General features: G+C 38.7%; 1 long non-coding RNA gene across 1 annotated transcript; it reads left to right on the forward strand.

The window, feature by feature from the left end:
* Nucleotides 1–34563: 34563 nt before the first annotated feature.
* LOC124096904 (uncharacterized) lies at nt 34564–36516 on the forward strand. Its single transcript, XR_006853038.2, has 3 exons — nt 34564–34617; nt 35481–35506; nt 36376–36516. It is a non-coding gene; the product is annotated as an uncharacterized LOC124096904 (long non-coding RNA).
* The last annotated feature ends 35573 nt before the right edge of the window (nt 36517–72089 follow it).

The raw sequence follows: 72089 nt of genomic DNA on the forward strand, positions 1-72089 counted from the left end.
GAACAGGTATATGTGGATCAGAAAAAAAAAAAAAAAAACTGTTTCAAACCCTAGACCTATTCCATCTGAGTTGTATGACTGTTGACAAAGTAGTAAGTAATATCTGAACCTCTGTATCTTCAAATTGAAAATGGAGACAGGACCAACTATTTCACAAAGCTGCTAGAGGATTTGATTAAATGATATTTGGGGGGCATCCACAGACAGAGATAAAAGAGGAAGAGTTTATAAAAGGTTGAAACAACCTGAACAATATAGGAGAACAATGCTTACATAGCATTAAGCATTATAAATAATCTAGAGATGATTTAAAATACACAAAATGATGTGTATAGGTTACATGCAAACACTACACCATTTTATGCAAGGTCTAACGAGACCTATAGACAAATAGGATTTTTGTTTTGTTTTTGTTTTTGACAGACTCATGCTTTTTAAAATCTAGTTAGTTGTAAATATATTTAAAAGTTAGAATGCTTCTCATGAAAATCTAGTTGTATGGCATTGAAGGTCAACTGTCTTGGTAAACTTTCTATTGCTAATAACACAATACCACAGACTGGGTAAGTTACATTTAAAAAAAAAAAGAGGTTTATCTTAGTTCACAGTTCTGTCAAAGTAAAAGGGTCAAGAGATGAGCTTCTTCTTCTTCTTTTTCTTTAAGTTTTTATTTTTGTAGTTTAGATAGATAAAATAGCTTTATTTTATTTATTCATCTTCGTGTGGTGCTGAGGATCAAACCCAGGGCCTCACATGTACTAGGCATGCATTCTACCACTGAGCTATAACCCCAGCCCGTGAGATGAGCTTTTTGCTGTCAGAGTCCAAAGGCATCATATGGCAAGAGACAGGGAGTGCACACAACAGAGAATGTGTGGAAGAGATGTTCAGGGGCATACCAGGCTCATTTATAGCAAACTATTTTTTTTAGTATTAATCCAGTCCCAAGAGAACCAGAACTCTTGCAGAACAACACTAACTCTTGCAGGAGTCCCCATGACCTAATAATCTTTTGAAGATTCTACTTCCTGACACTGCTGCATTAAGGAATTAAACTCCAGTATATGCTTTGGCGAGGACAACCCATATTCAAGTCACAGCAAGATCTGAAACATTGCTCCTGCTTTCCTCCCAGCAATGATTGACTGAGGCTCTAATAATGACCCACCCATTGAACTGCATTGGCTTTACACATTTCTGCTAATTGCTGGTCTCCAACAACTTTTAAAGTTTCAGCTCCTACCCTGGGTGATTCCAGGGACCTTGCTGCAGAAGGTAAAAATCAAAACACTTTGTTTAATGTGGATGCAGGCAGTCATGACAGTATCATGTGCAAACCACGAATACTGGTATTCTCCTGGAACTTGTGAAGTACATGGTTTCTGGAATAATATGAAGGTAGGAGGTAAAGGGTGATCAAGAGTAGGGATGGGAGGGAGACTAAAAATTTAGGTCAGGGTGAAACCCAGCATTCCTGCAAGAGACCCCCTCAGACCTGGCTGACCTATTCAGTGCAGGTTTAACAGCAGCAAGGGCTCCAGTTTCCAGTTGCTAGGAGTCTCTGTGTTCCTTCTTGCCCTGTTTCCTCTTATCTTATCAAAACAGGATTTCAGCAGCTAGAGAATGCAGGTAGGTAGGGGCCCCTCTGCTGGCTGATTCCTTCCATATGTGGGTTATTTCATTTTCCAAAGGGCCCTAGGGTTTGGGAAAACTACTTGTCCAGTGTAATCACCTATGAGCTAGTATAAACTCAAGGTTTGCTGCAATTTATTAGTCAGTGACATGCCAGAAGGAAAAAAAAAATTAAAGAAACTAAGAAAACAGCCATTCAAGATTCTAATCCGAGATTCATTTGAATGTGCTTGGGGTTTTAAAATATAAGAATAGCAAACCCATTTCTAACAGTGTCCATGAAACATCTTGCACAGAGTGATATTTTAAAGTTGATATGGTGTAGATGAGCCACATAACTAACATAATCCCAGAATGGGTTCAATTAGCAAACCCCCAATCTTTGGGAATCTGGGGTTTGAAGTGCTCTTGTGAGAAATTCAAGTGCTGGCTCTGTATTAGTTTTACTCTGTAAACTTCAGATTTTCCAAAACATCTTTTGGCAGTACAAAGTTGGTATGCCCTAGGGCAGATGGATGGCCTTCCAGTAGTCTGATTAGCCATCACATTAGCATTGGGTAGCTTCTTAAATATCTCTAGCCCTCTTTACAAAGAGGGTAAAGTATAAGTCCAGAGCAGATTCTCCTTCATTCAGCAAGACACTGAACTCTTATTTATTGCGACTCTTGACATGGTAGAAAAGGAAACCTTGCCTTCATAGAGCTTAAAGACTGGCCTAGGAGACAGATTCACAACAAATAAATATAAGACAATTTTACAAAATTTGAATGTCTTATATTTAACTAATCAATGTAAGACAAGGACTAGGATCAGTACAGACAACCCTCCATGTCCAAGTGAGATTGGTTTCAAGGCCCCCGTGGATACCAAAGTCCAAAGATGCCAAGACAGTATTTGCATGTAACCTACACACAGTCTCCTGTATACAGTGGGTTCTCTGTATCTAGGTCTTCTACATCCATGGATTCAATCACCTTTGGATTGAAAAACTGCATTTAGTTGAATTTGAGGATGCAGAACCAGCAGATACAGAGGGGTGTGTCTAGTCAAGGACTTTTTTCTTGTTATATTCCCTAACAATATAGTAGAACAATATAGGAAAACAATGCTTACATAGCATTAAGTATTATAAGTAATCTAGAGATGATTTAAAATACACAAAATGATGGGTATAGGTTATATGCAAAACTACACCATTTTATGCAAGGGACTTGAGCATCTCCAGATTTTGGTATCCATGGAGGTCCTGGAATAAATACCTCATGGATATCAGAATACTTAAAATCGTCTCTTCTGTTACACTTTAAATCATCTCTAGATTACTTATATATATTTAAGAAAATGCCTATCCATCATTTCATTTGAGTGGATACAGCACAGTACTTGGCAATTGGTAAATTCAAGTTTTATCTTTGGAATTTTTTACAATACTCATATACACACATACACACACTCATAAATTTTAACCATCAGGTGGCTGAATTCAAGGATGCAAAACCCATGAATACAGAAAGTTGGCTGTGCTAAATAGAACTGTATCATAGATGCATTTAATCTGGACTGGTGCAAAGTCCACAAAGAAGTGGCAATGAAGCAGAGCTCATAAGAATGAATAGGCACTAAGTAGGCAGAGCAAGTCAGGTTAGAGTTGGGTGAATGACCCACTCAGAGTGAAGAGTTAAGACATCTGGATGATGGGCACTGGTAGAAGAAATGCTCTGATTGGTGCTCTGTATTTTCTTCCCCTCTCTTAATATCCCTTCAAACTAGTTTAGAATATTGACGGTCCTTCTTGTAATTATCTTTAAACATTTCTGTGCAGTGTACCATCCTAGGCATTGCAAATGCTTAACCAATTTTATTCTAAAGTGCAATCACTGTCACAGTATAATTGCAAAAATTTCTGCTTTATTACTCTTATTTGCTTCTTTTCTGACATAAATGTTCATTAATAGAAAATATTACAAAAGGTTTTGCAAATTTTCCAAATCCATATCAAAGAAGGAAAGGAGGAATTCCCTGACTAATTGGACTTTAAATCAATTTTTTCCCCTTTAAATTGTCAGAGACTTTAGTGACCATTGAAATGGTATACAGAATGCTCTCACTCAGCTCTTCCTGCTCATGTTGCTACATGGGCTGAAAGCCACTGGAAAATATCAACAACCTATGATCAGAAGCATCTGGAAATCTTGGCCCCATTGTATATCATTGGACCATGCATTGGTGAGAATGCTAACAGGATTAAGCAAATGTTTCGGCTAAATTAGCTCTAGTCAAGTTTATATTGCTTTAGGGAAAAGTGGGTGGTGTGGCAGTGAGGAAGATGCAGATGACATGGGGAGAGGTGGGTGTGGTGGGGTCCAGGTGTCTGGGGGCTTCCAGAGGGACCACTCAGCTTAGACCTCTGTGCTCAGAATGAAGGCACCCCCGGACCCATGCTGGTGAGTAACATGTCCCATTTTGGAGATGAGGGAACACCCTCTGCATTGGGGACTGAAGCCGGTGGAGCTAGAGCCTGACTTGGCTGCGGGCATGGAGCTGGTGGCCCATCACACCTGCTGCTACTACTCTACTAGAGGAGTTAAACTCTAACACACATGGCTGAGGAAGGACCAAGTCACACATCACAGGACACAATTGGGTCCACCTCATTTTCTGTCCTCCACAAACAGCCACACACCAGCTCCTTGTAGCTGTGGCTCCTGCCTGAGCCTTAGGTCTGGTACCCAGAGACCCAGTGCAAGAGTAGGGTAGGAGTCAGGCCTCTGCATACTGCTGCCTTTGTATCTTGATAGAGGAAATTATCATCTTGATATTATCTGTGTAGGTTAAGTATGATTTAAGGAGACATGTATAGATGCTAAGATGATGGGGGTGGGTGGGGAATTGTAGTCTCTGTGTTTCGGGAGAGGATTGGCATGTGCCTGAGTGACTGAATGGGGAAGATCCATTTTCTGTGTGGGTGGTATCATCCAACAATTGGAGATCAAGATGTAAGGAAGGGGCAGGAAAGAGTGAAGTCTCTGGCAGAATGGGAAGCTCTTCTCCTACCCTTGGACATTAGAACTCTAGGTTCTTCAGCCTTTAGATTCTGGGACTTGCACCTGTGGCTCCTGGGGATCTCAGATCTTCAGTCTTGGACTGAGAGTTCCACCCTTGGCTTCTTTGGTTCTCAGGCCTTCTATGTGGATTGAACCAGGCTTCTCCGGTTCTTCAGATTTCAGTAGCTTCCATAATCATGGGAGTTGAATCTCCTAATATGTGTTCTCTCATCTATCCATCCTTCCATCTGTCTCCTATTGGTTCTGTTTCTCTGAAGAACACTGACAACATGTGATTCAAAATTATTTTCTTAGACTTCTAGCAGGACATAATTGTAATGATCTGAACTTTTGTCTTTCAGCTGATCCTTAATATGAAGGGGAGCTCCCTAGTGTTACAGACTGTTCAAGGAAGAGGATTAGTGTTGTTCACCCAGTGTTGACTATCTTCTAATAATTTGACCAGAAAATGAGTCTAATGGAGTCTTTGAGTGGCAGGAACCCCAGTAGTTCCATGGGAACACTTCAGGTGATTTTGCCATTGTGAATGGGTTGTACTGGCAACTGGTTTATGGTAAACTATGAAGAGACATAGCACACTGCTCAGAAGATATTTACATGGCATGCGGGTCTTCTGCAGGGAAGTTTTATAAGGAAAAATTGTACTTGAGAATAGTGTGTGGGAAAGAAGATTTTTTTTTCTTTTCTGCTACCTCCATTTCCTATTTCCTTCTGGTATTTGCCTTATAGGAGTTTTAACATCTGGCTCCCCCCTTTTTTTTTAATCTTCTTGGGCTTCCAGGTGCCATCCCCTGAGAAGTGATGTTTCATCTCCGACTAGAAGTGCCAGATAGAGTAAAAAATACTCTAGGCACCTAGCTGGTCAGCCAGGCTGTGGGGAGGAATCCTGGCACTACTAGAGTGTGACTCCTTGGCCTCAGGTGGGTCCCAGGGCTATTGGTCAAGCTGAGGAGATCAAGATGCTATAAGTCCAGGAAGTGGATGGTGTCAAAGAATCCAAGACCAAGGTTCATACAATTTATATCCAATACAACAAATCTGCTCTGACCGGACAGCAAAGAACATTCATAAATTCTTTGAGTTATGTATTTGCTTTGGTTGCGAAAAATTTTTTTAAATACCTCCTCTGTCTCAAACTACTAAAGGATCTCTTAGATCTAGAGCTGCCCTATATACATAAGGTATAGTCCTTTTGGCTCTAAAACCTATCATATAGGGCCTGAGTCCTACTTGGTAATCGGATTTGTGGCAGAATGAAGTGGGTGACAACATGGGTCCTTACCACAGGATTGCTCAGCCCTATTAGTACTGGACTCCATCTCCCCTGTCTTCATATATTGAATACTTCCCATCTCTCAGTCATTTAAGAAGATAAGAGAACAGTAAATCTGAATGAACTTGGTACTTTGCGAGATGTCCAGAGTCAGAGGAATAAAAGAAGCCATGGCTTTGGCAAAACAGACCCGAATCAGCTTCCTAAGGAAATGGGCAACACATATGAAGAAATAGGCTTTATACCATCTTTGAAAATGAAACACAACTAAAAATATCTAAGCACCAGCTTCATGTGCCTAGCTGTAAGGGAAAATGCCAGGTCAAAGTGGTAGATAGCCTGGGCTGAATGGATACCACCGGAGTGGTGCTTCCAGTTTACTGTGACCGCACAAGGCACCACTGGCGATCGTCTAAGGCTGTCTTCTTCACCAGACCTACGCTTCTCCAGCGAGGCCACATAATGGGGTGGTGAGACCACGTAGGAAAGTACAAATTCCTAGGCTTTTAATAGCTTGCCTGAGCAACTATCAGGAATTCTGCCGTGAAAGTAAAGAGGCCTTTAGAATTTGTTCCAGGCTCAAGATCAGCTTTCTTCTCACTAAATGTTCTTGGGTAATTTACTTAAAACTCTTGAGATCTCAGTTTCATGATTTGGCCAATGAAAAGTCAAATTCTTGTTTTACATCTGTAAAAAGGGGGACAGAGGAATAGATGACTTCAATATTGTTTGGACTGAGGGGACTTGTCTCAGTCTGGGTTCCTTAGAAGCAGAGCCAGAGAGAGAATTCTTGTGAAAAGAACTTCGTGAGGAACTGCCCAAAGGAGAAAACTGTAAGGGAGTGTGGGAAGCAGGTTAGGGCAGAAGTCCAGCAGAGATGTGATGCCTATTGAAGTTCAATCTCAAACTCATTCTAGGAAGAACACTGGGATATGAATGGCATAACAGATTTGGCCCACCTCGGAGCAAGGCAATTGTGTTTTTATCTTATTGTATCCCTTATTGGTGATAGGCTGCTGTTTTAGTGTTTTCTGTGGCTATAACAAAATACCTGAGGCTGAGTATTTCTTTATTTAGTTCATAGTTTAGCAGAATGGCAGAGCAAGGTCAACTTCATTGTTGAGCCTATAATGAGAGCCCCATTGGCTGGGGCAGAACATGTTTAAAAAAATGGAAGGGGAACTGGCCACATGCAGAATGTATCACATGAAAAGAAAGGAAATCAAAGAGCAGGGAATGACTAGTCTTGCTCTTTTTAGAACAACTTATTCTGAGACACCAGCATTCATTGCTTCTGAAGATGATGCCCCTGATGACCTAATTACCTCCCACTAAATTCCACCTTTTAAAGGTTCTACCATTTCTCACATCACCGGACTGGCACCAAGCTTCCAGCACATGAACACTCAAGGGACCACATTCAAGCCAAGTCTTCATAGTAGCCATTGCCATAAGGAAGGTGAGTATAACCCCCCAAGCATTTCTGGAAGAGATGACAGTTCTCTGGAGAAGGGGGCTGTTACAGACCCTCGGCAGCGAACACTCACGGCAGTTAAAAGGTGTTTGTACCAGTAAGGAGATCTGAGTAAGGCACCATTGTCACGCACTGCAGTCAACCACTCAGCTCTACTTGCTTCTCATACCAAGTTCATTCAATCCAGGAGCAATGACTCTAGGACTCTAGCTGATGGTAAGTTCTAGAGAAAATTATAAGAAGAATATTTGTGAGATGAACAAGAGCCCCACCTCTTTGGCTAGTACAAAAGCCATAATAAATATTAATTTATTAATATTCATTAATAAATTAATTAATAAATTTATTAATCTTTATTAATAAATTAATTAATAAATTTATTAATCTCTCCTCTTCCACCCATTTTAGATTCTCCTTCTCCTGGGCTAAGTGCTTGTGCTAGTCTATGTGGGTGTCACTGAGGAGTGACCTGCCTCTCTGAAGAGCTCTGGATCCTGGTTACTATACCCTTATCAGGCAATGGTTGCTATACGTGGCCAAGTACAGTGATAGTGATAATAGCAGTACCAAAAGATGCTACAGTGTATTATCCTTCATAGTTATCCCTCTCTGCCTTTATCATGAAGCAGTAGTTCTATATCTTCATGTTGAGCAGGACCAACAGTAGTATCTTCTAGTATGGTAACTCATTTCTTTTCCTGTTGCTCTCCGGACACAAGGAACCCAAAGTGACCTGCAGCAGCCATAGTGCTTAAATAAGTAAGAGTCTCACTGCGTTTCCTGGTAGAAACATTCGGTATGGGAAATTTCTTCTGGATTTACAAAGCCTGAAGCTGCAGAAAGTCACAAATTCCTGAGTAGGTCATTAAAAATGGTGTAGAGATGAAGAGCTCTACTTCTCTGTTCATGTTCCTAGACCTATGCATTTACTAATAAGAACCCACTATTATATTGTGGTTGTTGGTTCAAAGTGAAGGCTTCTTTGAGAAGGACAGTACCTCCTGCTTACAGGTATCATCTTGAGCTGGCATTTTAACTGCATCTTTAAGATCAAAGAGTAGATCCTAGGCTAACAGCTTCTGGGTTGTATATTATATTGTGTATTCAGTGAGTTCAATGCACAAGTGAATTTAGCTTTTACTTCTGGCACCAGTTCAGGTTTCCTAAGTGCATCAGTCTTGTACCAGTGATTTATTGAGGTTGTATTTTCAGGAGAAATCTGTAAGGAGGTGAGGGAATTGGTTAGGGCAGGAAAAGAAAAGATGTATTTTCACTGAAGTCTATTTCACCCTGTTTCATCATGACCTTGTGAATGACACCACAGAATTGTCCCACCCTTGTCCCACTGAGGCAAGGGATCCATGCTTTTGTATTCTGATATCAAACAGCCCTTGGTCTTGGGCCACTACGGGGGGCAGAATTGAAAGATGAGGTGGCTTCTAAAAGCTGAGGGCTAATGTCTGGAGAAGTGTGCATCTGAGCCATTAGCAGTTCATACTTAAATCAGCTGGATAATGGATGTGCTGGCCCAAGAAAGAAGATTTGGGTGAGCCCTAGCATTTGAATCCACCATATCTTGTAACATGTAGGGTTTGAGATTACCTGAAGAGGACTGTCAGTCGCTAAGCTTGAAGTTTCCCTATCCCAACTTCCAAATCCAGCAAATCTAAGCAGCTGCCAGACTGGGCTACCACTGCTCCTTCACCGCACTGTCACTCCATCTCATCAGCATATTTGTTAAATCCTGACTGTGACAGATGTTTATAATATGCTTTGGGGATATGGAAATAAATAATCTTATATGCACTGTATTCCCAGTATTTTATAGACAGCATTAACTAAGATTTTACATAGCAACTGAAGTCTCACAGCCTACCATGTAACAAAACCATTTACCAGGGTAGGGCATTAAATCTCTTATAGCCACCAGATGTTTCCATATCCCTGCAGATGATGTCTGCCTCTATCAGCTTTCGGATCGCTGGCTATTCTGGATGGTATGACTTCCTTGCTGGGTTTTTCCATTGATGAAGTCAGCTAAAGTGGTCATGATAACAGCTTCCATTTGGGGACACTTTAAACATGAAAAGCGTTTAAAATTACAGCCCCAGTTTTCAACATCTGAACTAACCTAGAATGAAGTTTCTTAAAGTATGATGCCCTTCAAACACCTGGGGATCTTGCTATTTGGAGGCTCTTCTCCAAATTCATTGGAATTTGTACAGCTCAGGAATCTACATTTTTATTCATTCTTGGAAATTATGTAGAGTATAGTGTAAGAATCAATGTCTGGAAAGTAAATGATTCACAACTCCTGTTTATGATATATGAGGAATGGATTTTGGGCTCCTTAAATCACATTGTTAATAAATAGATCAGAACTTGTGCCCTGACACCTTTGACATTTTGGGTCAGATAATTTTTTGTCACAGCAGGTTGTCCTGTGCATTGACTATTTAGCAGCATCCCTGGCCTCTACTCACTAGAGTCAGTAATTTTTCTCCAATTTGTGACAACCAAATAGATCTCTAGTATTGTCAAAGTTCCCTTGAGGAGCAAAATCACCATGCACACATGCACCATGGTTGAAAAACACTTGCACTAGGGTATGGTATTCCATAAGCAGTAATTATACGTGTGTTTCTTTTTTTAAATTTTATTTTTTATTTTTTTTGACATATCATATTTCATACATTAGATTCAAGTGTGTTATGAACTCCCATTTTTACCCCAAATACAGATTGCGAAATCACATCGGTTATACATCCACGTTTTTACATATTGCCATACTAGTGACTGTTGTATTCTGCTACCTTTCCTATCCTCTACTATCCCCCCTCCCCTCCCCTCCCATCTTCTCTCTCTACCCCATCTACTGTAATTCATTTCTCTCCTTGTTTTTTTTCCCATTCCCCTCACAACCTCTTATATGTAATTTTGTATAACAATGAGGGTCTCCTTCCATTTCCATGCAATTTCCCTTCTCTCTCCCTTTCCCTCCCACCTCATGTCTCTGTTTAATGTTAATCTTTTCTTCCTGCTCTTCCTCCCTGCTCTGTTCTTAGTTGCTCTCCTTATATCAAAGAAGACATTTGGCATTTGTTTTTTAGGGATTGGCTAGCTTCACTTAGCATAATCTGCTCTAATGCCATCCATTTCCCTGCAAATTCCATGATTTTGTCATTTTTTAGTGCTGTGTAATACTCCATGGTGTATAAATGCCACATTTTTTTTATCCATTCATCTATTGAAGGGCATCTGGGTTGGTTCCACAGTCTAGCTATTGTGAATTGTGCTGCTATGAACATCGATGTGGCAGTATCCCTGTAGTACACTCTTTTAAGGTCTTCAGGGAATAGTCCGAGAAGGGCAATAGCTGGGTCAAATGGTGGTTCCATTCCCAGCTTTCCCAGGAATCTCCATACTGCTTTCCAAATTTGCCGCACCAATTTGCAGTCCCACCAGCAATGTACAAGTGTACCCTTTTCCCCACATCCTCGCCAGCACTTGTTGTTGTTTGACTTCATAATGGCTGCCAATCTTACTGGAGTGAGATGGTATCTTAGGGTGGTTTTGATTTGCATTTCTCTGACTGCTAGAGATGGTGAGCATTGTTTCATGTACTTGTTGATTGATTGTATGTCCTCCTCTGAGAAGTGTCTGTTCAGGTCCTTGGCCCATTTGTTGATTGGGTTATTTGTTTTCTTATTGTTTAATTTTTTGAGTTCTTTGTATACTCTGGATATTAGGGCTCTATCTGAAGTGTGAGGAGTAAAAATTTGTTCCCAGGATGTAGGCTCCCTATTTACCTCTCTTATTGTTTCTCTTGCTGAGAAAAAACTTTTTAGTTTAAGTAAGTCCCATTTGTTGATTCTTGTTATTAACTCTTGTGCTATGGGTGTCCTATTAAGGAATTTGGAGCCCGACCCCACAATATGTAGATCGGAGCCAACTTTTTCTTCTATCAGACGCAGAGTCTCTGATTTGATATCAAGCTCCTTGATCCATTTTGAGTTAACTTTTGTGCATGGCGAGAGAAGGGGATTCAGTTTCATTTTGTTGCATATGGATTTCCAGTTTTCCCAGCACCATTTGTTGAAGATGCTATCCTTCCTCCATTGCATGCTTTTAGCCCCTTTATCAAATATAAGATAGTTGTAACTTTGTGGATTAGTCTCTGTGTCCTCTATTCTGTACCATTGGTCCACCCGCCTGTTTTGGTACCAGTACCATGCTGTTTTTGTTACTATTGCTCTGTAGTATAGTTTGAAATCTGGTATCGCTATGCCGCCTGATTCACACTTCCTGCTTAGAGTTGCTTTTGCTATTCTGGGTCTTTTATTTTTCCATATGAATTTCATGATTGCTTTATCTATTTCTACAAGAAATGCCGTTGGGATTTTGATTGGCATTGCATTAAACCTATAGAGAACTTTTGGTAATATCGCCATTTTGATGATGTTAGTTCTGCCTATCCATGAACAGGGTATATTTTTCCATTTTCTAAGATCTTCTTCTATTTCTCTCTTTAGGGTTCTGTAGTTTTCACTGTATAAATCTTTCACCTCTTTTGTTAGGTTGATTCCCAAGTATTTTATTTTTTTTGAGGATATTGTGAATGGAGTGTTTTTCCTCATTTCCGTTTCAGAAGTTTTGTCGCTGATATACAGAAATGCCTTTGATTTATGCGTGTTGATTTTATATCCTGCCACTTTGCTGAATTCATTTATTAGTTCTAGTAGTTTCTTTGTAGACCCTTTTGGGTCTTCTAGGTATAGAATCATGTCTTCTGCAAATAGTGATAATTTAAGTTCTTCTTTTCCTATTTTTATGCCTTTAATTTCTTTCTTCTGTCTAATTGCTCTGGCCAGTGTTTCGAGAACTATATTGAATAGAAGTGGTGATAGAGGGCATCCCTGTCTTGTTCCACATTTTAGAGGGAATGCCTTCAATTTTTCTCCATTCAGAATGATGCTAGCCTGCGGCTTAGCATAGATAGCTTTTACAATGTTGAGGTAAGTTCCTGTTATCCCTAGTTTTTCTAATGTTTTGAACATAAAGGGATGCTGTACTTTGTCGAATGCTTTTTCTGCATCTATCTAGATGATCATATGGTTCTTATCTTTAAGTCTATTGATGTGGTGAATAACATTTATTGATTTCCGTATATTGAACCATCCTTGCATCCCAGGGATGAATCCTACTTGATCATGGTGCACAATTTTTTTGATGTGTTTTTGTATCCGATTCGCCAGAATTTTATTGAGGATTTTTGCATCTAGGTTCATTAGAGATATTGGTCTGTAGTTTTCTTTCTTTGAGGTGTCTTTGTCTGGTTTCGGAATCAGGGTGATGTTGGCCTCATAGAATGAATTTGGAAGAGCTCCCTCTTTTTCTATTTCCTGAAATAACTTGAAAAGTATTGGTATTAATTCTTCTTTAAAGGTTTTGTAAAACTCCGCTGTATACCCATCCGGTCCTGGGCTTTTCTTGGTTGGTAGTGTTTTGATTGCTTCTTCTATTTCAACCATTGACATTGGTCTGTTCAAATTGTGTTTATCCTCCTGACTCAGTCTGGGCAAATCATATGACTTAAGGAATTTATCGATGTCTTCACTATCTTCTATTTTATTGGAATATAGGTTTTCAAAATAATTTCTAATTGTCTTCTGTATTTCTGTAGCATCTGTTGTGATATTGCCTTTTTCATCCCATATGTTAGTAATTTGAGTTCTCTCTCTTCTTCTCTTCGTTAGCATGGCTAAGGGTCTGTCGATCTTATTTGTTTTTTCGAAGAACCAACTTTTAGTTTTGTCAATTTTTTCAATAGTTTCTTTTGTTTCAATTTTGTTGATTTCCGCTCTGATTTTAATTATTTCTAGCCTTTTGCTACATTTGCTGTTGTTTTGCTCTTCCTTTTCTAGGGCTTTGAGATGAAGTGTGAGCTCATTTATTTGTTGGTTTTATCTTTTTTTGAGGAATGACCTCCAGGTGATGAATTTCCCTCTTAAAATTGCTTTCATTGTGTCCCATAGATTCCGATATGTTGTGTCTGTATTTTCATTTATCTCTACGAATTTTTTGATTTCCTCCTTTATGTCTTCTGTAACCCATTGATCATTCAGTAACATATTGTTCATTTTCCATGTGATGTAGGATTTTTCCTTCCTTCTTTTATCATTGATTTCCAGTTTCATTCCATTATGATCAGATAAAATGCATGGTATTATCTCCATCCCTTTATATTTACTAAGGGTTGCCCTATGGCATAACATATGGTCTATTTTTGAGAAGGATCCATGTGCTACTGAGAAAAAAGTATATCCACTTGATGATGGTTGGTATATTCTATATATGTCAGTTAAGTCTAGGTTATTGATTGTGATATTGAGTTCTATAGTTTCTTTATTCAACTTTTGTTTGGAGGATCTGTCCAATGGTGAGAGAGGTGTGTTGAAGTCACCCATAATTATTGTGTTGTGGTCTATTTGATTCTTGAACTTGAGGAGAGTTTGTTTTATGAACGTTGCAGCACCCTTATTTGGTGCATAAATATTGATAATTGTTATGTCTTGTTGGTGAATGGTTCCTTTTAACAGTATATAATGTCCTTCCTTATTCCTTTTGATTAACTTAGTCTTGAAGTCAATTTTATTCGATATGAGGATGGCCACCTCTGCTTGCTTACGAGGACCGTGTGTGTGGTATATTTTTTCCCAACCTTTCACCTTCAGCCTGTGTATGTCTTTTCCAATCAGAAGTGTCTCCTGGAGGCAGCATATGGTTGGATTTGATTTTTAATCCATGTTACCAGCCTATGTCGCTTTATTGGAGAGTTTAAGCCATTAATGTTTAGAGTTACTATTGATATATGGTTTGTACACCCAGCCATGTTTGATTATTTATCTTTTTTTTTTTTAATTTAGTTTGTTTCTCCATGATTAGCTTTCCCCCTGCCCTCTGTCTTTACTGAGGTACTTCCCACTGTTGGTTTTGGTTATTGTTTTTCATTTCTTCCTCATGTAGTGTTTTGCTCAAGATGCTTTGCAATGCTGGTTTTCTGGCTGAAAATTCTTTTAACTTTTGTTTATCATGAAAGATTTTTATTTCATTGTCGTACCTGAAGCTTAATTTTGCTGGATACAAAATTCTTGGTTGGCATCCATTGTCTTTCAGTGTTTGAAATACCTTGTTCCAGGATCTTCTTGCTTTCAGCATCTGTGATTAAAAATCCGTTGTTAACCTTATTGGTTTACCCCTGAATGTAATCTGCCTCCTTTCTCTTGTAGCTTTTAATATTTTCTCTTTGTTCTGTATATTGGATATCTTCATAACAATGTGTCTTGGTGTTGGTCTACTGTGATTTTGTATGCTCAGTGTCCTGTATGCATCTGCAATTTGTATATGCCTTTCCTTTTTTTATTTCTGGAAAGTTTTCTATAATTATTTCATTCAGCAGGTTGCTCATTCCCTTGGTTTGAACCTCTATACCTTCCTCTATCCCGATGACTCTTAAGTTTGGTTTTTTTATGTTATCCCATATCTCTTGGATGTTTTTGTCATGATTTTTTACCAGCCTTTCTGAGTTGGCTAGACTCTTTTCAAGATGATATATTTTGTCTTCATTATCTGACGTTCTGGCTTCTACTTGCTCCACTCTGTTAGTGATACTCTCATTTGAGTTTTTAATTTGGTTTATAGTTTCCTCCATTTCTAGAATTATTGTTTGATTTTTTTATAATCTCTATCTCCTGATAAAGATGCTTATTTGCTTCTTATATCTGTTTATGTAATTCATTTTTAATGTGTTCTTTCACTGTTTGAATTTGCTGTCTCATATCCTCTTTAAGATTCCATTCCATCTGTCTAAGGTATTCCTTGAGTTCTTTATTTGACTATTTTTCTGATGCCTCTAGGTCCTCCTGAATATTTAGGCTGTCCTGCATTGTTTGTACTCCTTTTCTTCCTTGCTTTTTCATGCTGCTCATGTTACTTCTTGTTCTGTTTGACTGCTGAGTTACTGTTTACTCCTATAAATTTATTTGATGCTTGGGAGAAAAGGTATTAGAAGGGAAGGGAAGAAGTCACTAAAGAGAATAAGAGTAAGCAGGTAGAATTCAAGGAAGGGGGAATAAGGAAATTGAAAAGAAATGAAAAGACTAAAAAATAGAAAAGAAAAAAATTTTAAAAAATAATCAAAAAAATAAAAATTAAAATTAAAAAAAATAATTAAAAAATATTTAAAAAAATTTAAAAATAAAAATAATAAAAAAATGAAAATGAAAAAAAACAAATAATAATAAAAAAATTTAATAAATGCAGTCTTAGAGTTTGATTAACTTCTCTTCCAGTAGGTGGAGCTGTGCCCACCTGGCCAAGCTTCTCCTCTCAATATGCGGGAACCAATCACTGTGCAGCAGCTCCTCCTCCAAGACTGGGCGGGTCTCCAATCCTGAGTGCCTAGGGCCTTGTCTTGTGTCTAGTCACTTCCCCACTTTTCCTCCAGCCAGGCCCCGCTCACCGGTGATGCTTACCACAATACTGGCTACATGCCATGTCTGCTGCTCCCGAGAGCCCTATTTTCTTGAACGACTGGGCACACTCTCCCCGTTTGCCATTCCCTCAGACCCTAAGTTTGTGGAGCTTGGGGCTGAGAACCCTCAGCGAATTTTGCTTGCCCTCCGGTAGCCACGCCTCCGGTAGCTGGTGCAAGAGACCTCAGTTGTCAGCACTGGTGGGAGCAGTAGCCAGGGGTTCCGCGCCGCAGGTCCTGCGCCACTCCTGATTCCCTCGGTCTGACTATCGCGCTCATGGGAGAGCTGGGAGGGGCCCTTATGGGAGAGCTGGGAGGGGCCCTTGAGGTTTTCCTGCTGTGTGGAGAGGGAAGGCTAGGGGGTTACACACCTGCCGCCGCCGGTTTCAATGAAGTTATCTCCTCCGCCGCATTCTGGTGATGTCAGTTCTCTGCCATGGTGGTATCCCATGCAAATGGGGACAGTTTGTTCCCTTTGCCAGGTGACCAATGCAACGGGTGGGTCCTGACTGGCTCTCCCAAGCCCAGTCTCAATCCTGTGGCCACTTCCTATGAAGGCTCGGTTGGTATTAACCTCCGCAGGTTCAGAAGGGCCGACCGGTTGTTTCAGCAGGATAGTTTAGTGCTGAGTCACAGCAGTTTGTCTGCGAGACGCAGGCAAACGGGAACTTGAATTCAGCCGATCTGGGCTCAGTGTGTGTTCTGAGAGGCCCAGACTGTTCGCCCCAGATCCACGTCAGCTCAGCATTGCCTAGTGATCCTGAGCAAACAGCATTTAGACGGTTTATGACTCCCTATGCCCACACAGCTGAAGAGGTCAGAGACTTGATCTCTCCGCTCCCGCCGCCATGTTGGATCTCCTATACATGGGTTTCATGTCAGATAGACTTGCGCTTGAAGACTAGCTTTAGCACTTATTGGTTGTATGATCTTAGGGAAACAACTTAATTTTTTAAAAAAGTCTTTGCAATGACCACATGAAGTGGTTAAGGGGGACAAAGGCACAGCTTTAAGGGGTAAATTGGGCCTCCCACTCAATCTTCATCAGGTTCCTTCTCCTTATTTGCAGGTCACAGCTAATAAGTATATCACTTAAGGAAAAAAAAGTTTCTCACTATGCAAAGACTGCTTCAAGATTAGTCTTCTCATCTCAACACCCTTTAAACTATATTTTATTGCACTTAGGATCCTCACAAATAGAACTATTGAGTCAATAGGAGTAGAATTCCTATCTCCTGAAAACTAAAATGGAAACACTAAAGCAGACATTGTTGGCACCCACTGTTCCCCCTCAGAATTTAATGTTTTATTGTGTTCCATCACCTTTCAGTGTTCGTATCTCTGCTAGTCCCAGAAGCCTGTTCTGCTACCATGCGCATATCAGGCTGGAAGGGCTGAGGAATGACCAAACTGAGAAGCAGTCCTTAGCCAACCATATAGACTGCCCCACTCACTTGCTTCTCAGCTGGGATCATTCTGAGCTGTGTGCACTAGACCATTTCTTCTAAGATTCAGCTCCAGTCACCCATGCAAACAGCTGCTTATTAATATACTCATTGACTATTTTCTCAGTTTTTTAATTCCCCTGCAGGTATTCCTTGCACTTTCTAAATAAACCACTTGAGACAAAATTGAATATTTGAATCGGGAACTGCATCTGGGAGGACCTAAAATAAGCCCCTGAGTCTCAAAATTTAACATTTGTAAAGCATCGTGGCCTTGTGAGTCAGAATCAAACTTCAACAGGAGAAAGGCTATTCAACTATGATGGTCTGAATTACATTCTATTAATGCTACAACAAGTTCGGTTATAAAGAAAGAATTCCAGCAGACAGAAGAGAAGATGTGCTTTGAGTGCTTTGTCTTTCCAGTGCACCTGCCCTCAACTAGTGAGAAGGTGGTAGATGAGGAAAGGTGCTTGAACTTGACACAGTGGCTGGTTCTTTGTTGCTCAGACTCATTGAGCTCAGCAGGATTCTGGAGGCTTTCAACATGAATTGCCATTGCACAGTCGACAAAGGACATGGCAGATGGTCTTCCAAAATCGACATCCAGAGATTCTGTTAAGTCTTCGCCAACTGTTTTACATTGTATCAGCCTAAACAGAAAAGACTTTTCAACAGATGGATTGCGTCAGATTCTGTAAACACTGTAATTGTTTGGCAGGATTACTGCTTACACTGAAAAAATGCAATTTGAAGGATTCACAGAGACGACACATATCTCCAGATACACGCAGTGACACCTTTTATGCTGTAAGGGAGGCCCGGTCACAGGCCTTCTGTCCAATGTTCTCCAACTTATCCAATCCAGAATTCAACAAATATCTCCAGCATCTCCAACTGCCGTCTCTGCCGTCTCTGCAGTTTCATGGGAGCTTGAGGAATGAAATAAAGCACATCCCTTGTCCTTTGATTCCCAGTACATTCACAAAGAAGAAAGACCCTGGAGGGCAGCCAAGTGACACAGTGTTATAATGAAATCAGCCCTTCTAATTAGGTGTGGGCAGAGCAGATATTTTACTTCCCCGACAGATAAGCATCCTGTAGTTTGGGCGGTTTCACAGTCATTGCCCAAGGAAATTTACAAAGATGCTGGTCTAGCTGAAGGCGCTGTGCTCCGCTTGTTCTGGGAATGGTTCAGGGGGCTTGGGAAGACAACGTCTTAACTTACATAATTTCATCAGTCTCCCATTTTCATAGAGTATTTTATTGCTAAAATCAAGGAGAGGAGAAACTGGGAGTAAATCAATCTCAGACCAGCTGCCAGGAGGAGGAAGAAAGGCAAACCTCGGTCCACGGAAAGTTCAAGGCTGCGGGAAAAGTGCTGCGCTGGAAACCTGGGAGCAGTTTGGGAATGTTAATCATTGAAGGCTCACTCTGCCAGGCTCCTGCTTAGGCTGAAGCTTAGATGATTTTAAAGTGAGAATTAAAGCTCAGGGGGCTTTCACAACTTGTTCAAGGTGACTGTAGTCAGACCTGGTTTCAAACTTGGTTTTGCCAAAGTTTCAGGCATTAAATCTATACGGAGACAGGTGGCTTCTGACCAATATTCAAAGGGATCCCTGATGCTTCTAAAAATGTAGGTAGCAAGCACACTAGGAGGAAACTATGTGTTTTCTCTCCCCTTAATACTCAAAATGGAGGTCCGGGAAAGAGCAAGAGGGAAGCAAAGGGAAATGTTGGTTGAAAATAAAGCCGTTTTAAAATATTTATATAACAAAGTTCTCAATTCCGAAAGAGTTCACAACCAAACTTTGTGGCAGAATATGTTTTTTGTTCATCCAAAGATACCTAAGTTGTATCACTCCACACAATATTGTTCTAATGTTTTCTGATTATAAAAGTGGTCTGATTCTGGAATTCAAAGTGAAAAAATTAAAGAAGTTAGAAAAGTATAAAAAGTTCAATTCAAAGTGACGTCTAGCAACCTTAAGACATTTTACTGAATTATAACATACTTAGGAAGGAACAAAGATCCTTAGTTACAGCTCGGTGAATTAAAGCAAAATGCAAAATTTGCATAATTATATCTCCCACAGAGTTCGAGAGAGATTATCAAGACCCAGAAATTCCCTTCATACTCTCTTGTATCCTCCTCTCCTGTCTTGTAACCATTATCTTGATTTCTAAACTGTTGTTGAGTTTTGCCCAAGATAGTTCTGTATAAAAAGAATCATACCTATGCTCAACATTGCTTAATAGATTCATGTTCCATGTAGTTATACTTCATGTTCATTGTTGTAAAGTATTTCATTTTGAATGGTGGGTTAACAGATTTAGCAAAGAAAGATCGAGATTACCAGGTTAAGTTTGGATTTTTAGATAAACAATAATTAGGGTCGTTATGTCCCATACAGCATTTGTGACATGTTTATACTAAAAGAAAAAATGTTTATCTGATATTTAAGTAGACATCTAGTATTTTATCTGGCAAATAAAATTTTATGATATACAAAATGCATTTAAAACTCTATTTTTGGGGTTGTGGATTGTTTCCGGCTTTTGGCTATTGCGTATATACTACTAGGAGCATTCTTATATATGTCTTTCACTATTGATATTTTAAAGCAAATTAGTTCTCCCTTTTCAGAATGTGAGTGTTTTTAACTAAAATGCTATCAAATGATAGTATCAAAATTTTTGCATGTTCTGAATATTATTGGGTAATATATCCTAATTTTGGCATATGCAACAATTTCCCTTTTGCTGATTATTTAGATACTCCAATTCATGGCTGTAGAGACCTACTCCATAAAATTTAAAGAAAGCTAGAGAAGTAAACATAAACAAAGTGGTTGCAGAATGGACAAAATAAGAGCATTTGATTTGCTTTGGGCTTTATTTTCTTGGGAACATTAACTCAACACATTACTGGAGGTGAAACCTCAAGAAAGCAAGCATGAAAGATAAGAGAAGGGGGAAAAAGTAAGAAAGCCAATAAAAGGTGGGATATTACCTAGCTGGGCACAGCTTCTAGAAAACTTTACAGTAGGCACCAAGACAGGCAGGTGAACCCACCGAGTCTGATGAAGGAAGAAGAGCTCCCGTCACTCTCCCACAGCTCTCCCAAGTCCTGTGAGGGGTGAAGTCTCCCACATTTCCAGGTTTGGATAATCCAGTTCTACTTTTAAGACACTGGGGTGACCAGATCTTCTGTGCTCTCAATATAGAACCAGATCTGGGCAGTGCGCCTGTTCTGTACCTCCCACAGGAAGGGAGACTGAGGTCTTGCTGAATGTCAGCTCTTGTCTGAGGGGAAGAGGAAGCAACCAACTAAACTGATCCTCCTTTTTTTTTTTTTTTTTTTTTTTTTTGAGATAGCCATCCTACCTGATGCAAGGTGAGATCACATTTTGGTTTTAATGGCATTTCTTTGATGATTTTGAAATGTATCATGTTGGGCACTTGTATGTCTTCTTCTGAGAAATATCTCTTCAGGTCCTTTACCCATGTTTCAAAACAAGGCTATTTGTTTTCTTGCTGAGTTTTTGGATTATCTTACATATACTAGCCCCTTATAGGATGTATGATTTGCAAATGAATTCTCCCACACTGTGGTTGGCCCTATACTCAACCGATTGTTTCCTATGCTACTAGGAGCTTTTTGATGCAATCTCGTTTGTATGCTTTTGCCTCAACCAATGCCATGGAGTTTCCCTTTATGCTTTCTTCCTGTAGTTTCTCAGTTCCAGGTCTTATGATCAAGACTTTCGATCCATTTCAAATTAATTCTTGCATAAGAGGTAAGAGTCCAATTTCATTCTGCATGTGAATAGTCTGTCTTTCCAACACCTTTTATTAAAGACCCTATCTTTTCTCCATGGTGTGTTCTTGGAACTTGTGTTGAAAATCAATTGACAATAAAAGCAGATTTATTTCTGGTCTGCTCATGCTATTCCATTGGTCACATGTCTTTTTTCATGCCTGTGCCAGGACATTTTGATGACTATAGCTTCGTGATATATTTTAGATCAGTTATTGTCATGCTTCCAGATTTGCTCTTTTTGCTCAATTGCTTTTTTTCTATCTAGGGTCTTTTTGTGGTTTCATATGAAATTTAGGGTTGCTCTTTTCTATATTTGTGAAATAATAACGAGATTTTTAAAATTTTAACTTTATTTTATTTATTTATTTATTTATTTATTTATTTATTTATTTATTATTATTTTTTTTAATGTGATGCTGAGGCTCTAGCATAGTGCCTCACATGTGCTAGGAAAGTGCTCTACCACTGAGCCCCAGCCCCATAATGGAATTTTTATAGAGATTACAGTTAAGTGGTAGATCACTTTGAGTAGAATGGTCATTTTAACAATATTAATTCTGCTAATACATGAAGAGGGGATACTATTCCAATCATCTGTGTCATTTTTAATTAACATAACCAATGTTGTAAAATATTCTGTATAAAATTCTATAATTTTATAGAATTTTACCTCCTTGGTTAAACTTGAACTCTTAAGTATTTTTGTACTATGATAATTAATATTGTTTTCTTAGTTTCTTTTTCACATAGTTGTTGGATGCACAGATATTTATAATTGTTATATCCCCCTAATGAATTGACCCCATTATCATTGTATAATTACTTTTGTCTTCTTATGTTTTGAATATGAAAATATTTTTAACTTTATTTTATTCATTTATTTATTTATTTTTAATGTCATGCTGATTTTTGAGCTAACATGTATTTTGTCTGATAAAAATGTGGTTACCCTTGCTCTCCTTTGGTTTCCTTTGGTGTACAATATCTTTTCCCATCTCTGTCCTTCTATGAGTATCCTTTAAGGTGAAGTGAGAATCCAGCATGACACATAGCTGGGTCATGTTTTTTTATCCACTAGGTCACTCTGTGCCTTTTAATTGGAGAATTGAACTCACATTCAAAATGATTACTGACAGTGCCAATTTGTTAATTCTCTTCTGGATCTTGTAGGTTCTTGCTCCTTTCTTCCTTCTGCTTTTGTGGTTTCGTGATTTTCTGTAGTGGTAGTCTTTGAATCTTTTATTTGTATATTTTTGTGTGTCTATCATAAGCTTTTGCTTTGTGTTTGTCCTGAGATCTACATAAAACATAAGAGACTATGTTAAGTTGCTGATAACTTAATTTTGATTGTATATACAAACTATGATTTTACTCCCACTCTCCTGTGTTTGATGCTTTTAATATCACAGATTACATCTTTTTTTTATAATTTGTAACATGTAGCTCATAGTTGGAGCTATTATTACTTAATAGTTTCATCTTTTAAACTTTATACTTGGGATATGATTTATTACCCCCATCATTACAATATTAGTGTTCTGAATTTGACAGGTTACTTTCTTTTACCAGTAAATTTTATACTATCACATATTTCACATTACTAATCGGCATCCTGATCCTTCAGCTTCAAGAACTCCTTTTAGCTTTTTTTGGGAGGGGTGTAGCTGGGAAGGCAGGTCTAGTAGTGATAAACTTCTTCAGTTTTTGGTTGTCTAAAAAGTCTGTATCTCCCCTTTATTTCTGAAAGACAGGGTTTCTGGGGACAGTAGTCCTGGTTGGAAGTTTTTATGCCTTTTTCTTTCAAGACTTTGAATTGATCATCCTACTTCCTTCTGGGTGCAATATTTCTGTTGAAGAATCCATTAGCAATCTTATAGGAGTTCCTTTATATGAAGTGAGTTGCTTTTCTCTTGTTGCTATTAAAATTCTCTAACTTTTGACAATTCGATTATGATGTGTCTCACTGTAAGTCTCTGGATTTATCTTATGTGGTGTCTTTTGAACTTCCTGAATCTGGATTTCTATCTCCTTCACCAGGCTTAGAAAGTTTTTTTTTTAAAATATGTTTTCTCTCTTCTCCTTCTGGCATGTTAATTATATGTATATTTTTCATCCTGGTAGTATCCCATAAATCCCTTAATTTATCTCCATTTTTGTTTCCTTTTGCTCTTGAAATTGAATGATATCTGGTGACCTGTCTTAGAGTTCACCAATTTTCTTTCTTTCTCTCTCTCTCTTTCTTTCTTTCTTTCTTTTTCTTTCTTTTTTTTTTGCCAGATCTAGTCTGTTATTGAGCCTTTCTATCGAGTTTCTTAGTTCAGTTCTATACTCTTCAGCTCTAAAATTTATGTTGCTAAAATTTTTAGTTTGTTTTTGCATTGCTCTCTTGACCTCAGTGAGCATCACAATGACCATTATTTTGAATTCTCTGTCAGGTAAATTATATATCTCTGTTTCACTAACATTGGTTTCTGGAGATTTATCTTGTACTTTTATTTGGAACACATTTCCTGATCTTCATTTTCTTTGACTCTGTATGATGGTTTCTGTACATTAGACAAGAAAATTGCTTCTCTCAGTCATGTCAACTAGATTTGTACGGGAGAAAGATCTCACCAATTCTTCTGGCCAGAGATTCAAAGATGAATTTCAAATCTTTGTGTTTGTCCCTACTGCTATTTGGGGTCTCTCAGGTTAGGAGGTGCCATTTCCTGTCATCATCAGGAGATAGGTAAGTTCTAATGCAGGCCTCTAGATGTAAGCGGGAAGTTTTCAGTGTTAGATACATGTTACAGATTTTTTTCTGTCCTCATGAAGAAACTAAGGGCAGATGTTTGTCTCCTACTGTCTCTGTACTATGCTGTGAGGAGAATCTGTGGCAAATGCCTGCACTGTCATTCAGATTTCCCTCTGATCTTTGGGAAATAGTGCTGGAAGTAGACCTGCAGCTTGTATCCTTCTATTTTCTTCAAGCTAGGGAGACTCAAGAATGCAGAGTCCTCTCAACTCCCTGAGTTATGTGTCTAAAGGGAGAGACTCTGTGGGGAGAGCTAGAGCAGTCATGGCCTTCATTGCATGAACAGACACCTTCCTGGAAGAGTAGGTAAACTTGGATTTATCAGGAGGTTAAGCTGGGAGAGGAGTCGGCTTCGGAAATACCAAGTTCTCATTCAGGCTGCAAGAGGCTTATTGTTTGTCTGACCCTTTAACTCCCTAATGCAAGTTAGAAGCCAGGCTGTCAAGTCACCACTGGAAGAGTGAGCTATAAATCCCTTCCAGGAAAAAGCAGGGAGCTATGCTTTTTAGTCACTTCTCTGCACTGTGCCCAGAGATATAGCCCTTGGAAGTGCTGTGGCCCCTTTAAAACCATTCCTTTGTTCTGTGATCTAGGGAGACTCACATAAGCTAAATCTCTCCCACTCTTAGAGTTCATAGGTTTAGATGTAGTTTCTTTGGGTAGGAGATATAAAAGTTGGGGTGCTCAATGTGTGGACAAACTCCTTCCAGGAGGAATTGGTGGATCTAGGATTATTGCTGGAGTAATTTGACTTCTGCTCCATTGAAGGAGGCCTGCTGTTTGTTGGACTCATTAACTCTGATGCAGACTAATTACAAACTCCACTGTCAGCAGCAGCAATTGGCAAAGTGTGCTGGTAACCTCTGCCAGAGAGAAGCAGGCACCTTCAAATTTAAATCCTAAGAGATAAAGTTCCTGGAAGTACTTGCATGCCAGTGCAAAACTGCCACTTTCTTGGTGGTCTAGAGACTCCTGTATGCCTCATCTCCTTTGTTCCCAGAGTTGAAGAATGAAGAGCCAAACAATGGGGAACCTTGGAGGCTGGGCATTATATGTATGACCCAAAGCCTCCTGTCCTCAGGGAGGAGCTGGGTGCTGGGAATTCCTTCCCAGCTGTATGATATAATACCCAGAGCAGGCCCATGCCTGAGTGTACCTCAGCTTTTTGATATGAATACTTTCTCAGTTGCCTGGTATGTAGGAGTCTCTTGAGTCACTCCTGATGTTCTCTCACGGAGATTTGATCTGTGAATAGATGTTTATTTGGCACATCTGTAGCTAGAGGGACATGATGTTGTCTTCTATTCCTCCGTGCTGTTGATGTCAGGCTTTCTCTTGCTGTATCTATAGCTACCTTTAAGAAATACCATTCGAATATTTTTCAAATTTGTATTGGGCTTTTAAAAAAATTTTTGAATTCAAGAATTCCTTTTGTGTTCTGTATATGAATTCTTCATTGGTTATGTGTTTTGTAAATATTTTCTCCCAATTTGTCATGCCTATTCACTTGCTTAATGGCATATTTTAATGAGGATTTTTTCTTATTTTGATATAGTCTAATTTGCTTATTTTTTTATGATTGTTGAAGTCTACCTAAAAAGCACTCCTTTCTGCTTCCTAGCGTAGAGACATCACTTTATGTTTCCTTCTAGATAAATTATAGTTTTAAATTTAGTTGTGTAATCCATTTGAAATTATTTTTTCTGTATGGTGTGAGATAGGGGTTCAATTCATTTTATTATGAATGATAGTCTAATGGTTCCAATATACATTTATTGAAAAGACCATCCTTTTCTGTGGTTAAAATCAAATTGCCATTAAGTGTGGTTCTAGTTTGAATATCTTGTCCTTTCTTTCTTTTTTGCCCATTTCTTATTTCTTATACTAGTTCTGCACTATTTTGATTGTAGCAGATCAATAACCTTAAATCCATTTACCTGTGTTCTCCAATTTCTTTCTCAAGACTGCTTTGGGTATTTTAAGTCCTTTGTAGTTCCATATAAATTTTAGAATAATGTTACTAGTTTCTATTTTTAAAATATGATAAGAATATGATTGAACTTCCATGAAATTTATAGATTAATTTGAGAGGAACTGAGAGTTTAATAATATTGAATCATTCAATTAATGAAAATAGTACATATCTCCATTTGTTTAAGTCTATACAAATTTATTTCATTGGGAGAACTCTACCAGAATGGCAGAGTAAAGATCTTTGAAAATCTCCTCCTTCATAATAGCACTGAGCAATCATCACATCAATTTTTTGAGAATCCCTTAATTTACCCAAAGCTCACAACAATTTAAAGAGTATTTATTTTAAGAAAACCAGGTGAATCTTGCTAAGAACAATGGTGCTTTAACCTGCTTTTTCCCATTTTTTCCCCTCAGATCCATGATGGTCCTGAAAAGTAACAGCTACATAATCATATTAGTCAGGAGATGTAGCAGCTTAGCACTGTAGCGAGAAGACTGGGATTGGTGCTTTCCCCCCAAATGCCAAATTTCCATCCAATAGTCATTATTTGACCTTTCTGGCAATTTCTTGGAAATCTTGAAATACAGGGCTTCTCTTTTGGTCCTGACTCAGAACTTACTATTTGAAAACAGCATTTTCTCTAGGGTATTTATCAAAAACAATCACCAGCAAAAATATAACATCAGAGTGCCTGAGGTGATGCTGACAGCTAGGCTAAACAAGAAGTTTACCAGCAACTTCAAAGGAAAGATTGGGAAATGACATGGCACAAATGGTTTGGAAAAGCCCCAACATATTCTGAGAACATACGCAGAGCTGTGCACGTGCCCAGAGTTGTGTAGATGCTCGGAAGACCCGAGAAGATCTGAGTTTCTTACCTCTGGCTAGCCTTGAGCTTTGCATAAGTAAGAGCTATGGCCAAGGTAAATTTGAACAATACCTCCCAGAGCATTAAAAACACATTCCAAAGCACACATGACGCTCCTCAGCAGGAGCTGGGAAATGTAACGATGCTATATTACATTCTAAGAAAATCTCTGGTTAATCATTAGCTGACTACTAACAACTAAGCAGAATTTTCAATGATTAAACATTTAAAGTGATTATTCTTTCTTTTAACATGCATAACAAAGACCTGAAAGATGTTTTAAACTATAGAATCATGGACCTAACCTCCAGAGATTCTCAATAAGTACATCTGGCATAGATTCTAGGAATCTGTGTCATATGGACTGAAGAAGTTTAACTACCTCTTCAACAGGACAAACTGCAAACTGGTGATGCAGATGGCTCATAGAATATGTAGTTTTAAATGGGTTCACAAATCTTCATCATGAGTTCGCTAATCTAGGGAACACGGGCAAAAGAGCTGATTTATAAGAGGGAGCTGATGAGACAAGCTGATTTAGCCTCTAAATATATTGTTTGAGATGGTCATACAGTTTTTGCAGGCAGGCTGAGAATAAAGTTACGTTTTAAGCCCCAGACACACAGCAATCTGGTAAGAAGTAATGTTTGTAATAGTGTTAGAAATTACCAAAGGGTAATGAATAGTTTCCTGGGATGGACCACTTTATGCTTTTGCTCCTTAAAGGCAATTAAGGGCTCCCCTGAGAAAGTACCTTAGGAAAAATTAAGTGCCTATGTGGGCCTTGGATTTCAGCATTGAGATCCTCTGCATGGTCCATTGCTGGCTCACTATTAAAGCATATCATTCATGGTAATCTAATTTCTAAAATAGTTGAGAGTTGCTGTTTTAGTTAACTTTCTTGCTGCTATGACTAAAAGTTCCAACCAGAACAAATGTAAAGGAGGAAAAGTTTATTTAAGGGCTCACAGTTTCAGAGGTCTCAATCCATAGAAGGCTGGCTCCATTCTTTGGGGCTTGAATTGAGGCAGAACATCATGGGGGAAGAGTATGGCAGAGGGAAGCAGCTCACATGGTGATCAGAAAGCAGAGAGAAGTCTCCACTCGCAGATACAAACATATACCTCAAAGCCACGCTCCCAATTCCAAGCTCCTCCAGCCACATCTTACCACTTCAGTTACCACTCAGTTAATCCTTATTGGGGGATTAATTCACCGATTGGGTTAAGACTCTCACAGCCCAATCATTTCTCCTCTGAACCTTCTTGCACTGTCTCACACGTGAGTTTTTGGGGGACACCTTACATCCAAACTATAACAATTGCATACCATAATGCCTTTTAATGTAAATGGCCATTCTTTCTTAGATGTTTTGCATGTCAGTAGTCATTGCTCTTCAGTTTCCAATATTTTATTATGAATATATAATAGATGACTTTCAAATATAAACAATTCTTATGATTTTAAAGGTTTTCTTTTATAAATATCTTTATTGTGGACCACAATAGGTGCACAGAAAGAGCATAACACATCTAGTTGTTTCAGGCCAGTTTCCCAAGAAAACAGGTGGAGATTGAGAGTTTCAGGCAGAAATATTGTTGGTGAGTCCTCAGGAGAAATGCCCTTGGGGAAGTAGAAGGAAGCAGTGATAGGCAGAAGGATAAGTCAAAGCAGGTGATGATGCAGTAACACAGAGGCCTCAGCCTGTCCTACAGAAAACTCTGGATCCGGGGTGGCCTTTCAGTGGTCCTAAGTTGAAGTCCTGGTATTTTTGTGTCCATGTCAAATAGTCCTTGACTGAAGTCTGGCAATCCAGTTTAATTCATCAATCCAGTACCATTTGGATGACTGTGCCTCATGTGATACGTTCTGGAAGAAGCTTCTCTAGGTTTTGGTTGGGTTTCCTCTTCTGATGGGGGTCTGGGATAGTTAGTAGCTCCTGCATCTGGTCTCAAGATCACTATCCATCATCCCTCTCCCACGGTAGATTGTCCTTGGTCTTAACAAGTTCTTCTGCTGGCCTTGGAGACTTTCCTAACAATAGGGAAGCAAAGTTGGCCAAGGCCCTACACTTCCGGTCATGATGCCCTTCTCAGACTAGGGTTATTGAACTTGCCCTTTGATTTCAATTTGGCAAGGAAATTACAAGAGGGGTCCAAGGGGTCAGCTGAGTTCCATCCAAGTTTTTCTGCCTCTATTCCTTAATGTTCAGGTCAAGTTTCCTGTTTGGGGTGGTAACTCCTTGCCTTGCTCCTTGATGGCTGGTCTTTAAGCACAACAGTGCTGAAATGGCTAGATGACAGCCATAGATTGAGTCATATGGGAACTCTTGCTATGCCAACTGATTGAAGCATTATCATTTGGTAAACTGAAACCAATAGCCCAGGATTTCAGGGACTGGAAACATAAGTCATCAAAGTCAATTATTGAAAATAATGAAAGTGAGACCATTCTTGCTTTACCTCTTGGTTCTTGGGCCCCTGTATTTTTGATGACATAGCACCATATAAAGGTTGTTGATTTAGATTGTACCCCCAGTCTAAGATGATGGGCATTATCCTCCCATAATGATCATTTTTCAGCTGTGAACTTGGCTATACTTTTAGCAAATTGTTTTATTATTTCATTAATTCTAGAGCTCCATCTATTGCAGTACAGAATAAGATCAGTACATCTCATGGTCATATACTCACTGCTATATGACTTTGCTGTAAAGTGGGTCCCTTGTTCCGTGTAATATGCAAGATTCTCTGCCACTAGATTAATATCCTGGAGGCCTTAGGATAGTAGTACTGGTCAAGGTCCTGATAGCAGGAAATGCAATCCCATACCTGGAATATGTGTTGGTTCCTATCAGAATGAATTGCCAAATGATTGCAGATCTCCAGATACGGTGCCATATTCAGATACTCTGGATTTATTTTGTTTGTTTTGTTTTCAATTTAAATACAACGGTGGCTAGTGCAGCTTTAGTAAATGGCAGCAAATTGTTCAGGACCCATGTATTGCCTTAATTTTTTTCACTACGGCTACTCCGCTCACGTACTTATTGGGGAAGTCTTCCATTCTTCCCTGCCAGCTGCCAGTCTGACTAGGGCAGGAGGAGTCAATCCTTAAAGAGTGGTAAGAGTAGCCACATTCAAGAGGAAAATGGATTCTATCACAGATGAATTTTTATATGTCCATAAAGTTAAAATGTTATGCTATTACACTGTTTAAAGTGAAAAGGTTTTTAAAAGTTACCATAAGAAGGTACTATTGGCGAAACACTCATCTGTGGGGAGGTTTAATCTACATGTTTTGATTAGGTGGAATCTACTGCCATAGTCTTGGGGAACTTTCCAGAGAAACCCTATGAGCTTCTCATGTTCGAACTTTATTGGATTAGATGAGGGATCAGAAAACTAAAACTCTTGGGCCAGAACTATCCTGAAGTCCATTTAGTTCAACCTATTAAACTAAGAATGGTTTTCAAACTGTCTTTAAGTGGTTTAAAGAGTTGTAAGGTTAGTGCCAGAGGAAGGTCAGGAGGAGAAGTGATAAAACTTTCTGTGACTGTGTAACATAAAATATATCCTATCTGACCTTTTTACAGAAAAAAGAAAAATCTTGCTGACCTCTGAAGTAAAGTCATGATATTAAGATAGTAAATGAGGAAGAGCTGTCCGAGTACTTTTATGACATGAAGAAAAGATCAACCAAGGAGACCCTTCAGAGATGCATGTCAACTAGAGAGGGGTTTGTCTATTTTAGGGTCACAGAGAAAAATAGCTTTAGATAGTCCTAGACAATATGCAACTCTAAAAATTGGCTGCTTATGTAGTAAATGCATTCAGCTTTTTCTTATCATGACATAAGTCTTCAAATGTAAAAACCCTTCCTCCAAGATGTGAGGCAAAGTCACTAAGGGCTGAAGCTGGGTCCACTTTGTAAGGTTACTCAGGTCTACAGTCACTATGTGCCAGGTTCTACATTAAGTATTTTATACGTTCTCTTTTGGCCAGACTCCCTCAGAGGGGAGGGAGGAGGGATCCATTTTATTGACAGGGAACCCCCGAGGCCAGTGGCATTGCCAAAGCCACACAATCAGCAAGTGTCGGGTTTCAAGTTCTGTGAGTTAAGAATCCTTCACCTGAACATCCTTTGTCTAAAAGGGGGAAGCTTAATTCTTTCTTTCTTTTTTTTTAAGTTATTCTTTAGTTTGTTCTAGTTAAGTTACACATGACAGTAGAATGCACTTTGACACATTGCACACAAATGGAGCACAACTTCTCATTCCTCTGGCTGTACATGGTGCAGAATCACACCAGTAGTGTAATCATACATGTACGCAGGGTAATTATGTCTGTCTCATTCTACTGTCCTTCCCATCCTCACAGCTCACCCCTCCCCTCACTCCCCTCTGCACAATCCAAAGTTCCTTCATTCTCTCCTATCCCCTCCCAACTATGGATCAGCAGAAAACTTAATTCTTGTGTTTGTTTATTTTGTTCATCTGAAAGAAAATTTTTACCCATCTTAAAAAGAAAAAAGAATGCCTTTACTGTGTGCACAGGCATTCATCAGTATTCAAATATTACTCAAAAAATTTTGTTTTGCTACAAATACTTTTATTAAAGAAGCATGAGTCAGGTCATCTTGTTATTCTTCTAGTAAACTCAGGCCTCCTGCTCCCATTAAATGCCTTGTACTTTATGGCCCTCATCTTCTCCACTTTTCCTGAGAGTTGCACCCTACATGAGTGTCAAAGTTCTACTCAGACAATGTTTAAAGAATCTTATTTTTGTATCCAAACTGTTCAGTATTGCTGATACTATACAAGCACACACTTAATGAAATCACTAGTGGGTAAGCTAGTTTATAGGTATTTTAACAACATTGTCACTGAAAACCCTTGGTGGGTTGTTATATAGATGTCAATAGATATTTTGTGACATTTGAAGAAACTGATTGGGGTTTTGAATGGGCTGGGAATGCTCCATTGTTTTTCTTATTTAAAATGATGTTTAGATTCCTGCTATCCAAGTGTTTGTTCTCCCAGCGTGTCTTGAGAAGATTAACATTTGATGAAAGTAAATTAAATTAAACATGCCTTTTAGTATTTATCTTACAGCCACAGGAGAGAACAAGATGAGGTAGAAAGACGCGTGCACCTGTGCATAGAAATGCTACAAGGTAGCAACTGTAAATGCAGATGGATACAAGTTGAGCTGATATGACCTCACCTACCTCAAGTGTCATTGTCTCCAATAGGATGGTTTTGGAGAAAGGATATACTTTGTTTGTTTTAAAATTTTGCTAAAGTCAGCTTTGCTCTGACATTCTCTTTAGCCTTGCTCTGACATTCTTGGGAAACTCAGTAACTATTATACAATAGTTAGTTAACCTTCAAGTTCAGATTTTAAACAGTTTTTTCAACTGCATGTAAATTATGCTGTGTGTTAGGTTGTTGGCAATACTGAGATTGAGTGTTCTGGAGCTTCTGGAGGCATTTCCACTAATTGTAGTGGAAGTGTAGCTTTTTCTTCCTTTTTAGAAGTCTTAGTAGTCATGAAGAAAAGCTAAACATTTTCATGTCTTTTCCACTAGGTTTAAGATAATTGTAGTAGTTACAGCCTCCCATGGTTGTGACAAATAAAATTAACCCCATGAGTTTTCAAAATACTTGGGGATGGGATGATACTGTTCCTCTTGGAAGTTCATCACTACTGATATCATGATTCCATAGTTCATCACTGGAGAAAGGACTGAGACACAAGAGTTGACGCTGACAGAGAGCCCAATGAGGTTCCTCCCCAGCATTCCGTGGTCAAAATGCATCAGGAATAACAACATTGTTCATGACTTATTTACATAACTCGTGTGTTTCCAGAGGCTGGGTAACTCTGACTTGTGAAAACCAGATTAGTCAAGAGAAAGGGCCTCAGAGTCAGATTATGTAGGTTTAATTCTCAGCAATGTGAGAATCGCCCATGTGCTTATTCAGATGCTCCATTTTCTCATTTGTCAAGTGGGTATGTGCTGTTTGGGCTTGTGGGGACACCATGTAAAGGACCTAACAGTGCTTGGCATAAAGAACATGAATGTCACTGCTATTACATTATTTGCTTCTCCCTAGGCTGTTGCTACTAAGTTAGGGAACTTGTATATTAGGAATATACAAATATTCTCCAACAACTCATACCACAGGGATCTCAAGAAGTTCTGACAAGAGGATGCATTTCTCAAAGAGTATACTTAGAGATCCCTTTCCAGAGTCCTGGAAAATCATAGGTATATGCTCATTGCTTTGGGCATATTTTCAAGGTTCTTTCTCAGTTTCCTTGTTTTGTATTCCTAAGGCTCCATATTTCTAAAAAAAAAAAAAAAAACCAACCAATTGTTTGTTATGACTAGACAATACTTTAGCTTTTTCTTCCTTTTTAGAAGTCTTAGTAGTCATGAAGAAAAGCTAAACATTTTCATGTCTTTTCCACTAGGTTTAAGATAAGCCCATCATTGATCAAAACCAACTTAAACTTTTGAAGGTGAAGGCATCTGTTTTACATTATCTTTTATAACTTGCAATATTTGACTGGTATTTCTATTGTGGTATAAGTGTCTGAGGAGAAACGTCCATGGTCTTCTGCTTCCCAGAATTATAAGAACACCAACTGCAATTGCTGTTAGTCCTGGGGGGACAATTTGCATGTGAGCAACTGATTAGTCAGCTGCTTTGTTCATTTTTACATGAACTGTGTGTCTGACGATGCCTTATATCCTATTAGGGGGCCTTCCATTTCCATTTGGGGAGTTTCAAGAATTTGGTATCCTGCAATAATCTGCCTTCTAAGCATGAAAACAGTGGGTAATATTTTCCATCCTTTTCATAGATGAGCCAAAAACGCAAGGTGCAAATGGGATTAGTCCTTTAAGAGTCATTCCATCATACTGCATGCAGATAGTCCCTCTCCTAGCCCCAAGCGGAGAAAGCATTTGAACCATAACAAAAGGAGACTGCTCTTGCAGCACTCAAGTCTCTCCAACTTTTCAGGCTTAATGGGCTATTTACTATTTCCAGTATCATTTATCATCTTCATAGTCTCTCTCTCTAATTCTGGCTTGTTAGAAGTATTTGTCCAAGACTAGGTTCTGATACACCCTAGTATCTTAGGCTTTCGCAGTTCTAAGAGGACTCTATGCCAATTAATTTTTTTTTTTTAAATCTTACAGTTAGACCTAGACTTCACAACTGTGCGGTGCTTTCTCCTATATAAACGTCAAGTCATTCTACCACAGGGATAAACCAGCAGGCTTGGCTTTTTACCTGACTACTTCCTTTATCTCTTCCATGGAGCCTTCTTCCCTTGAGCAAATACTCCAGAAATTTCAACCCAGCATTCCACAGAAGACCTGGATCTGAGCAAGTAGTAGCCAGATGTGATCAGATGAGTATACGAAACACACATTAGGAGTTTAACCACAGGGTTTGCCTTCTGTTTGTTGAAACAAGCAAATGGGTGTTCTTGCTCCATAGCAAGGCAATTCTATGCCTTCCAAAACAGTTGTTGTCATGTTGCCGAATACCTTGACCAGGGGATCCAAATGACCATGAGTCTAGAACTGCCCTCTGCAAGCTTGGTCCTGCCAGACTTGCTAAGTTGATTAATAAACAGATACAGGCCTGACAAGAGTCCCTTTAACACAGAAATGAAAGAGCTAGGAACAAACCTAAGCAGAATGGATTCATGTGAGTATGGCATCTCTTTCTTCATTTCTTTATTTTTACTTTATTAGTAAGTTCATATTGAAAGTGGATTTCTTACAGACAGCCCAGGGTTGGATCTTGTTTTGTGATGCACTTTGACAGTCTGCCTTTTGATTATTGTATTTTAGACCCTTAGTGTTTAAAGTGACTGACAGAGTTGGGTTAGTACCTACCACACTTGCTACTGTTTTCTTTTAGTGGCCTGTGTTTTCGGCTTCATCTTTGTTTTCCACTTTCTGCCTTCTCTGGTTCTAATTGAGCATTCTGTTAATTGTATTTTCTCTCCTCATAAGACATTAATTGCATTCATTTTTTTTATTAGTGGTTATTCTTCAAATTGCAGTGTGCATTTACAACTATTCCTAGTCCTCTTTCGAAGACCACCTTCCCCCTCCTGAGTAGTGCGATTACTTCTTGCTCCCTCCCTCCCATACCTTATGGCATTTCTGTCATCCGCTTCACTTATCCAGAATACAGAATCAGGCATATTGCTGCTACTATGTCAAATACATTTAATCTGTCGACAAAAGATTTTATGTTAATTTATTTCTGCCCTAATACTCTATGAAGATCTGAGCTATAAAATCTAGGTTGGTGGGTTTGTTTGGTTTTTGCTTTTCAAGATTTTAAATATTTCACTCTATTCTCTTCTTGCTTACATGATTTCTGAAGAAAAGCCCAATTAATTCTTATTAAATTCCTTTTCTATTAATTCCAATATTTGTCATATCTGAACCTAATTCTGATATTTCCTCTGTCTCTTCAAATTTTATCTTTTAATATGCCTTTTTTAGAAAAGTTTATTTTTATTTATTTACTTATTTACTTATTTATTTTTGTTGTAGGTTGGACGTTATGAATTGGATAAAAGGTAAAGGGACTTTAACATGGGATTTTGTGTCTATCTGGCTAGGGGTCAAACTGTATCTACCAGTTGCTGTGGCTGTATGTGGCAGAGGCTAACCTTTTCTTTGGTGTCCTCCCTTGTGTGTTCTCTGTTATCTTTGGGTTCTCTAGAGGCTCCTTAAATAAAGTCTTGGGTGTGCATTTCTCCCAGTTGTAGCCTCCAGCCAGGGCGACTGATGACCTGGTAGTGAGTTAAGAGGCAACAGGACACATTCTGGAGTTCCTGAGTTCTTAGTCTTTTTTAGTCTCAGTCGGTAGGTGAACCTGTGCCTGGGGGTGGTCTTCATGGTCCTCCTCAGTGTTGGCTTTTCCCTTCCCACTTAGGTGAGATAGGAAAGTCAGAGAAGTCTGCAGTGTTTAGGTTCTGATAAACCCCAGTATCTTGGGCTTTGGTAAAATGTCTTTGGCGTGCAGCCTGGTTGAGAAGGCTAGACTGCTGTAGCCCCATGGTTGCTCTTCTCCTGTTGCTGCCAGGTGCAGAAGAGGTGTTTTCTCCTATCTTCTCTGTAAGAACCTGTCAAGGCTCCTAGAGGTAAACCCACAAAAGTGTGGTTCCTCCTTCCCCCAGAAATCTAGGCCTGTAGAGTTTCTGCCTCTCCAACTTGACCACAGTGATCCTTGAACAATTCATCAGTTATAGGGAGATTTTCTACCCCAGCCCTGGGTCCTGTGATGGTTGGTGCTCATGGGCTTCTATTCTTGAAAGTCATTCTGTGTCCCTGCAGATCTGGTTCTCCAGTTTGGGAAGAAATGGTTTGCCATGGGACCTCAATTCTGATGGATCTAAGAAGAGCTGTTGATTTTTAGTTTGTCCATCTTTTTTTTTTCCCCTAGATTTAAGGATCGGAATGAGAACTTCTGAGCTCCTAACATGTTGGACCCAAATCAAGTGTCCCTCACCACCCAAAACCCTTTCCATCTTGGAGAAAATGCAACTTATCCACAAGAGTCAGGATTTGGCATAGGTAGCTCGTTTTAAACACACACACACATATACAAAATAAAAAATATTTTAAAAAATTAAAAAAAAAAACACTTGTCTTTCATGGAGATGGGTTATATTACAAAGCTTCCAGTATAAGAATATCTATTTCTGTTCTTGGAATCAGATGGAGTTTGAGTTCGACAAAAACGTTCTGCTCACCTTGAACTTCTGCTTTAGCAGCAGCACCTTCCTTCTCAGGATAAGATGTCCTTCTTGGTTGGGAAAAAAAGAAACATGTTTTCCTCCATATACAAAGGGACTACAAATTCTGACAGTGAGAAAAATCACAGTCCAGTAGCACTGGCCATAATTAGGGCTTCTCAGGGGGATAGGACTATTACATGACATTTGAAAGTAAGAAGTTGCCAAATGCTTTCACTGCATGGCTATTGTCACTGTCTTCTTGATTCAGCACAAGTAAATTTTATTTAATCACCTGTAGAGAAACAGTTCTCATGAGATTCTCTGAGACACAACAGCAGGAGCAGAGAGCTCCTGGGCCAGAGGGACAAAAGAGGAAAGTAGGGGAATCAGCATTCATGTGACTTGGATCTCAAGTTGAAACTTTTAGTAGCTTCCTATCATTTGAATTGTCTCACCATATTTGGCGTCAGCTGAGGCAATGGATAAGGAAAGAATGTTTTGGAATGTTTATTTTGATTAGAAGAATCCCCAAACTATGTGAGGATGTTATGGATATGTTTTCAGATTATAATTTTGTCTTTGTTAGGGCCAGGGAAACTGAAGGGCTAGGATAGATCTTTGAAGTCTCAATACACTTGTCCCTTGACTACTATAGCTGAATAATAGGGAGGTGTTCTTGAGTTGCTTTCCCAAATGAACTCACTTAGAGAAGCCTCACAGGTGTGCAAAAACAGAGGCACTAGTTGCATGTGGGTTCTGGATTATGAAATCATTTCATTCATTTTGCAGTTTGAGATAGTTATTAAATTCCTTATCCTCACATGGGTGCCATGCAAATGGTTATCACGTTGTCTTCATGCCTTTATGAGCTCTAGGCTCCACCCTCCAGTATTTTGTTTTCCTTGCTCTGCTACACCCAAACCAATTCATTTTTGATGTTATAAATTCAAAGACACTTAAATGAATAAATAACAACTTTGAGTATTCTTTGATGCAAAGCAGCAACAGCTAAAAAGCAAGGGGTTCCTGTTCATTCCAGCTCTCACCCTGGTTAATAGACACTGTCAGATGAAATAGATATACTAGATACAAATATCTGCTTTACAGGCATTCAACCCAGGTGATAGTTAACTTGACTGGGCCATGGGGTGCCCAAACATTATTTAGATGAGGTCAACATTTACATGGATTGCCCTCTGTAATGAGCAGGGCCTTATCTCAACAGTTGAGGGCATAAATAGAACAAAAAGGTTGACCCTTCTATGAGTTAGAGGAGACGCCTGTCTGCTTTTCTCCTTCCTTCAGACTCACCTGAAAAGCTGGTTCATCTTTGGTCTGTAGCCTGTTGATTTTGGACTACATCTTATACCATCAACTATTAGTTTTCAGGGCTTTGTAGGCCCCAACTTTCCTGGGACTCCAGTTTGCCAATGCATTCCTTGGGTCTTCTCAGTCTACACAATTGTGTGAATCAATTCCTCATCTTTGTTTGTATGTATGTATGTATGTATGTATGTATGTATCTGTCTGTCTATCTATCTATCTATCTATCTATCTATCTATCTATCTATCTATCATCTATCTCCTGATGGTTCTGTTTTTTCTGGAGAATCATCATCACTAGTACAATCCCCCAAAGTCATTTCCTTATTTTACAGATTAAACTGAACTTGAGATGAATGGCCATGTCACACTTAGAGTTTCACTGAGAGCCACTTCTGAGCCCATGCTTATCACACCCCTATACCTCAGTGACCACAGGAGGAAGGCTGAGGGAGTGTCACATTGGAACTAGAGGCCAAATTTTGAGCAGAATGCCAGGGAGAAGGGACAAAAAGCTCTACAAGCAGAGCTAATGGCTTGACCCGAGGCACAGGATTTTAGAGTTTATGGCATATTCAGGGCAATGTGCCTTACTTTGAGGCTGGAGCCAACTATAATGAAAATAACGGAGACCCAAGGCTTTAAAAACAGAGATGAAAGAGTTTTACTACCAGAAGGTGAAGACAGCTTTTAGCACTGAGTTTTTAAAATGGATGCCAAATTTCTCCCCACACTCCAGCCTTGTTCCTACATGCCACATTGACTCTTGCTTCCCATCTGACCTGCATCCAGGTAATTTCTACCCTAGCTCCATGACCCAACTGGAAGCTCACTTCTTCTCTAAATGTGTTTCAACCAGAACTTTCTTTTCCCTCAAATTCTTTCACACAGTCAAAAACTAATGCACCAAAACAAAATTCATATACCTTTTTCTTGTGAATAAGGCTTTGATATGCCTGTAGGAAGCACCCTGAGAAATACTCATATCTGGGTATTTAAAAATATGTGGATGGGTTGGGTTGTAGCTCAGTGATAGAACTCTTACCTAGCATGTGCAAGTCCTTGGGTTCAATCCCAAGCTGTCCCCACTCAAAACATAAATATATATATATATATATATATATATATATATATATATATATATATATATTCATTCTAGATTATTAGAAACTCCAGGAAACTCTCCAGAGGCATAATCAAATAGCAATATTGGAGAGCTTTGCCTATTTAGCTATTGTGACTCTACTCTAAAAGATATGTTAACCCAAATGTTGGTTTTCCAAAATTTGTGTGGATAAGTCCATGTCTCCCCTCCCCCACCTTTACGGGCTAAAGTTTACTTGCTATGACTATAGCCCAGATGTTCCTTACTTGCCAAATAACCACCTCTATGCAATTCATCTGCTTGCCTTAAAACCTTTATATGGGTGATAAGAAAAATGACTCAGATTTCCACGGAGGTCCATAAACTTGTTATAAGTCTTACGACACCTCATGTCATGAGAATCAATTCAGCCTTTCTCAAATGGTTTTACCAGCTGGTTGCGCTAACTCTACGTGGCAGAAATAAATCACTGGCCTGGAAGAGCTCATGGCCACAGGCTATGGAAACTTGAGTCTGTGCAAAGTGGAGAGGCAGAGTCCAAAAGGGAAAGTCAGCATCTTCCTAAGAGCTTTCTGACACCAGCTATCAAGCCTCTTGGAAGGCTCTATAGCTCCTTAAATTACATTCATTTGTCTTAAGAGTTGCCATTCATAAGCTACCATTCCTTAAGCAGATTAGAGGAATGTTTCTAAGACTGCAGACCAGGGTCTGCTGGCCTCAAAATATTTCAATTACCCTGGAAAACCAGCCTGGATAGACTGGATATAAAAACAGCTCAAAGTAGACTCGCTGAATAGCCCTCTCACCAAAGAGGGGACCAGCGAGTAGAGCACTGGAAGTTCCTAAGGGAAACCCGTTAGTCCTTCATATAAGCTGATGACTGGAAGAGCCCAGCTTCAGAGGCTATGCATTTTTGGAAACTTACAAAATGAACAGACCTGAGGCTCCTGAGCTTTCAGGGTCCGAGAGTGTTAAGGTAACCGAGTGGTCAGGGATGGACCAATTGAAAAACATTTGCTCTCAACATCTGCTTTCTATTGATGGAAGCAGCCTGGAGGTGTGGTCATCAGCATGCCTGGTGCCAAGTACTTCTTCAATGTTTGTCGAATGACTTGCTGTTTAGGGGTTGCACTGTGACATCAAGGCTCTTGCTGCACTCAGAAAACCCAGGCTAACCCTCTAGTTGGTCGCTTTACCACTGCATGATATGTGGATGAAATTTTTTTGTATTTGATTTTTAGTATCTCCATTTGCAAAATCCAGTAAAATTATGTGAGAAACAGACTGCTTGCCACAGAGGGGCTCAAATCCTTTTTCTTTCTCCCTGAGACAGTCCTCAAGTGTACCTTATCCTGCATTTCTCCGCTCAGCTGGCACTTGGCAGTGAACCATTGTTGACTACAAATGGATTTTAGTGACTATGAGCATCAGCCTGGCATTTTGTCTGGCTAAGATTTTAGGACAAACAGTTGAGCCCACAAAGCAGTATGGTTTATCACAGTCCAACTTCAGCTTTGCCTGCCCCATATATGGAAATTCTTAACCCAGGGGAACAGAATGCTCCAAAGAAAAGTGCTTGGCTCCATGCCCAAGCCCTGACCTTGAGTTTGCTTTAAGAAACCCTGATGTAGGAGAGCAGAGATATAAGATGCAGATGCATGCAGTTAGAAACAGCTGTCCTATGTAAAGGAGCAGCTCAGCCCTATAGGCCTCAAGTCTCTTTTAAGCTGGGAGCAGACACAAATTTTTTGTGCTCAAATCTTTTATAAAAGAGACAGCCTGACGTTCAGTGCTATTGCAGTGGGTACTGCTACAGTAGTGCATTCAGGGAGTATAGGCTGTCCTGGTAAAGGACCAGTGAGCGCTCCCCAGATGTGGGTCCTTCCAGAATTGGGGAAGGAAATCCTGCAGTCCGGCTTCCACCTCACCTATGGCAAGGAAGTCAGTCCTAAGCAAAGGAGGAAAGAAGGGCTTTGGGCCTGTGCAGTCTCCTGCAGGAGACTGGCCTCTTTGGAATTATAGGAGATACATACAGTGAAGGATCAATTCCCCTAAAGAAGTGGATACATGATCCATTGTAGAAGAAATCAAAGTGAAAAGAAAAGATAACACAGCAGCTTTCCACATCCTAAAGGACTGAGAAGAACAGTTCTTGCAGAAAGAAAGTTTCTCCCTCATCCCAAACACTATCTGATTATAAATGTGCTAGCCTACAAAGAGGGACCCAAGAGGAGAAGACCTCCTCCAAAAGACACCTTCCGCAGAGGCCCTCCACACTGCTGTCTTCACTTTTAAAGGCCAGCGATGTTGTCACATGTTGTCCTGGAAATGAAGCAATGGCAGGAAGTGGAGAATATGTTTTCTAATCTCTTTGCTCTGTTCTTCAAAAGTGCTTACTTCATCAAGGAGGAAAAGGGACAACTGAGAGCACCTGTGATAGCAGTTTTAGGTGGTGGTCAATCATGTACCACTGTGCCTCCCCATTCCTACTTCAAGTTTTTATTTATTTACTTAACTTTATCCAATGTCCTGCCTCCAAAGTTTGTGCTGCAAAGAACTGGGTAATCTCCCAAAGGGTAATTGTGACGAACTCTAATTACATGAATATAAGAAATCTATAGGCATCTCCACTCATGGATAGGATTGTCAGATTTAGCAAATCAAATTGCAGGATGCTTGATGACATTTGAAGTCTAGATAATCAACAAATAATTCTTTACTGTCTCATTAGGGAAATGCTTGAGTGAAAAATTCCTTGTTGTTCATATGAAATTCAAATTTAAACAGGTATCCTACACTTTATCTGGCAGCCCTCATTCTGGGGCTCCAGGCTGTGCTGAAAACTCCCCCAGTCCTAGTCAAGTGGTAGTTGAGTGTCTTGGATGATTATGAAGACCACAAGGTGAGAAGAGCTATTGTCCTAGGTCTATATATATAGCCCCCAGACTTTGTACCTCCCAGGAGATTGAGCTCTGTCCTGCCCTGGAGAGAGTTGTTCTCATTTTCAGCAGAGTCTAGACTAAATCTTGAAGCTGCCTCTTGAGAAAATACTCTGTTAAATTTCCTATGCGACTCAGAAAATAGATTATCTTCCTTATGGGTGCCACTTTCCCAACTGTGAAATGACTCAAAGAATTTGGTGGCGATGGCTGCTATTCACTTCATGCTCCTTTCTCATTCTTTCAACCATCCCCACTAGTGAGACCTGATGATCTTTGCTTTACAGACTTACATTCTATAGCGCTCAGGGAAACACACTTCCCGCTGGTCAGGCTAGGATTTGAACTCTGACCCATTTGATTATAAACCTTGGAGATTTTTGGTTCATTATATCCCTTTAAGTTTTCCCAGGTCGGTAATTTTATTTGCTAGAGTGCTGGTTGGTTAATTGGTCATTCATAATTAGGTAATTCAGGCACATGACAGAAAAATAAAAAGGTACAAAGGGGAGACTTGTTTGTAAGACTTGTTTTCCTGTCTCCCATCCACACTCCATTCTCCTTCCTGGAAACAAACAGCCAGTTAACAATATTTTTCTTTTTCACATATGGTGGCCTTCCAGACAAAAAAAAAGTATTTCCTATGTTTTATTGTAATTAATGCTGAAATCATTCCATTTCAGTGAGTAGAGAGGTTTATTTTTATTTTAAAAGGTGCATATTATTCCATTTTTTACACACACTATATAGTTCATTTTACAAGTGATGTGCAGTTTTCTTTCTCATCTTTTGTCATTTTCACAAATAAGGCTATAATAAATATCTATGTGCTTTTATTTTGGTATGCGCTATGTGTGGATTCATACTTGCTCAATGGATGTGTATATTAATAAACTTCCAGAGAATGCCAATGACCATCCCTTGGGTTGAAGCAATAATTTACATTTCCCTCAGTGATATGTAAGATTACCTGTTGGCCACAGAGTTCATTACCCCTTTCATGATCTTTCCCCATCTGATAGGTTAAAAATATGTGTCTCATTATTGTTTTAATTTGCTTTTAACTTATTATAAATGCAACTGGGATCTTTTCATGTTTGAACTTTTTTTTTTTTTAAATTTGCTTTTGGCATTGCCCATCTAGGTGACCTGGGGCTCCATGAATAAAAATAACAGAGGGTAAATTTTCATGTCACTTATTAATTTCTTATTAATTTATAGAAGCATTTGATATTTTTGGAAAAAAATTTCCTCCTTGCCTCTGATTTGAGTTCCATCTAACTGTACATTTTTTTTTAACTTTATGCATTGTGATTTTTCCAGTTGGGAATGTTTCCATTTTCTAGTCAAATTTATAGCTTCAAAATCTTATGTCAAACAGAATTTTCCTACTTCAAGATTCTAAGACAAATTCTCTGATGAGTTCTAGCCTATTGTAATACTTTTATATTTTTCAAGTATTTAAATATTGACCTGCCTGAAATTCATATATTTCTTCTCTGAATCTCAAATATGTTTCTCCAGGACTATTATTTTCTATTGACTTTTGTGATAGATTATTTTGTTGTTCCAAGTTATCCCCCTCCATGTCTATAAGAGGATTTCACACCTTTTCCTGTGGGTATGTGACATGTGGTGACTCTCCTCTAGGGAAGGAGTTCATCCCCTCTTCACTGATGTGTGCTTGGCAAATGGTTACCAGTGGGTTTTTTTTTTTAAATGAAGTCATATGTTTAACTTTTGCTTTATGGGACATCACAACTTTCTATAACTCTCTTGTTCTTTTCCCTCATCTGTGAGAATGGCATGTCCCAAATAAAGGCTTTTCCTTCACTTGAAGTCCAATAGATCCGCAGCCACCAAGAAGTAATGGAGAGGAGAAATAAATGTTTACTGTTGTAAACGGCTCAGACTTTAGGGTCGTTTGTTACTTCAAAGCTGACTAGTTATATCTGTGTTTACCCCTTGCATCATGAAGTATGACATATGTCCAAAAAAGGAAACAAATATTCCTTGTCATAAGTCATCACTAAGTTAAATCCCATGATCACTACCACTCAGTGATCAAGAAGTCAAATATTTCCTGTCCTCAGAAACAAGATGGGACTCCTCCCCATCATTATGTGTTCAGCTGTGTCCCTGTTGAAGTCACATGTCAAAATCTTCACACTTAGTAACCCAGGACATGACTGTATTTGGAGATGGGATCTTTAAACAGGGCATTAAGTTAAAATAAGCCCTTCAGGGTGGGCCTTTATCCAGTGTGGTTGATGGTCTTATAAAAAGACGAAAAGAGGACACAGACACAGGAAGGAAGAACATGTGAAGACACAGGAAGGAGATGGGCAAACCATCCAGCAAGGAGAGAGCTCTAAAGAGAGACCAGCTCTATCAACTTTCTCAAATTCTTGAGTCTCCTTTGAAAATTTCTGGTCTCCAACAAAATTTCTGTGGTTAAGCCACCTGGTCTGTTGTACTTTTTGATGGCAGCCCTAGCAAACTCACCTACTCTACCCACTAATGAAAACCCAGTGCCTTCTTCCAGCACTCCAGCGTATATTGCTTGTTTGTTTTGATCTTCATAGAAATTTAATCATTCACTGCAACATGTTAACCCTTTTTCTGTTCATGGACTTTTGGGTTGTTTCCATTCTGAGAGTATTGTGAATAATACTGCCGTAAAATTCTGTATACATCTTTGGATGCTTCTGTGTACACATTTCTGTGCGTATGGACCAAGGAGCAGCAGCTGGATTATAGGGTGTGTCTATGTTCAACTTTAGTAGATTTATCAAATAGGTCTTCCAAATGGTTTAGCAATTTATATTCTCACTAGTAGTTCAGAAGAGTCCCCATGGCTATCTCCTTCCCAGCATTTGTTATTGTTAGACTTCTTAAATTTGTCATTGAAGAATAAGAAATAATTTCTCATTATCGTTTTACTTTGTATTTCTGAGATTACAAATGAGGTTAAAGTACCTTTTTATATGTTGATATATGAATGAGCAATCCTCTTCTAAGACACCAATGCACGTTTCCACTTGATTCTCAATTTTTTTTCTTTATCAGTTTGAAGATGTTTTCATATATTATGAAAAGGAGCCTGTTATTGGTTATGAATGCATTTGTAAAAGTATAGTCTTCCACATTATGAAAATGTAAACTTATTTCCTGCCTTACAACATATTAAAAAATCAATTCCAGGTATGAGTCTAAACACAAAAGGACAAAACAATGGAACTCTTAAAAGATAACACAGAAGAATATCTTCTTGGCCCTAGAGTAGGGAGAGCCTGCTTAAATAAGACACACATACAAAAAATATCCTGACAATTTTTATCACAGAAGTATTGGGGCATTATTCATCTAAAACCAATATTAAGAGGATGAAGGCAAACCCACAGAGGGTTTTTTGATGATATTTTTAGGGGTGTCTAAGTAAGGTAAATCTTCATTTTCATAGGTAACAATTTGTGTGTAAGATTTAAAGTTGATATGACAAGAAATAATAATAAAGACTTTACTTCAATATTGGAAAACACAGAAACACATAGTAAAGTGCTGTTTCAGAAACTAGCATTAGAGGCAAAGATAGGTGAGAAAGGAAAAGAGAATTGTTGGGTTTCTCTATAATTCATGAATACTATTTGATTTGTTAATTATGTGAATATCTTACTTTGATTTCTTTATTAAAAGGTGTCTTCTAAGAAATACCTCTGTAGGGGAGGCTAAGGATACATTCCTAGAAATGTAAGCACTTCCAGAAGTTTTGACAATCAATGAAAGTATGGTTTTAGTTCTTTTATATATTTTATACTAAAAATCACCAGAATTTTGTATTCTTTAAAATATATTGACGTTGGCTTTAATGGGAAATGATCCTTTATTAAAGTACTCAAATATTCACTCAAAACTTCAAGTAAATTGCATGCTCAGATAGATCCAGCAGGTTATTCTTTGGCTTCAAGTAGCCCCAGGACACTCTTGTGAGCTCCCTGGGGGCTGTGAGTATCCAGTTTGAGAAGGATATTTCTAACTTGTTAATGCTGCCATTATGGCTAAATATGTTATGGCTTCCAGATGTTGTATCTACTTCAGATGTCAGATAGGGATCATAGGACAGTGTAATTGAAACAATGCTCATTTTGCAATCAGAAGATGTTTTTAAGTTCAGACTGGGATCTTACTTTGAACAAGTCACTTGAAGCTCCTTTGTCTTTAGACCCCTAAACTACAAAATGAGCCCAATAAATACTGATTTTACCTCAACAACGTTGTTCTGTGGCTTATGTAAGAAATTATTTTGTAAATGTAACATTTGTCTTCCACAGTATTGGCAAGGAATTAGTATGTCCAATTTTAATTTCAACATTTTACACATAAGTTGAGTACTATAATACATATCAATGTCTTTCTTGTTTATCTGTTTCTTTCTCTATGAAGTTTGCAGTGATAAGCTAGTGAGCATCAAACACTTACCAAGCATCAAGCTGTATGTTGGGAGCTATCACTAGGTACGAGGAATTTCTGTCTTCAAATAACATACAACATACACTACTTGCATTGTAGCTTTGTTAGGACTGCCTCCCTGTGATCATGCCTGCTGCGTATTTTCCCATTGGTGTTATCTTGGAGACTGAAGTCTCCCTTTTCTGGCTTTAGTTTCTTTATAACAGGAGACATTAAGACTTTACATATGCTTTAGATTCATTGATTCCCAATATTCTGTATCCACCAGGACCCCTTAATACCTTTTTAAAGAATAGCAGAAATTATTTATGGAGTACTATCTCCGTGCTCCATACAAGAGTCTGGGTTCATCCAGGAAGCACTCAACATTGAGCAGAGGAAACTGGTTACAGCGGTAAAAGAAGAGCTGAGAACCCACAGAGGGGGCAGTGAGACCCCAGAGAGGAGCAATAGTGGGAACCGCTCATCCCCTAGGCTGTAGGGATGAAGAAGCTCATGTTGCCAGAGCCCAAGGTCAGGGTCATCTGGAGGGAGATAGAATGAGATAGATTTGTTGGCTAACCAGAGAGAAGGCACAGCCAGAGCACAGCACTGCCTGAGTCTGAGAAGAGGGAGGCATCCCCTGGATTTTGCTCTCCTCTGCCTCATCTGCAACTTCAATCCAGTTGGAACTGTCTCACCAAGAGCACACGGAAATGCAGCCTTCCAGGGCCATCTCCAGTGACACAGAGCAAAGGAAGGGAGTGTGAGGAAGGGATCTGAGTACAAACAGCACACAGACTGGTCCCCTCCCATGGTGCTCCATGCTCCTTCACTAGCCTCTGATGTATTAGAGGAGAACAACACACATTGACATAACAACAAAAATAAAAATAACAATGGTGGAAACGCTACATTCATATATATTATCTGTGACTTAGAAATTATCATGTTTAGGTTTCACAGGAAGAAACAAGTTCAAAAACCTAGCTTGCCCACATTCACATAGCAAGTCAAAATGAGGCAAAATTGGAACCCACAACCACCTGCCTCCAAAGGACATAATCTTTCCCCTCTTTTTAATCCTCCACCAATCTTACCTTTCTTCTCAGTGCCCAATCTTCAGCAAAAGAAAGCCACATGGGAACTTTGGAACATTATTCAGGAAGAAATTAGGAGGAAAAACATAAGGAGAAACAATCTGGACATAATTAATCATGATTATACTGAACACATGCATTATTTTAACTGTTCCACCTTGGTTTACAAATAATTAATGATAATAAAGATAGCATGCACTTTTGAGTAGGGTGCTGAGTTCTTAGCGTGCCATCACCTCATTAATAGATAATCTATGTATTAACTGATAAAAAAAAATCTCAGAGAACCTCTATTTCCTCACCTAAGAAATGGGAATTGGGCAACTCTCATAGGAATCTTTTATTAACTTAGGCTGAATCATTCTGGATGGCTTTATAGAAGTGTTGGGGCCTGAGAAGCTCTTGGAGGATATGTAGGACTCAGAGAAAGGGTATAAATAAAGTTCCTTCTTTTTCTTTTTCTAAGAAAAAAACCCTTTCTCTCTCTCTGCAGATTTGATTTGAGTTTTAAGCAATGAAACATAATATTGCTTCTAGGGACCCTAATGTGCTATTTAGTGGAGGCATGGTGTATGCAAAGCAGTGGTCACAGCATACAGCCCTGGAGCCTCAAAGGCCTTCTAGAAAGTATCTCAGGTCCACCCCCATCTCTAGAGCCTCGTGTCCTAACTGAGGGCTACCTGCTTGTCTGACATTAGCTCTCTTGGGCAACTGGATCTCCATTGGCCAAACATCTGAGAACTCTCAGGAATACTGTTTATTCCTTGGGAAATCTGGAATGAATTAAGCTGAATAAATTGGCTCTCAGCTTGGCTGCTTCAGATGGCAGCAAAGAAAGAACATATGCTGCTTTCCTCCCATTTTCCCTTTCTTTCTTTCCTTTATGGAGGGGGAAATAAAAACACACCCATATTCATGGAAAAATTAGATTTGGTCAAATTATGCTCCACTTCTCCGGCAAGTAGAAGCCTTTGATCAGAAGATTAAGGTGTCTCAGAAGAGTGTTAAGATAGGAAGAAACATGGGGAATTCATCCTAATGCCTGTCTGCAACCAGTGCTGCATAAATCTGAGTGGAACTAGGATGTCTGCAGAGCCAACCTGTACCTTGGTTGCTAGGGCTACTGGTGCAGTAAGCAAACACAACGAAGAATTTTCACCTCTTTTTAATCCTCTACCAATCTTACCTTTCTTCTCAGTACCCGATCTTCAGCAAAAGAAAGCCACATGGGAACTTTGGAACATTATTCAGGAAGAAATTAGGAGGAAAAACATAAGGAGAAACAATCTGGACATAATTAATCATGATTATACTGAATACATACATTATTTTAACTGCTCCATCTTGGTTTACAAATAATTAATGATAATAAAGATAGCGTGCACTTTTGAGTATGGTGCTGAGTTCTTAGCGTGCCATCACCTCATTTATATAACAATAACCCCACAATCTAAGCACCTTTGTTATCTTTACCTTACAGGCGATAAAAACAAGAGGTTAAGTAACTTGCTTGAACTCACACATTTAACAGGTACAGGACCCAATGTCATTGTTAAGTCTATCCAGATGTGATGCCCTAGCCCTAAACCTTTGTGTTACACTGTATAAGATGAATGTGGAGAGTGCTGCCCAGATCCCCACTAAGAAAGAATGTGTTGTCCCAGCTGCTGGAGTGCTGTCAGCAGATACCCTTCAGCTGTCAGCCTCTTTGGGGATCATCTCAGTTGTAGAGACCTGCCTTACACAAGGTCAAACATTTCCCAAGTCAAACCATCCGTGGGGCAGTCACATCCCAAGTCACATCCATGACTGATGGGCAGTCATGGATACACACCCTCTTTCATAGTTGTCTTTTATTGAGTAGCTCTAGATTTCCTTGACGAGAACGGATTTCCCCAGGCTCACCCTTACAAGATCAGAACTCATTACCCTCTCCTTTACTTAATATCTGTCTTCACTTACCTTCGAAGCTCAAAGATAAAGTCCACAAGTATTGGTCACTTGGAGTCTATGGTCAAGTTGACAGCTTTTAATGCCCTGCTATATGCACAGAGTATTGCTTCTAGCCTTATCTGTAGAAATCAAAGAATTCTGCACAACTCTTTATAGCAGATGCAAAATCCAGCAATTTGTCTTTTGCTTTGGAAAGCATGTCCTACCATTCCCTTGATGACTGACTCCCTAAGAACTTAAGTGGCAGATCTCTGTATTTTTGGAGATTTTTTTTTTACCAGTCTCCTGTGCAACTTTGTTGTCCCACAGTCTTTAGTGTGCTAGATACTTCTTGCTTATTCTGTTCCATCAACAGGAGTAATTGATATAATACATCAATATGATGTCCCATGGAATGTCTAGGAGGTTTGTACTCCTTGGACTATGCTTTAATAAACAAGGAACAAATTAACATGGATTTGGAGCAACACTACCTATGAATATCTTGTCTATTGCATTTGGATGATAACTTTTCAAAGTCATATTTTCTGATTGAAATAGAAAAAGACATATTTGCCAAATCAAGGTTCCTGAGGTCCTATTAATATTCTCTACCAGATACCACATCTAACACAGCTACTTCTTGATTGAGCTTGTGGAAGTCTATAATCATTCTTCAGCATCCATTGGTTTCAGTGGAGGCTAGATTGATGAATTCAATATGGTATGGTCCATTACTCCTACATCCTTAAGAGTAATCCTGTTTGTCCCTCTGGTAATGCAATATTGTTTTAGACTTACTATCTTAGCCAAGGCAAAGGGGACATTGTCAGATGCTTCTCTTTGATTTCTCCATTATAATAGCTTTTACAGACCCAACGTGGAGCTTACTGCAACTGCCAAATGTGTAAATTCCATTTATAAATTTAGGGTCTGAGAAAATAACAACCAGGTAGAACTTAAAAGACAACTTTTGGCCAGGATTCTCTTTATGGGGATTTTATATATTCCCACTTGCGTAGGGGATCTGTGATAACTCTTCACATATCTTGGAGTTCCTACTTTTCCTAGCTATTTGAGTAAATGACTAAAGTTCCTCTTGGGGACAGACTGTGGGAAATAACACAGGATATTCTCGGGGTATCACAGGGCCCTTCTTCTTGGGGATTGAACCAGGTATTGGAAATAGGCAAAGGATTGAAGTAAACTCTTCTAGTCTTTTGCTCCTTTGTGATCTTTGGATTGTATATATTTAGCAGTGCATTTACTGATTGTCCATCCACTTTGCTACTAGGATTCCATAGCCCCCTGTGGCTCCAGTCCCCTTGCCTGTCACTCCACTGTATTAGTCATTATGATAACTGTAACCATAACTTCTGGCAGTTAAGTACGGCCACCTGCTTGTGTTCCTCCATTAGAGAAGGGAGGTTAAAATCATCCATATTACCATCAACAAATTAACCACAATGACAACTCTCCCACCACTGTGACAACTCTACAGCTATTTGACAGAGTAGAGGCTTTCCTATCTGGCCATAGAAGAGGGAGTGCTTTGTTCTCTAGATTCCCAAGTAGAAAAGCATCAACACAGACTGGACGCGTTTCCTTTCATTTATTTTTCAACTGTCTGTTAGATGAGCATTAGGTCTGCCTTCAAATGGGGCTGGCTGGGAATCACTTTTTATTTGATGACTAAGAAATAAGAGATGAGATTTTCCTGCTTAGCATCATGGTACTGTAACAAATACCTGAAACAATCAACTTGGAGAGAGAAAAATGTGTATTGTGGTTCATAGTTTTGGAGGTTTCAATCCAAGGTTGATTGATCCTAGTGGTTCTGGACCTAATGCAAGGAAGAAGAATGGCAGCATATGGCAAAACTCTTTGCCTCGTGACTAGGACACAAAAAAGAGGAAGGAGAACAGACTAGGATTCTGATATCCCCTTCAAAGGCACTTCCTCAGTGACCAGAAGACCTCACACTAGGTCCCAGCTCTTAAAGGCTCCAACACTCCACAACAGCAGCATGGGCTGAGGACCCAGCCTTTAACACATGGGTCTTTGGAGAGCACTTATCCAAACCACAGCAAATACCTAAGCACACTAGAGGTGACTGGTATTCAACAGCTGGAGTTTTTCAGCCAAAATAATGCACAAGTCTTTTTTTTTTTTTTAAGCACGTATGGCTGGGTGCAGTGGCACATGCCTGTAATCCTAGCTTCTCCAAAGGCTGAAGCAGGAGCATTGCAAGGTAGAGGCCAGCCTGAGTAACTTAGGGAGACCTTGTCTCGAAATAAAAAATAAAAAGGGCTGAGGAAGTATCTCCGTGGTAGAGCAACTCTGGATTCAATCCCCAGTACCAGAAAAGTGAAAAAGCATATTTGTAAGAGCTAAGTACATTTTAAATTCAGGATGGGCTCCAAAAATTAAACTGTTGAATTAAAATCAAATTGTCTTATATTATATTTCTACTTTAATAGAAAGATGACAAGGAAAAATATCTCTCCCTCATAATTATCTTCTGTTGGGTAGCTCTGAGTTTCATTGAGGAGGGAGAATTTCCCTAGGGTCAAAAAAAAAAAAAAATGGAACATATCACATTTGCATTGAACATCTGTCCTCTCACTTACATTCAAGTTCCCCAAGATAAAGTTTCCATCTATCTGTTCACTTCTTTATTACTATGTCTAACACAGTACCTAGCCACCTGACTTAGCACAGGGCCTGGCAATATCCGTTTATTAATTGATTGATTATTCAATAAATACTGGATGAGTGATGAATGTGTAGATGAATGTACTCTGTCAAATATATTTATATCCTTTCTTATCCTTTACCTACTAGGTGTTTTTCCTCTTCATCTGTCCTGAACATATCTTTTCTCTTCAGTCCTTCTAATGGAAGAACCCAGGAGGACATGCTCAGAGGGTTGAGCTAGAGGAGCACATTAGATGGGAACAATCAGGAATTCTGCCTGCCTCACAGAGATTCTGCTCGCCTTCAGTGAGACAGACCCACATCTTCTCCCATTGCCCCATCTTCATCCTTCCTGGGTCACATGTCCCTGATAATCTCTCCTTCTCAACAGCACCTGGTGCTAGGCTTGACCTAGCAGAGGCAAAGGGTGGCATTTTCCAAGCTGCTCACTTTGGATGTAGCCCACACCGGCTTTTGTTTGTTGGTCTCAGCCTCCAGAGGCCCTGGGTTTCCTCTTGGGGCAACTTTTCAATCACAAACCTGATATTTTCAGGGAACCTACAGCTCTTCCTCTTATCTCATTTGATCCTCTCCTTTAAGGTATCAGATAAGATATGCATGAAAAGCTCAATGAGATTGGAAGACAAGGATTCTTCTCTGCCATTTATTAGTTGTGTCATCTTAGAAAACTCTCATGACATTCACAAACGGAAAGTGGCCTCTATTAGATTCAGCACTCAACAGATATTTTAATGAGTGTCTTGAGGTGCAAGGGCTTAAATGCTGGAGGCACAATGGGACATCAGACAGGTTGAGGCTGTTTTCTCACAGGACTTTCATTGTCGTAGGACACAAAAAATGAAAGAGACAAATTGGGGATATTAGTGAATATTAGTGAATTTGGGGTATTAGTAAATGCTCTAGAAAAAAAATTAAAGGATGTTTTTAAAACACTCATCAGGGGCTCAGTGGTAGAGCACTTGCCTGGCATGTGTGAGGCCCTGGGTTCTATCCTCAGCACCGCATATAGATAAATTAATTAAATAAATAAAAGACCCATTTACAACTAAAAACAAATTTTAAAAAGCTATCATCAAGTGAAGATTTTGGTTTTTTTTTTTTTGTTGTTGTTTTGTTTTGTTCTGTTTTTGTAACCGGAATTGGACCTACACTAGTTCAACCACTGAACCACATCCCAAGTCCATTTTTTTTTTTTTTTTTTGAAGCAGAGGCTTGCTAAGTCGCTGAGGCTGGCTTTGAACATGTGATCCTCCTACCTCAGCCTCCTGTGCCACTAGGATTACAGGTGTGTGCCACTGTGCCCAGATGGGAAGATGTTTTGATTGGGAAGTCAGGGAAAGATCCCTCATGAAGAGTGAAATTTTTCTATATCTGAAAGACAAGGAGTCAACCCTATGGAGCAGGTCAAATCCACCTTCTAGACAGAGGAAATAGATCTTTAGAGGTGGTTAGGAAGTTCTATAAAGGTATATTAGCTTCACTGTTCCTAACAGTTCTTGTCATCAGCAAATCCCATTTTACAGAGGAAGTCTCTAAAGCCTAAGATGTGAAGTAACTAGATCAAGGGTAAATTTTGAGTTCTTAGAAGAGTGACTATTTGACCTCTGGCTTTTAAAAGAGAACGTTCTGCACCACTTACATCCTAGATACTTAGCTCAGGCCCTCATTATTCTGCCCCTGAGTTATTTCAGTCGATTCCCGACGGGCCACTCAACATTCGTGTCTCATTTCTTTCACTCTCCAGTCCAACCCTATTTCATATAGCATATATAAGATGACTAGAGTTGTGTTGCTAATACCCAAGTCTATTCATGGTCCCCCTTTTGCTTCAAACACCTCCTGTGGTTACCAGCAGCAAAGGGATGAAGTCCAAGCTCTCTAACCCATCATTCAATCTATTTCACTTATTACCATTTTTCCTCACATTCTCCTTTAACCTCAGGAAACCAAATGTCATGAATTTGGTGTCACTGTCTTTAAACATACTGTTCTCTTCACTGGCAAACTCTGGTCATCTTGGGATTACTCTCCCAAATGACATTGACTGTGGAAAGTGTGTTGTTCTATGATCATCAGCAGCATGACGCTTGTTCCGTTATAGTAGTTTCCATATTATTTCATAGAGTCATTTACTTGCCCAACTAGAATGTGAGACTTAAGGGTAGAAAACGCATTGTATTTCTTTTTGCACTCCTAATGCTCATCTTAGCAACTGACTCTTAGTAAATGTTTGCAATTTTTTTGTGGACCAATGGCATGAAAAAAATAAATAGATAAAATGAGTGAAGTTAAAGGAACTGTCAAAACTCGTCCAGGTTTTTTTTCCCCTTTCCCCTCACCTCCTCTTATATGTAATTTTGATTAACAATGAGGGTCTCCTTCCATTTCCATGCAATTTCCCTTCTCTCTCCCTTTTCCTCCCACCTCTCGTCCCTGTTTAATGTTAATCTTTTTCTCATGCTCTTCCTCCCTGCTCTGTTCTTAGTTGCTCTCCTTATATCAAAGAAGACATTTGGCATTTATTTTTTAGGGATTGGCTAGCTTCACTTAGCATAATCTGCTCTAATGCCATCCATTTCCCTGCAAATTCCATGATTTTGTCATTTTTTAGTGCTGCGTAATACTCCATGGTGTATAAATGCCACATTTTTTTAATCCATTCATCGATTGAAGGGCATCTAAGTTGGTTCCACAGTCTAGCTATTGTGAATTGTGCTGCTATGAACATCGATGTAGCAGTATCCCTATAGTATGCTCTTTTAAGGTCTTCAGGGAATAGTCCAAGAAGGGCAATAGCTGGGTCAAATGGTGGTTCCATTCCCAGCTTTCCCAGGAATCTCCATACTGCTTTCCAAATTTGCTGCACCAATTTGCAGTCCCACCAGCAATGTACAAGTGTACCCTTTTCCCCACATCCTCGCCAGCACTTGTTGTTGTTTGACTTCATAATGGCTGCCAATCTTACTGGAGTGAGATGGTATCTTAGGGTGGTTTTGATTTGCATTTCTCTGACTGCTAGAGATGGTGAGCATTTTTTCATGTACTTGTTGATTGATTGTATGTCCTCCTCTGAGAAGTGTCTGTTCAAGTCCTTGGCCCATTTGTTGATTGAGTTATTTGTTTTCTTATTGTTTAATTTTTTGAGTTCTTTGTATACTCTGGATATTAGGGCTCTATCTGAAGTGTGAGGAGTAAAAATTTGTTCCCATGATGTAGGCTCCCTATTTACCTCTCTTATTGTTTCTCTTGCTGAGAAAAAACTTTTTAGTTTGAGTAAGTCCCATTTGTTGATTCTTGTTTTTAACTCTTGGGCTATGGGTGTCCTATTAAGGAATTTGGAGCCCGACCCCATAATATGTAGATTGGAGCCAACTTTTTCTTCTATCAGATGCAGAGTCTCTGTTTTGATATTAAGCTCCTTGATCCATTTTGAGTTAACTTTTGTACATGGCGAGAGAAAGGGATTCAGTTTCATTTTGTTGCATATGGATTTCCAGTTTTCCCAGCACCATTTGTTGAAGATGCTATCCTTTCTCCATTACATGCTTTTAGAGAGAAGATGGGAGGGGAGGGGAGAGGAGGGGGGATAGTAGAGGATAGGAAAGGCAGCAGAATACAACAGTCACTAGTATGGCACTATGTAAAAACGTGATGTAACCGATGTGATTCTGCAATCTGTATATGGGGTAAAAATGGGAGTTCATAACCCACTTGAATCAAATGTATGAAATATGATATGTCAATAGCTTTGTAATGTTTTGAACAACCAATAATAAAAAAAAACAGAAAAAAAAATTTAAAAAAAAACTTGTCCAGGTTTTCTTCATTAATTCAAAGATAAATTAATTATCTTTCTAAACATTGTGTTGTTCATTATATTTCAAAAACAGCCAATCCCAAAAAGTTACATAAACAATGCATATGTATTATCTTATTCTATTTTATTCTAATATTTTGTTATGGCATTAGCCTTGTCTTATTCAGTAAAAAAGGATACAGTTGCAGTGATATTACATTTTTATTTTCTTATTCTTAAATGTGGTATTTTCATACAAATGTTGCACAAATGTACAGCCATTAAAATATATAACATTGTTTTTCATGATTACAACTTCTAATGGTATTGTTTTGCACATATTATTTAGCCAAATGTATTTATTGTGTTGTTTTTGACATGGTTTTAAAAATTTATCCTTTGAAATGTGCAACTCTAGACCATGATTTTTGACTATTGGATGCTAATTAATTTTAAGAATTTGTCATAATTCATTTCCTATCAATGAACAACTAGATTTCTTTTTTTTAATTTTTTTATTGGTTGTTCAAAACATTATAAAGCTCTTGACATATCATATTTCATACATTAGATTCAAGTTGGTTATGAACTCCCAATTTTACCCCAAATACAGATTGCAGAATCACATCGGTTACACATCCACATTTTTACATAATGCCCTATTAGTAACTGTTGTATTCTGCTACCTTTCCTATCCTCTACCATCCCCCCTCCCTCCCCTCCCATCTTCTCTCTCTACCCCATCCACTGTAATTCAAATCTCTCCTTGTTTATTTTCCCATTCCCCTCACAACCTCTTATATGTAATTTTGTATAACAATGAGGGTCTCCATCCTTTACCATGCAATTTCCCTTTTCTCTCCCTTTCCATCCCACCTCATGTATCTGTTTAATGTTAATCTTTTCTTCCTGCTCTTCCTCCCTGCTCTGTTCTTAGTTGCTCTCATTATATCAAAGAAGACATTTGGTATTTGTTTTTTAGGGATTGGCAAGCTTCACTAAGCATAATCTGCTCTAGTGCCATACATTTCCCTGCAAATTCTATGATTTTGTCATTTTTTAGTGCTGCGTAATACTCCATGGTGTATAAATGCCACATTTTTTTTATCCATTCATCTATTGAAGGGCATCTGGGTTGGTTCCACAGTCTAGCAATTGTGAATTGTGCTGCTATGAACATCGATGTAGCAGTATCCCTGTAGTACGCTCTTTTAAGGTCTTCAGGGAAAAGTCCAAGAAGGGCAATAGCTGGGTCAAATGGTGGTTCCATTCCCAGCTTTCCCAGGAATCTCCATACTGCTTTCCAGATTGGCCGCACCAGTTTGCAGTCCCACCAGCAATGTACAAGAGTACCCTTTTCCCCACATCCTCTCCAGCACTTGTTCTTGTTTGACTTCATAATGGCTGCCAATCTTACTGGAGTGAGATGGTATCTTAGGGTGGTTTTGATTTGCATTTCTCTGACTGCTAGAGATGGTGAGCATTTTTTCATGTACTTGTTGATTGATTGTATGTCCTCCTCTGAGAAGTGTCTGTTCAGGTCTTTGGCCCATTTGTTGATTGGGTTATTTGTTTTCTTATTGTTTAATTTTTTGAGTTCTTTGTATACTCTGGATATTAGGGCTCTATCTGAAGTGTGAGGAGTAAAAATTTGTTCCCATGATGTAGGCTCCCTATTTACCTCTTTTATTGTTTCTCTTGCTGAGAGAAAACTTTTCAGTTTAAGTAAGTCCCATTTGTTGATTTTTGTTATCAACTTTTGTGCTATGGGTGTCCTATTAAGGAATTTGGAGCCCGACCCTACAATATGTAGATCGGAGCCAACTTTTTCTTCTATCAGACGCAGAGTCTCTGATTTGATATCTAGCTCCTTGATCCACTTTGAGTTAACTTTTGTGCATGGCGAGAGGAGGGGATTCAGTTTCATTTTGTTGCATATGGATTTCCAGTTTTCCCAGCACCATTTGTTGAAGATGCTATCCTCCCTCCATTGCATGCTTTTAGCTCCTTTATCAAATATAAGATAGTTGTAGCTTTGTGGATTGGTCTCTGTGTCCTCTATTCTGTACCATTGGTCCACCCTCCTGTTTTGGTACCAGTACCATGCTGTTTTTGTTACTATTGCTCTGTAATATAGTTTTAAGTCTGGTATCGCTATACCGCCTGATTCGCACTTCCTGCTTAGAATTGCTTTTGCTATTCTGGGTCTTTTATTTTTCCATATGAATTTCATGATTGCTTTATCCATTTCTACAAGAAATGCCGTTGGGATTTTGATTGGCATTGCATTAAACCTATAGAGAACTTTTGGTAATATCGCCATTTTGATGATGTTAGTTCTGACTATCCATGAACAGGGTATATTTTTCCATCTTCTAAGATCTTCTTCTACTTCTCTTTTTAGGGTTTTGTAGTTTTCATTATATAAATCTTTCACCTCTTTTGTTAGGTTGATTCCCAAGTATTTTATTTTTTTTGAGGATATTGTGAATGGAGTGTTTTTCCTCATTTCCGTTTCAGAAGTTTTGTCGCTGATATACAGAAATGCCTTTGATTTATGCGTGTTGATTTTATATCCTGTCACTTTGCTGAATTCATTTATTAGTTCTAGTAGTTTTTTTGTAGACCCTTTTGGGTCTTCTAGGTATAGAATCATGTCATCTGCAAATAGTGATAATTTAAGTTCTTCCTTTCCTATTTTTATGCCTTTAATTTCTTTTGTCTGTCTAATTGCTCTGGCCAGTTTTTCGAGAACTATATTGAATAGAAGTGGTGATAGAGGGCATCCCTGTCTTGTTCCAGATTTTAGGGGGAATGCCTTCAGTTTTTCTCCATTGAGAATGATGCTAGTCTGAGGCTTAGCATAGATAGCTTTTACAATGTCGAGGTAAGTTCCTGTTATCCCTAGTTTTTCTAATGTTTTGAACATAAAGGGATGCTGTACTTTGTCGAATGCTTTTTCTGCGTCTATTGAGATGATCATATGGTTCTTATTTTTAAGTCTATTGATGTGGTGAATAACATTTATTGATTTCCGTATATTGAACCATCCTTGCATCCCAGGGATGAATCCTACTTGATCATGGTGCACAATTTTTTTGATGTGCCTTTGTATCCAATTCGCCAGAATTTTATTGAGGATTTTTGCATCTAGGTTCATCAGAGATATTGGTCTGTAGTTTTCTTTCTTTGAGGTGTCTTTGTCTGGTTTCGGAATCAGGGTGATGTTGGCCTCATAGAATGAATTTGGCAGAGCTCCTTCTTTCTCTATTTCCTGAAATAACTTGAAAAGTATTGGTATTAATTCTTCCTTAAAGGTTTTGTAAAACTCCGCTGTATACCCATCCGGTCCTGGGCTTTTCTTGGTTGGAAGTCTTTTGATTGCTTCTTCTGTTTCATCTATTGTTATTGGTCTGTTTAAGTTGTGAGTATCCTCCTGACTCAGTCTGGGCAAATCATATGACTTAAGGAATTTATCGATGTCTTCACTATCTTCTATTTTATTGGAATATAGGTTTTCAAAATAATTTCTAATTGTCTTCTGTATTTCTGTAGTGTCTGTTGTGATATTGCCTTTTTCATCCCGTATGTTAGTGATTTGAGTTCTCTCTCTTCTTCTCTTCGTTAGCATGGCTAAGGGTCTGTCGATCTTATTTATTTTTTCAAAGAACCAACTTTTAGTTTTGTTAATTTTTTCAATAGTTTCTTTTGTTTCAATTTCGTTGATTTCTGCTCTGATTTTAATTATTTCTTGCCTTCTGCTACATTTGCTGTTGTTTTGCTCTTCCTTTTCTAGGGCTTTGAGATGAAGTGTGAGATCATTTATTTGTTGGTTTTTCCTTTTTTTGAGGAATGACCTCCAAGCGATGAATTTCCCTCTTAAAACTGCTTTCATTGTGTCCCATAGATTCCGATATGTTGTGTCTGTATTTTCATTTATCTCTAAGAATTTTTTGATTTCTTCCTTTATGTCTTCTGTAACCCATTGATCATTCAGTAACATATTGTTCATTTTCCATGTGATGTAGGATTTTCCTTCCGTCTTTTATCATTGATTTCCAGTTTCATTCCATTATGATCGGATAAAATGCATGGTATTATCTCCACCCCTGTATATTTACTGAGGGTTGCCCTATGGCATAATATATGGTCTATTTTTGAGGAGGATCCATGTGCTGCTGAGAAAAAAGTATATCCACTTGATGATGGTTGATATATTCTATATATGTCAGTTAAGTCTAGGTTATAGATTGTGATATTGAGTTCTATAGTTTCTTTATTCAGCTTTTGTTTGGAGGATCTGTCCAATTGTGAGAGAGGTGTGTTGAAGTCACCCATAATTATTGTGTTGTGGTCTATTTGATTCTTGAACTTGAGGAGAATTTGTTTTATGAACGTCGCAGCACCATTATTTGGTGCATAAATATTGATAATTGTTATGTCTTGTTGGTGAATGGTTCCTTTTAACAGTATATAATGTCCTTCCTTATCCCTTTTGATTAATTTAGTCTTGAAGTCAATTTTATTCGATATGAGGATGGCCACCCCTGCTTGCTTACGAGGACCGTGTGCGTGGTATATTTTTTCCCAACCTTTCACCTTCAGCCTGTGTATGTCTTTTCCAATCAGATGTGTCCCCTGGAGGCAGCATATTGTTGGATTTGTTTTTTTAATCCATGTTACCAGCCTATGTCACTTTATTGGAGAGTTTAAGCCATTAATGTTTAGAGTTACTATTGATATATGGTTTGTACTTCCAGCCATGTTTGATTATTTATCTTCTTCTTTTTTTTTTTTAATTTAGTTTGTTTCTCCATGGTTAGCTTTCCCCCCACCCTCTGTCTTTATAGAGGCACTTCCCACTGATGGTTTTGGTTATTGTTTTTCATTTCTTCCTCGTGTAGTGTTTTGCTCAAGATGCTTTGCAATGCTGGTTTTCTGGCTGCAAATTCTTTTAGCTTTTGTTTATCATGAAAGATTTTTATTTCGTTATCGTACCTGAAGCTTAATTTTGCTGGATACAGAATTCTTGGTTGGCATCCATTGTCTTTCAGTGTTTGAAATATGTTGTTCCAGGATCTTCTCACTTTCAGCGTCTGTGATGAAAAATCCGTTGTTAACCTTATTGGTTTACCTCTGAATGTAATCTGCCTCCTTTCTCTTGTAGCTTTTAGTATTTTCTCTTTGTTCTGTATATTGGATATCTTCATAACAATGTGTCTTGGCATTGGTCTACTGTGATTTTGTGTGCTCGGTGTCCTGTATGCATCTACAATTTGTATATCCGTTTCCTTTTTTATTTCTGGAAAGTTTTCTCTAATTATTTCTTTCAGCAGGTTACTCATTACCTTGGTTTGAATCTCTGTACCTTCTTCTATCCCGATGACTCGTAGGTTTGGTTTCTTTATGTTATCCCATATCTCTTGGATGTTTTTCTCGTGGTTTTTAACCAGCCTTTCTGAGTTGGCTAGGCTCTTTTCAAGATGATATATTTTGTCTTCATTATCTGATGTTCTGGCTTCTACTTGCTCCACTCTGTTAGTGATACTCTCAATTGAGTTTTTAATTTTGTTTATCATTTCCTTCATTTTTAGAATTATTGTTTGGTTTTTTTTTATAATCTCAATCTCCTGATAAAGATGCTTAACTTCTTCTTTTATCTGTCTATGTAATTCATTTTCAAAGTGTTCTTTCACTGTTTGGATTTGCTGTCTTGTATCTTCTTTAAGGTTCCATTCCATCTGTCTAAGGTATTCCTTGAGTTCTTTATATGACCATTTTTCTGCTGACTCTAGGTCCTCCTGAATATTTAGGCTGTCCTTCATTGTTTGTACTCCTTTTCTTCCTTGCTTTTTTATGCTGCTCATGTTACTTCTTGTTCTGTTTGACTGCTGAGTTATTGTTTACTCTTATAGATTTATTTGATGCTTGAGAGGAAAGATATTAGAAGGGAAGGGAAGAAGTCACTAAAGAGAATGAGAGTAGGCAGGTAGAATTCAAGGAAGGGGGAATAAGAAAATTGAAAAGAAATGAAAAGACAAAAGAAACAAGAATAACAAAGATTAGATAATAAAGAAAGAAAGAAAAGACGAAAAAAAATTTTTAACAAAAATAATAGTGATAATAAAAAATGAAAATTAAAATTTAAAAAAATAATAATAATAAAATAAAAAAATTAAAAAAATAGAAACATTGAAAAAAAGTTAAAGAACAACAACAAATAAAAATTGAAAATGAAAGAAAAAGAAGAAAAAAAAAGAAAAAGAAAAGAAAAAAAAATGATAATAATAATAATAATAAATGCAGTCCTAGAGTTCTATTAACTTCTCTTCCAGTAGGTGGAGCTGTGCCCACTGGGCCAAGCTTCTCCTCTCAATAGGTGGGAACCATTCACTGTGCAGCAGCTCTTTCTCCTAGAGTGGGCGGGTCTGCAATCCTGAGTGTCTAGGGCCTTGTCTTGTGTTTCCTCAAGCCAGGCCGTGCTCACCTGTGGCGCTCACCACAATACTGGCTACACGCCAGGTCTGCTGCTCCTGGGAGCCCTGTTTTCATGAACACCTGGGCTCACTCTCCCTGTTTGCCTCCCTCAGACCCTAAGTTTGTAGAGCTTGGGTCTGAGATCCCCCAGCGAATTTGCTTGCCCTCCTGTAGCCACGCCCCCGGTAGCTGGTGCAAGAGCCCTCAGTTGTCAGCACTGGTGGGAGCGGTAGCTGGGCATTCAGCGCCGCGAGTCCCGCGCCACTCCTGATTCCCTTGGTCTGGTTATTGCGTTCACAGGAGAGCTGGGAGTGGCCCTTAAGGTTTCCCCGCTGTGTGGAGAGAGATGACTAGGGGATTACACACCTGTTGCGCTGGTTTCAATGCAGTTATCTCCTCCGCCCGTGACACCATTTCTCTGCCATGGTGATATCCCATGCAAATGGTGACCGTTTGTTCCCTTTGCCGGGTGACCAATGCAATGGGTGGGTCCTGACTGTCTCTCCCAATCCCCGTTTCAGTCCTGTGGCCACTGCCTATGAAGGCTCGGTTGGCTTTTACCTCTGTAAGTTCCTAAGGGCCGGCTAATTATTTCAGCGGGATCGTTAGTGCTGAGTCACACGAAGCAGGCGAACCGGAGCTTAATTGCCTCCGATTCGGGCTCTGTGTGTGTGTTCTGAGGGGCCCAGCCTGTACACCCCAGATCCACGTCAGCTCAGCATTGCCTAGTGATCCTGAGCAAACAGCATTTAGACAGTTTACGGCTCCCTATGCCCGCGCAGTTGAAGATGTCAGAGACTTGATCTTTCTGCGCCTGCCACCATGTTACATCTCCTCAATGATATTCATGTTGCCCTTACAGCTTCCTGGTATAAGCAAGTTCTTGGGATTATACAAACTGCTGCTTCTGTTTCCAGTCCAGATTTCTAGAAATGAAACCCTGCCGCCGTCGCGCTCACGAGCGCCGCACTTGTCTGCGACCGTAGCAGAGCCGCCCTGGCCTCCGCAGCTCTTCAGCCCGGTGCCCGGCCCCAGGGGCCCAAGCGGCTGCCGCCGCGGCTCTCCGTCCCCCTCCTCCGGAGCACGGGTCCCCTGGCAGGGGGGTGCAGAACGACCCCAGAGCAGGCTCTGCCTGAAGGTGCAGCGGTGAACAGGCCACCGAGACGCTCGAGGCTGCAGTCCAGCCTTCGGAGGACAGGGCTCGGCACGCAGCCCAGCTCCAACCTCTAGGTGCGGCTGCCGGACAATGTATACGGAGCCATCAAGACAGCAAGCAGAAAGCAAATGGCGGCTCCCGCGGAGTGGATTTTCGGCACAGAAACCACAGCCCCGCCAACAATCCCAATCCACAAACTCTCCCTGTATAAAAAAATATTCAAAAAAAAAAAAAGAAAAAAAAGGCGGGGCGCACTGAGCTTTCTTTGCCTCGGGTACTTACAATCCACTGCTGATTACACATTCAGCTTCTCCGCCCGGAGCGAAGCGAAAGAGGAAGCAGATGGGAGCAAAGCGCCCGCGGCTCTGAGCAGCCAAGCGTCTCTTTTTCGATTTCTTTGTTCTTCCTGCTCCTTGGCAAAATGGTCCGCTACAGATTAACGGTGAAAGGAGCTCTAACAGACTGTGCTAAATCTCTATTAAAGCCGCTGCTTTGAGCACCACGCTCAGCACTTCAGCAACCCCCGTACGCAGCGGCCATCTTCCCTCGAACAACTAGATTTCTTCGTATTTAATATTGTAAACAATGGTGGACAATGCTGTACGTGTCTCCTTGCTTATTGTACAAATTGCTGAATCAAGGGATATGTGCATCCTCAATTTTATAGGCTATTACCAAAAAAAAAAAAAAAAAAAAACCTCACATAAATAGATCTATCAATCAATCCTACAATGTGAGCTTTGGATTACTTACATGTACATTAACAATACTGTCAAATTTATAAATGCTATATTGCTGTAAAATTTACTTTACAAAATAATTTACTTATTTCAAAGGTACAGTTGGGTGAATTTTGGCAAATGTAAACACCTCTATTAAAACAATTATAATTTAAATATAGACTCATTGTATCATTCCTTAGAATTTCCTGTGAACTTTTAATATCAGTACTGTCTCCCTGTTCTGGGTCCAGGAAACCGCTAATTAAATTTCTGTCATTATAGATTAATTTTGACTTTTCTAAATTTTTAAAAATTTATTTATTTATTTTAATTAGGTATATATGACAGCAGAATGTATTTTGATTCATTGTACACAATTGCAGCACAACTTTACATTTCTAGGGTTGTACACAGTGTAGCGTCACACCATATGACATTGTTGTTAAATGTGCAGTCATACATGTACCTAGGGTAATGATGTCTATCTCATTCTACCATCTTTCCTGCCCCCATGCACCCTCCTTACTCTTCCTCCCCTTTGCCCAAAGTTTTTCCATTTTTCCCATGCCTCCCCTCTCCTTCCACTTATCAGAAGAACATTTAGCCTTTGGTTTTTGGGATTGGCTTACTTTGTTTAGTATGATATTCTCCGACTCCATCCATTTAACTGCAAATGCCATGATTTCATTATTTTTTATTGCTCAGTAATATTTCATTGTGTGGATATACCACAGTTTCTTTATCCATTCATCTATTGAAGGGCCTCTAGGTTGCTTCCACAGTTTAGTTACTGTGAACTGAGCTGCTATAAAATTGATGTGACTGCATCACTGTAGTATGCTGATTTTAAGTCCTTTGTGTATAGACCGAGGAGTCGGGTAGCTGGGTCAAATAGTGGTTCCATTCCAAGTTTTCTAAGGAATCTCCATACTGCTTTCCAGATTGGTTGCACCAATTTGCAGTCCCACCAGCAATGAATGAATGTGCCTTTTCTTCCATATACTCACCAAATTTATTGTTGTCTGTATTCTTAATAGTTGCCATTCTCATTGGTGTGAGATGAAATATTAGAGTAGTTTTGATTTGCATTTCTCTAATTACTGGAGATGTTGAACATTTTTTTATATATTTGTTGACTGAATGTATGTCTTCTTCTGAGAAGTGTCTGTTGGGCTCCTTAGCCCATTTACTGATTGGGTTATTTTTTTTTTTTTGGTGTTAAATTTTTTGAATTCTTTATATATCCTGGAGAATAGTGCTCTATCTGATGTATGTGTGGCAAAAATTTGCTCCCAAAATGTAGGCTTTCTGCTCACATCATTGATTGTTTTTTTGCTGAGAAGAAACTTTTTAGTTTGAGTCCATCCCATTTCATATGCAGCAAAATGAAACCCTTATCTCTCATCATGCACAAAACTCAACTCAAAGTGGATCAAGGACATAGGAATTAGTCTAAAATTTTATCTCCATCATACATGAATGTATGTTGTCTGGCTTTTCACTTAGTATAATATCACTCCTTTTTTTCTGACCTATTTTTGTCTTAGGGTAATATGGACTGAAAAGTGTTTGACTGCCTTTATTTTCTGATAAACCTTAAAAAGGACTGGTATGTCATCTGGGCACAAAAAAGATCTTTATAGACTGTTTATTAATTACAAATTTAAATTATTTCACAGATTTAGGGCTATTCAGATCTTCTTTTTTGAATGTTTAGGTAAATTGCATCCTCTAAGAAATTTGTCTATTTTCCCTAAGATATTTAAGCATAGATTTTTTTTTTGTAATATTCTCTTACTGTTCTTTCAGTGTCTGTAGGATCTGTAGTTGTATCACTTTGTTGAAGATCTTATATTAATTTGTGTCCTTATTAAAATTTTGATCAATAGAGCTAGATGTTTATAAACTTTATTGACCATTTCCCAAAAAAAGCAGCTTTAGATTTTGTTGATTTTTTTCTGTTGTTTATTCTCAATTCCACTGATTTTCTGAACCTATCTTTCTAATAAAATTTCTAGTAAAATTGGAAGATAGGGTGTCTTCCTGCAGAGCAAATGGAAGATTTGTTAACAGCATGAAAGAGAGATAATAGGTATTTCTAGAACAGAAGACAGATGTGTTTACGGCCTAATATAAGAAATTTATATTCCCTAAGCTTAGGGTTTCTTTCATTTTCATTTTCACTGTGTAAAAATATGTCACTAAAACTAAAACTAAAACTTATTTATGTCTTCATCCCATTGCTGGGAATCTCGTGTCTTCTGTGAAACCAAAGCTGGCTAAATTATTAGATGCATAGTGGGGTGTATTAGTCAGCTTTTCATCACTATAGCAAAATACCTCTTATGAAGAAGAGGTTTATTTAGCTCCAGTCTTGGAAGTTCAAAGACATAGTGCTGGCATACGGTCTCAAGATATTTTATTACATATACATGACTATTACTGAACTTAACATCTTTTCCTAAGTTTATTAGTCATTTGTACTTCATATCTTTGGCCTACATTCAAAATTGGGTTATATTTTTCTTATCTCTTTATATGAATACTCAGAATATTCTGGTGCTAATTCTTTGAAAATTTTATTATTGCATATTTCTTCTTCAAATATCTTGTTACTCTTCTCATTTTACAATGCATTTTGTTTAACAGATTTTTAAAAATTTGGATAAGTATATTAATTTTATGGTGAGTTTTTTGTGAATTCTTTTGTCTTATTTAATAATTATTTGCTATGGTTTCTTAAAAAAGGTGTAGAGCTTTATTCCTGACATATAGGGCTTTAATCTACTTATAATTAAATTTTGTGTATAGTGTGTGGTAGGAAAGTAATTTGATTTTTTTCTTAAAGTATATATAATTATGCTTATAGTATCTGTTTGGCTAATCCATATTTACCCTACTGATCTACAATGCTACACTTGTCATATATTAAATTTTCACTCATACATGATTCTTTTCCTGAACTGTATATTTTTAACATTGATCTATTTGTCTATAGGTGGTAGTGATAATACCACATGGTTTTAATTACTAGAGCTTCATAATAAATCTTGACATCTGGTAGATTAAGTCTTGATCCTTTGAATTCAATAAAACAAACCAGTAAGATTTGGTTTTGAGTGACTTGGATTCATAAATTAATTATGGAGATCTGACATCTTTACCATACTGAGCCAATCCAATCATTAACTTGATAAATATCTCCATTACTTGGATTTTCTTTATGTTCTTCAATAATGTTTTTACATTTTCCTAACAGAGGACATAGGCATCTTTTCATCACCCTTATTCCTATGTAAGTTAAAGTTCTTAACCACTATCTGAATGGGATCTGTATTTTTATTACATTTCTTATTGTAGCACTTATCTATAAATGTATCTGATTTTTTGTATGTTTATCTTCCATGTGTCAACTTTGTCAAATTATTTATCTGATGTAGTGTCTATGGATCTCTTGGAATTTTTTACAAGACAATTATAGTTGTCTTCATAATTTTTATTTCTTCCTCTCCCCCTCCACCCCTCCTCCTCCCCCTCCCCCCCCTTCCCCCTCCCCCTTCCCCCTCCCCCTTCCCCCTCTCCCTCTCCCCATACCCCTCTCCCTCTCTCTCTCTCTCTCTCTTTGATATAAGGTCTTTCTATGTTGCACAAGCTGGCCTTGAACTCCCGGGTTCAAGGAATTCTCCCACATCAGTCTCCCAGGAACTACAAGCATATATATGCTACTGTACCTGGCTCTATTCCTTTTTATAAATTTTTATCTTTTTCTCTTCTAGTTACCTTGGTTAGAACTCTTACTCTCTTACTATAATTCTGATTATAACCAGATATAATTCTGTTGTCTCACCATCAAGTAGGATGTTTAGTAGGTTTTAGTAAATACTTTCATGAACTTCCTTTTGAATTAATGTTGATTAGGAGATTTTTTTTTAAAATCCTCAATGAGTGCTGAACATTTTAAATGCTTATTCTACATTGATTAAAACAGTTGCCTTTCTTTTTCTTTTGGAGTATGTGAATACAGTTCAGAATAGAGTAGATTTTCTGATAGTGAACCATCCTTCTTCCTGATTTTTTAAAATTCATTTGAAATCCACATGTGAATATTTTATTTAGTATTTTTGCATCTGGATCTGTTTTAACTTTACATAGGGACCACTTTGGTTTCATTCCAATTTAATGGCTTCTGGCTTATTTTAGATTTCTATTTTTTCTTCAGTCAACTTTGGTAACTTATATTTTTCTTGAAACGTGTCCATTTCAACTAAGTTTGCAAATGTGCTCACATGAAGTTATTTCTTCGTAATCATTCAATTCTTTATGCTAAATTATCTTTGTAAGAAATATTTGTGTATTTTTGTGGTGGTTGGAGTATTTATATGTTTTTCTCATTAAAGTGATATTAGATGGAATTCAGTACCAGCCTCCCTCTACAACACAGCTGCCCAACTCAGTTCTGCTCTCATGAAGTTGTTCACCACAACTCCTGTTCCTTTGAAACATGGCCTGGTGCTCTACGGTGGAGGGAGGTATTACTGTCTCCTTCAAATGGTTAAAAATTGTGGGCTCAGGGAGCTGAACAAAGCTTTCCACCTTAAAACCTATTTAGTATGGGACAGGTTTTTAAAACCCAAACTCAGGGCTCTTTCCATAATGGTGTTCTTTTCCAGTGTGTGACCACCACCTACAGCACAATCACCTAAAATATTTGATTAAAAAATATTCTCATTTGTAAGTCCCACTCCAGATATACTGAATCAGAATTTCTGGAGGAGGGATTGGGACCTAGAAATCTGCTCTGTAAACAAATTCCACAGGTGCTATTTATCATTGAAGTTTGAGAACCTTTTTACCTATTAGAGTGTTTTTAAGTCATTTGATGAAGAAGAATACTTAATAAGTCATCTGGTCCTGAATTTTCATACCTGATGGCTAGCTTTTCTGGCTCAGGAAATTATAAACCAAGTTCTCATGCATTTATCCCATTGAAATGATTTTTTTTTAAAGTACATACTGACTCCAGTGGCTTCAGTGTTATACAGTGAAAATATTCAAAACAGGACATGCTGCAACTGGCTGTTAGCCCCAACTACACACATGGTACCAGGAGCTGTACAAACTTGGGGTCATGGAAATATTAACAAAGGAAATGCAGTAAGAAAATGGATGTAAGAATGGACAGCTGCAAAGTTCCATATTACAATAAGAAATAGTATACCAAATTTTCAATAAAGAAATCTTTTTTTTATAAATTCTTATCAGCTAAAAGTCTATTTTTTTTCTCTTTAATCTGTGGTTTGGTTTTCCTCTCTCTTTTGCATTTCCTAGATTTCTTTCTAGATATTCAGAAGTTCCTGTATGCTGATTTTGCTGGAAAGGGATTAAAGAAGAACAATATCTCTTCTTTATTCTTTACCGTTAATCACAAGAGACATCCTCTCTTCCCTCTGTTCAGGCATTGATATGATATCTCATTCATATATTGATTTAGCAAGTGGACCCTGGGCTTCAGACACTGTACTGGGTGATGCTGGTCATCCCTTGAAGTTTATTGGGGGGAAATATAAGGAACTACAATCAAAAGTCAAAACTGTAAAGGAAAAAATGGTGACTTGCTGAGAGAATTTGGGACTTTTTTTTTAAGAACAGGAGAAGACCAGAGGGTGAGTTGTTGGGAGCACAGGCTGCCTGGGTGAGAATCTTGTCTCTGCTGCCTTCTAGTTGTGCATTCTGCATCCCTTTGTGTCTTGATCTGTTACAGGAGGAAATCATTGGAAAGAATAATTTTATTAGAAATAATGACCATAAATTGTGTCATTATATGAAGAAATGTTCAACATCTCTAGCAATTGGAGAAATTGTATGTCTTACAACAATTTGGGGGTTGGGGGTTGTAAGACATACGCTTGCTTTTATGTATGTATGAATTGAAGAGTAAAGACCCGCTTGATAGGAGACAGAGAAATTGGGAGGGTAGTAACAAGCTACGGGAAGGTGAGGGAACAAAGATGTCCAGGTATTCATTGAAAGTCTCCCAGGTGAACCCCAGCAGCCCTCAGAATGATGAAGAATCTGGTAAATTGTGGTAATGGCTTTCAGTCTACTATGTTCTACTTAAAAGGTATATCCTGGTTATTTTATGAGATTCTGGGGAGGGATTTTAAAATAAAACAATTGCATTTTTAAAAATTTATTTATTTTTATTTGTTATACATGACAGTGGAATGCATTTCAATTCATAGTATACAAATGGAGCACAATTTTTTATTTCTCTGGTTGTACACAAAGTAGAGTCACACCATTCATGTCTTCAGACATGTACCTAGGGTAATGATGTCCATCTCATTTAATCATCTTTACTACCACCATGCCCCCTCCATTTCCCTCCCTCCCCTTTGCCCTATCCAAAGTTTCTCCATTCCTCTCATGCCTGCCCCCCCCCCATTATGGATCAGCATCCACTTATCAGAGAGAGCATTCAACCTTTGGTTTTTTGGGATTGGCTTACTTCGCTTAGCATTATCTTCTCTAATTCCATCTGTTCACCTGCAAATGCCATGATTTTATTATTTTTTATTGCTGAGTAATATTCCATTGTGTATATATACCACAGTTTCTTTATTGGTTCATCTATTGAAGGGCATCTAGTTGGATCCACAATTTAGCTATTGCAAATTGTGCTGCTATAAACATTGATGTGACTGCATTACTGTAGTATGCTGATTTTAAGTTCTTTGGGTATAGACCGAAGAGTGGGATAGCTGGGTCCAATGGTGATTCCATTTCACATTTTCTAAGGAATCTCCATACTGCTTTCCAGATTGGTTGCACTGATTTGCAGTCCCACCAGCAATGTATGAGTGTGCCTTTTCCCCTACATTCTCGCCAACATATATTGTTGCTTGAATTCTTAATAATTGCCATTTGATTGGAGTGAGATGAAATCTTAGTGTAGTTTTGATTTGCATTTCTCTAATTGCTAGAGAGGTTGAACATTTCTTCATATATTTGTTGATTGATGATATATCATCTTCTGAGAAGTGTATGTTCAGCTCCTTAGCCCATTTACTGAATGGGTTGTTTATTTTTTTGGTGTCAAGTTTTTTTGAGTTCTTTATACATCCTGGTGATTAGTGTTCTATGTTATGTGCATGTGGTAAAAATTTGCTCCTATTCTATAGCCTCTCTCTTCACCTCACTTTTTGCTTCTTCTGCTAAGAAGAAGCTTTTAAGTTTGAATCCATCCCATTTATTGATTCTTGATTTTATTTCTTGTGCTATAGGAGTCTTGTTAGGGAAGTTGGGGCCTTATCTTATATGATGATGATTTGGGCCTACTTTTTCTTCTATTAGGCACAGGGTCTCTGAACTAATTCCTAGGTTCTCGATCCACTTTGAGTTTTGTGCATGGTGAGACATAGGAGCTTAATTTTATTTTGCTGCATATGGATTTCCAGTTTTCCCAGCACCGTCTATTGAAGAGGCTATCTTTTCTCCAATATATGTTTTTGGCACCTTTGTCTAGTATGAGATAATTATATTTATGTGGGTTTGTCTCTATGTCCTCTATTCTGTACCATTGGTCTACAAGCCAATATTATGCCATTTTTGTTACTATTGCTCTTTAGTATAGTTTAAGGTCTAGTATAATGATGCGACCTGCTTCACTCTTCATGCTAAGAATTGCTTTGGCTATTCTGGG

The sequence above is a fragment of the Marmota monax genome, unplaced genomic scaffold (genome assembly GCF_021218885.2).
Source record: "Marmota monax isolate L192 unplaced genomic scaffold, Marmota_monax_Labrador192_F-V1.1 WCK01_AAM20220418_F8-fsc00023, whole genome shotgun sequence".
Classification (NCBI taxonomy): domain Eukaryota; kingdom Metazoa; phylum Chordata; class Mammalia; order Rodentia; family Sciuridae; genus Marmota; species Marmota monax.